The 72089-nt window shown below is 39.9% G+C and overlaps 2 protein-coding genes across 2 annotated transcripts in view; both read left to right on the top strand.

Moving 5' to 3' along the window:
• Positions 1 to 8743: 8743 nt before the first annotated feature.
• On the top strand, positions 8744 to 60546 carry anos1b (anosmin 1b). The gene is made up of 14 exons (XM_080473205.1): positions 8744 to 9102; positions 25233 to 25280; positions 36594 to 36656; positions 37160 to 37367; positions 38951 to 39135; positions 41158 to 41287; positions 45205 to 45298; positions 46962 to 47190; positions 51554 to 51692; positions 53493 to 53726; positions 54582 to 54676; positions 57118 to 57280; positions 57487 to 57719; positions 58994 to 60546. The coding sequence occupies exons 1-14, from the start codon at positions 8926 to 8928 to the stop codon at positions 59135 to 59137; spliced, it is 2142 nt and encodes a 713-aa protein (XP_080329331.1). The 5' UTR covers positions 8744 to 8925; the 3' UTR covers positions 59138 to 60546.
• A 1711-nt stretch (positions 60547 to 62257) lies between these two features.
• Positions 62258 to 72089, top strand: part of LOC308116154 (uncharacterized protein) — a 10868-nt gene continuing 1036 nt past the window's right edge. The window contains exons 1-10 of the mRNA XM_080474174.1: positions 62258 to 62338; positions 63854 to 65525; positions 66203 to 66308; positions 67318 to 67465; positions 67694 to 67741; positions 67882 to 67959; positions 68286 to 68423; positions 70836 to 70919; positions 71695 to 71745; positions 71832 to 72089. The exon at positions 71832 to 72089 is cut by the window's right edge and continues 1036 nt beyond it. Coding sequence (XP_080330300.1) covers positions 64118 to 65525; positions 66203 to 66308; positions 67318 to 67465; positions 67694 to 67741; positions 67882 to 67959; positions 68286 to 68423; positions 70836 to 70919; positions 71695 to 71745; positions 71832 to 71942 — 2172 coding nt within the window. The 5' untranslated portion in view covers positions 62258 to 62338; positions 63854 to 64117 and the 3' untranslated portion in view covers positions 71943 to 72089. The remainder of the gene's footprint in view (positions 62339 to 63853; positions 65526 to 66202; positions 66309 to 67317; positions 67466 to 67693; positions 67742 to 67881; positions 67960 to 68285; positions 68424 to 70835; positions 70920 to 71694; positions 71746 to 71831) is intronic.

Here is a 72089-nt window from a genome sequence, read left to right on the forward strand (position 1 = left end):
AGATCTCGTGCACTCATGGATATTACATACATATAAGGCTCCACTTGTTCCTTGAAAAACATTTGCAGTTTACATTCATATGCACTAAGGATTCGACAGTCTGATGGCATTTGGGTAAAAACTGTTTGTTTTTAGGCAGTAGTACCTGAAGGGACACTGAGAAAACTGTTTATGTTCAGTCAAGTCCCGATAACACCTTATTGGCTGTCATGTCATTTTCGATTGATTATATTAACCTCTTATCAAAATATAAAAGTCAAACCAATTAGACTTATTGTCTAGTATGTTTGTTTGGGGAAGCCAGAGCACCTGCAGAAAACCCCACACCAGCAGAGGCACAGCATAGATTACAGCAGCTGATCGCCTGGTGTTGGAGAGTTACAGGAGAACAGAAGACAACACAGCCAGTAAAAAGCCACTTGCAAGCATTGCAGTGCCAGTTAAAAGAATCCTGTGACCAACATGGTTCCCATGTGGTTTTGTGGACCTTTTCCTCAATCCGGTCAATGATTTCTTTTCGTCGCGTGGCTCTGCTCTGTTTTGTCTCAGTCCTCAGTGGCAATGGCAGCTTCACAAAGTTTTGAGAGTTACAGAACTTACAGCAATTAAATAAAGTTCTACAGTTACAACAACATAACTTAACATTGCTCCAATAATGATTAACGACAAGCGATGTTAAAGATTAAATAAACATATACATAACCATGATACTACTTTACTCTGAAGGAATTATTGTGCTGTTTAAATCTCCAGTTGTCTGAGGAGCCTGGGAAACTTATAATCAAAAAATAAAGCCAAAATCAACACATTTTGACAATTTATTATGAAGTTTGACAACTTAACACAAAATGTAAACGCATACATTATATTATTTCAATCTTTTCATTTTATTATTATTTTTTTTTTAAAGGCTGAACTGTAATTGCTGAAATGTGCCACAGAGCGACACTGTAGCTCAGGTCCCAAACATCCTGTGGTGCTTTGGCCTCACCACACGTGAACTCACCACAGTGTGAGGGTTGTGGGTTTGAGTCTGGGCTGGGCTTTTCTTTATGGGGTTTGCATGTTCTACTTTGTAGTTGAGGATTTTCTGTACTCTGGTTTCCTAGCACAATCTAAAAACATACAATTTTGGTTCATTGATAACAACAGAATTGCCCACATGTGTGACTGTGTGGGGTTGGCCGCTCCGCTGCATTTATCCTGTGATGGATACTCAAGATAGATAGATAGATAGATAGATAGATAGATAGATAGATAGATAGATAGATAGATAGATAGATAGATAGATAGATAGATAGATAGATAGATAGATAGATAGATAGATAGATAGATAGATAGATAGATAGATAGATAGATAGAAGAATGTATCCACTCCAAAATGTGTTTCTGTCATTGTTAACTCAGTTCTGCTGTGCAAGGTTCTAAATGCAATGTTTGGTACAGAACGGGTGCTATAATGTATAATGATGACGGGAGCATCACATAGCCAAAGGTTTAATATTGAATAGGATCAGATTCTTTTGTTTATCAATAGGTCTCAAGATGATTTTGGATTTTCGCTGTGAAGGTACATGAATACCATTTTGATGATTTCTGATCTGGCTCTGGTTCTTCCAATAATCCTTTATAGATATCTTTTTTTTTTTTTTTTTGTTAGAAAAAAAAAGATATTTCACTTAAACACAGCATTTCAACGTCTGGCAAACCTAGTATTACTTGCTCAGGAAAACATTTTGCACCTCTTCGATCACTGCGAAAAGCTTTTTCTTTTGGACCCCAGGATCATGGGTTGAGAAATACTATTGCTGAAGACTGAAAAGGTGACAGAAATGAGATAACCAACAGACAGGCTCTGAGTAGAACCAGCTGGAGGGAATAATGTCTTACCACTTCAGAAATCTTGGACAGAAACTACAACAACGTCCAGAGGCTCTCACTAAATAAAGAAGCAAAACTCGCAGCGATTCAGTCGATGACAAAGCTTGGATTTGGTCGGTGACATGTTAAACACTTAACCCAAGGCATTTACTGGTATTCATATTAAAGTGTTTCTCTTTTTGCATTGACATGCTTTATTTTGTGGCCCCTAAAGGGTCATCATAAATCAAAAACCACAGCATGCAAAGAAAAGTCTCAACACTCATGCAAAATGTGTGAAAAATCCAGTAATGAAGGCTACGGAATGTTGGCAGTATAAAATCCTGCAACAGACAAGAATGGGGCAATATTCCTCTCCCAGAACTCCAGTAACTCCTCTCACTTCCCACTTGTTTGCACCTGTTCCAACTTTTTTTTTTTTCTTCAGATGTGCTGTTGCCATCAAATTCAAAATCCACTAATGTTTTCCATGAAATGATAGAATGTCTCAGTTTCAACATCGGATATGGTGTTGCTGTTCTATGGGGATTAAGCAAGGTGTTATGAGGCCTGCAAGTCAATGAATTCCGTTTTTATTTACATACAACATAGATATCCTTTTTTTTAAATTTTAGGGTTGTGAAAAAAAACTATGAGACATACAATCTCCTCAACCTGAGAATATACATGGTTTAATTTCTGACTTGAGAATTTGAGTGCGAGTGTGAATGTGGGTGTGCAGTCGTCTGTCTCTGCATGTTAACCCTGTGATGGACTGGTGATCTGTTTCAGTTGCAGCCTGGATTTTGAAGAATGTCACCTGAGAGGACATTTTCCATTGCAGCCTTTTTTCCATGCTCCCCGAAAGCTTCTTTATTTTTTAGTGAGTTGAGCTGCTTGAGCTAAAGTATAATCAACTTTAAGTTAAGATAGAAGGCTCCTATATTGGGCTGCTTTCAAAAAGCAAAGCCATTTCAGGTCTGGTACAAACAGTACACGTGGTGACAAATTAACACAGATATCGCAGAGAAAGGCAGTTTAGCATACATTTTATGATTTATTGTTGTACCATTTCTCTGTGCTGTAGAAAGGCGACATGAGCTTGAAATGTTCAACAGATTATTGCTGTTGTAGCTGGAGTCAGTTTCTGGCTCTCTGCACCAAGTATATGCCTCCATTGGTCGGTCTTGCCTGTTCTTCAGTGTTGCTGTCTCTCTGCATTACTCTCTCCCTCCATCCCTCTTCGTCTCTCTCCTTCTCTCTCCTGGACTTTCTATGCCGTCCACAGACATTTGGCTTCAATCAGAGAACAGATTTTAACAGATGGCTATTGCTTCTGTATGTACGAGCATGTGAATGGGCACATGTGCTTGTGTGTGATGTTTGAGTATGTGTTGGGGAGGGTCTTTACTCCACTAATGGTTTATTCAGAAACCTGAGCCGGGTGTTTTATAAAAATATGAAAATATTATTTTGGTCATTTGGATAATTGCTTTGCTACTCCGTGTGTGTGTGTGTGTGTGTGTGTGTGTGTGTGTGTGTGTGTGTGTGTGTGTGTGTGTGTGTGTGTGTGTGTGTGTGTGTGTGTGTGTGTGTGTGTGTGTGTGTGTGTGCAAGCCCTGATGCAGATAAAGTGGCTTCACACCATATAACTTTTTGACTTTGGCACATCCATTTAAATGTGTGGCTAACTTTTTATAGATCTACTAATGCAGCTCTGATTAGGTGCTCCTATAGATGTCTAGACCAGTGGTCCCAAATCAGTAGGTTGAGACTCCCTTAAATCCAAATCTGGGGTGGTTAACATTTCTTTACTATGATTTGAAAAAAACTAGGAAAATCATGTCCTTTACAACCAACTATGTATTTTCTCAGATTTCTCTGTTGCTTTTTCTCATATAGTTAATGACTGTGATCCTTCCCTTGAAATCTCTAAATGAAAGACTGTAAGGGTTACATCTCTTTCTCTGTCTGTGTAAAGTCTGCATATCTTTTGAGTCTTGACGTCTTGAGTCTCGTGTACTTGCCCTTGTCTGTCCTCCCTCTGTGTTTCTAGTTACCCATGTGTCTCATCTGTGTCGTCTCCTTTTCCAGTTTAATACGTAGGGAGCACATCGAAGCCTCCCTCGCTGCAGGCATCACTCAGCCCTCCTTGTCTCCTGCAGTGGTGGGGTCCTTCTTCATTGAGAAGAACAAGATGCTCTGTCCCTGTATTGACTACCGGGGGCTGCATGAGATTACCATTATCATCTCCTCTGCTATTGAGCTCCTTTACGAAGCTGGACCTCTACAGTACCACCTCGTGTGGCTCGAGGAAGGAGATGAGAGGAAAACTGCTTTCAACACTCTCATCGGACACTGAGAGTTTTTATCTATGCCATTTGGTCCAAACCAATGCCCCCTGCAGTACTTCAAGCCCTTGTGAATGATGGTCTCCGAGACATGCTCAACATCTGTGTTTTTGTTTATTTAGATAACATCCGGATCTTCTCCACTAACCCTGCTGCACACATCCTGGATGTTCAGCAAGTCTTGAGCAGGCTCCTGGAACATCAGCTCTTGGTCAAGGCTGAGAAGTCCGTGTTCCACACGGCTCACGTCACCTTCCTCAGCTATGTGGTGGGCGTGGAGAAGGTGGAGATGGTTTCTAACAAGGTCAGGAATTGGCCTATCTCGGCCACAAGGAGGAATTTACATTTTGGTCACTTCTATAAGTGATTCATCTGTGATTTCAGCACCGTTGTTGTTCTGCTGCGTACTCTGACCTCTTCTCAGATTTGGTTTGCCTCACCCCCTGCTCAAGCTGACGCCATGTTTTATTGACTCAAGGCCCTCTTCATGTCAACTCCTGTGCTGGTGGTTCCCGACACAGATATACATTTTATTGTGGAGGTGGACGCCTCGAGTCTTGGAGTGGGGGCATTCCTGTCCCAGCAATGTGCCAAGGACAACCGTGTTTACCCTTGTGCTTTTCTGTCCAGCAACAACTGGCGGCTGTTGGCTGTGAAAGTGGCCCTGGAGGAGCGGCGCCACTGGCTGGAGGGATCCAAGCGCCCGTTTAATCGTATGGATGGACCAGAAGAAACTGACGTTTCTAGGTTGTGCTCGGAGGCTGAATTCCCTTCAGGACAAGTGGGCAGTCTTCTTTAACAGATTCAACTTCACCCTGTCTTACCATCCCAGGTCCAAAAATATCAAACCTGATGCCCTCTTGCATCTGTTTGATCCTTCTCCTGGCTTTGAGAACTCTGACACTATTTTGCACTCCAGGGGCAATATCTTGGGAGGTTGAAGAGAGGGGTGAGGCATGTGCTTGAGGACAGATAGGACCAGAGAAGTTCCCACCCAACCGTAGTGTTTGTCCCAGAGCCGTTTAGATCCTCAGTGGGCTCCTTTCTCACTGGTTTTCCTGTCACCCAGGAGCCAGAAGGACTCCCTTTGTGTCTCCGGTCTGATCTCCTTCCATGTCTCACCTGTTTTGTCTCTTCCAGATTTATTCTGATACTCACCTGTCTCGTCTTTGTCAATGTGCACTTGCCCTTCCTGTCTGCCCTCCCTCTGTGTGTCTAATTACTGTCTATGTGTCTCACCTGTGTCTTCCCCTTCTCCATTGTATATAAACCCCTTTCAATCATCTGCCCATTGCCAGGTCGTCTTTGCCTTGGAGTCAAGACATCACACAACTTTCCTCTTTCAGATTCTTTGTGTTTTGGACTTTTGGACTCTCTTTTTGATTACTCTTTTTGTATAACTCTGCTTTCAGACTTTTGCAATAAACTCTTTGAATTTTCAATTTTGTGTGAGTCTGCTTTTGGGTTCATCGTGAGCCTTGAAAATCAGAACATTTTTGTTGCTCAAAACATGTCTAACATATTTAGGGCCAAAGGTTGATGATTAACTTAGGATGGATGAAGTGACATAAGAACATGGATGGAGGTTTGGGGCGTACCCTGGTTTTAGCTTATTGTCAGCTGCTGTAGGGTCCGTCCTCCAATATTGCAGCTTGGACAAAGCATGTGTAGAAGATAAATGGCTGGAAAGAATAATAGGCCAGCGTATAGTAAGTGATTCATTTGAACAGAAGAATCTGAAACTTGCAAAAAAAAATTCTATTTCTTTTTTCTGTTTCAGATGGTGACTACATATGTTGGGGTCTTGGACAGCTGGTTCAATACATGAAGCCAAATCACCAAAATCTGTCTCCACATCTTTGACGTGGGAAACTATTATGTAATTAACCAATAAGAAAACGAACCTAATATTTAGTTGCAGCCCTGAATATCTTAGTTCCGGAGGTTAAAAAAAACAAGACCGTTGTAATACCCTATAACATGCATTGCCTTTCCATACAGGACAGAATGAAAAGTCTGGTTTCCACAACAGGGCCAGCAACAACTGTGCCAGTTCTTACTAAATATTTATATGACTCCATTTCCCCTCAATCAAAACCAAGGTGATTCTTTCTACCTCTCGTTGCCAGCAGAGATGACTCCTCTGCTGGGTTACAGTTTCATGTAAACAAATAGGGCTTTCAACCCTGTGTCCGAAACATCTCAACTTGGCTTCAGTCCTAGAAAACCCCACTTGGCTCTGAAGCTGCTGTCAAAAAGTGGTGAGTAACACACTGGCTGGCTTTGTGACAGACACCTACCTCAACACATTCTTCAAGTCTCATTCCCATTAATAAAGGCACTTTTATTAGTCCAATAATTACCCTCAAAACGAATTCCCAGACAATAAAGGAGATTTTTGTTTTTATAATAGTCACAGCAAAATGTTAATGGGTCCAGAATCATGAAGTGCCATGCAAGCTGTTGGCCCCAAAATGCTTTCTTTTGTGCACGGCAGTTTATCTCTTCATCTTTGATATAGTTCCTTTTTTTTTTTTCTCTGATCCCAAGCAGAATTTTTCCAGATAAGAAGGAGGTACTGGAAATCATCATGCTTGAGGTTAAGAAGAAGACAGAATAACAAACCGAAGAGAGAAGCCCAAGATGATACAAGAGAGAATATGTGTAATGAATGTGTAAAAGTGTGCCTTGCCGTCATTAGATATTTGTCCAATAATTATCTATGTTTGACTGTTCTTGCAGATGTGCCACTCCCACCTGTGTTATGACCTGATCTCCACCATCCATCTTCCTTCATGTAATCCCTGCAGTATTGCTTACCATTTTACCATATTGTCTCTCATGCACCATCCACCATTTCCTTCTTTCTAGTAAACCACATGCACTGCACCTGATGGTAGTACCAAGCCATTTTTGATGTTCCCTTTAATTTTTGGTTGCTTGGTTTGTGTTCTGCTTTTGTGCTCTTGTGCTCAATATTTTGAGCCGATGACCCCATCACAGTGGCATTGATTATGTTCCGCACGATGACTAGGGTAAACCTTTGTTCACACGAGCATGAAGGTGCTGGAATTAAACACCATATTGAAGATTGTGATCAATATTTTGATAGTGTGTACAAAGTCAGTGGTGAAAGTGATGAAGAATTGACCCTCCCAAAAAACAAGACAAAAGAAAACCAGGATTTCTTTGTAACCATGACCTTCATTTCTGGGTTATTGATGATGAAGATATATATAATGAAAGTGATAATGATCATAATATGATAGTTATGGTGCAAACTAAACAGCAAAGATGATCTTGAACGAAATGCTTAAAAGTGAATACAGAAATGAAACATTAAAAATGGCTATTACTAATTTTCTGAAATTCGTATTCAAATTAAAGTGCTGTAGTAGACTATCATTCACAGTATTCCGGGTATTTTTACCCTCACAAACAAAAACTGGATTTAGTGGGTGTAGTAGGTGAATTGATTGCTTTTACTAATGTACAAAACTTGTCACGTGTCACATACATTAAAATAGAAATTCAGCTATCTCTGAATGACAGGGGAGCATTTAACTTGAAAAGGGAACGTTATAGGAAGTTCATGCCAGAGATGCACTTCGTTATGCTAATGCAGTGTGCAGCATTTGATGTATTTCAGCTCTATTATCAACCTTACTTTTATAATGTGCATTTTTTTTCTTGTTCTATTGAAAAACATAATATGATGTGATCAGTGAGGTCTAATCGACCTTTCTGATCACTCCTAAAATACAACCACATCAGACAGAAAATGAAGTTAGAAAAAGGTTGCAGCAGAGTACACAACATTCATTCATTAAAAAAAAAGAAAAGAAAAAGGAAGTCAACAGTCAACACCATGGAGACTCTAGAATGGCACAGCAAGTAGTTGCAGTGCATTTTTAAGTTACTGAGAGGGAGGACATGTCCCACCTGCCAGTAAAACAACACAAATGGGAGCTTCCTACTTGGAAACTGGGAGGGTTTCAGGCAGCTGAAAGAAGCAAGTCTGACCTCATTCAAGATGTCATCAGCTTTGCTGAAGGTTAACAAATGTACTTCCACAGAAGACAAATACAGTTAGCCTTGATTTAGGACTGTGTTTACAAAGTTTGGAAGGATGAGCACTTTGAAAGCCACAGATGTGAAGAAACGAAAAATAAAATATACTTTTACATCCTGCCTGTGGATTTGTGGGTATACCACGTGGAGGGTGACCTGTAGCTGACCAGCAGACACTACACACATGATCGCTCTTGTAACGAGGACGATGGGGATTGTGATGATGCGACAACCTGAAAACCATGGATTTGAAGAGATAAATGATGGAACAGAACTACAGCAGGGTGATGATGATGATGGTGATGATGATGATGATGATGATGATGATGATGATGATGATGATGATGATGATGATGATGATTGCTGCATGCGTTTAGGTGATGATGGTTTGAGTGACGATGACGATGATCACTTGGAAAATGAGGATGAAGACCGCAGTAACCCCGCGCGGCCGCACTTGTGGGAGTGTCCGCGAGGAGGGAAGAGCCGCTCCACTCCCCTCGCGCAGCTCGCTCGCGGGTAAGCGGCAGATAAGGGGCAGATATCCTCAGTCAGCTCAGTCGCAGAGCTGCAGGAGGAGCCGGACAGGACGAGGAGAAGCGCGCAGTGTGATCCGTCTGTTGTCGTGCGTTCTGCCGGTGTGATGTCCGCTCGCCGGGCCGGTTTGGCGCTGCTGTGCGCGCTGCTGGCGCTGACTCGGGCTCGCAGGAGTTCCCCGGAGCAGGAGGATGTTCAGGAGAAGATGAACTCCGCCAGATGCACTTCCAGGTGCCTCACACTGCACATGACCCAGCTCACCGCCGCGTTCAGACACCTCCAGGTACCTTCAGTTTCTCTGCCCCACCGCCAGGTTTAACGTCTTCACTGCAGAATACAAGACAATATATGTCACCATTGCGCACATGTTAACTCTCATCACAAACATGGTTTGGAGAGTTTTATACTGATTTACCCTGAAGGATCAGGATCAACCTGTGGCTCATTAGCCTCTTTGTATTGGTTCACTTGAACCAGAGCCTTTTTATTTATTCTACCAAATCCAATTTAACTGGAGCCACAAAAGACGTTTAATCTTTAAAATGAGGCAGACACAACGCCTCAAGTTTCACATAGCTTTGATAAATGAGCATAAACTGTGTCTTATATTGCATTTAAGAAGTTTCAATTACAAATTAGGCACATTTTTCATTACATTTTCAGCTGTTTTTACTCGAATTTAATTTTCAACCTTCTTTTGCTGCATCCCCCCCCCCCCCCCCCCCCCCCCCCCGCAATTTGGACATTTTAAGTGTTTTAAACATTTTTGCTCCTTTTTAAACAGTTTCATGAGTTCATCCCCCATTTCTAAACTTTTCTTTCTTTTAGGAATTCTAATCATATTAGGGTTTTTTTTAAAGGCATTTTAGAAGTTTGTTTCCCCCATTTTAGCTAAAAGCCCCTTTTAGCCAAGAGTTCAAAGTCCTTTAGAAAATGATTTGGTGTTTATAAATAAAATGAAAACAACATAAAATGTTTCTTTAGGTCTAATTTTGTGAAAGGCTCAGGGAGCCACAACAGAAGGGCTCTGATGTGGCTCCAGAGCCGCAGGTTGCAGACCCTTGCCTTAAACAGTAAATAAATAAATAAATAAATAATAATATATATATATATATATATATATATATATATATATCCACAAATAACCCCTAAAAACGAAAAGATAAAACAGCTACATAAAAAATCAAAAGGAGAATAAAATAATATTGGCCAAACATGTAAAAGATTTAAAAATGATTCAAGTAACAAAAATAACTAAAAATGGCCACAGAAGGTAAAACTGCCAACATTTCATACATTGTCTACTGTTCTGATTTGTGAAACTTCATAAATACAACCTAAGATATGTTTTATCTGTCTAAACTGCATAGCAGCTCTATGAGTGGTGTGAACCTCATTTTGAAATATGTTCTGTGGCTCCAAACAAATTGAATTTAATGAAAAGGGCAAAAGCAGCTCTTCTGGCCATGAATGTCATAGACCCCTGCTCTCAATGCCTCTCAAATATGTATTTTGTATTTTTTTAATTTACTGCTGTGACAGCACTCTGGCTTCGGGTTATGATCACTCTACTGCAATGGTAGGTGTTTTTTTTAAACACCTCAAAACTGCTCAGTTATGTTAGGGTCAGAAATTGTGTTACTGTGTACCCTGGGAAACTTAAATGTTTAGAAGAAAGACCTAAATGATGTTGAAGTGCTTTGCACAACAAGGGAAACGATGAATTTGTTTAGCCTTCAGTTTGTCCATGATGAAAGCTCCAGCTGGAAGGATTAAAATTGTTTAGAAAGAATTCTTTAACATTCTAATATCATAGATGTCTTGTTTCAACTTTGATTTGTCGAAATTATACAATAGCTGAAAAGTATGTGATTAGGGATTAAATGTTTTGTATGTATGTATGTATGTATGTATGTATGTATGTATGTATGTATGTATGTATGTATGTATGTATGTATGTATGTATGTATGTATGTATGTATGTATGTATGTATGTATGTATGTATGTATGAAATGTTTTCAAGTCAAGAAGACAAATGTTGCTTGGAAGGAGAGACTCCATCCTTTTGTCATATCAAACAATGTTTTCGGATGTTTTTTTCATGAATGATTCCATGCTTTAAATGAGCAAGCTCATCACAACACTTGACGTCTAAATTATCAATCACAGGAGGGAAATGAGTTTGTTTTCAGGTTTTTATGAGATAGTAGGGATGGGTGTCCTAATTTAGCTCAAAATAAATTTGCTCTATGTCAGTGCGCAGAGGGACATTGCCAGATCAAAAAAAAACAAAAAAAACTCTGTTGTTTTGTAATAGCTCACAAAATTGCTCATTTCACTAGAATCGATGGCCCATGCACTGTGGCCTTTGTAGTTAGGAATGTGAGATTAACAGGGACATTAGGACGTTACCAAGTTTGAAAAGCCACTTATCGTTAACGGCTTCAACATGTGCATGCTGTGTAGTGGGTGGGAAAGTCATTAGCCACGGAGCTCAGCCCCACTGGCCCTGAGGTGTGTAGAAGTGAGTGTGTATGTCTGTGTGGATTTGCATTATGTTCATGCATAGAGCAAAGGTTTGGCCTGGTCCTTGTCCATCCAGAATAGACTCCCACCACCTGGGCATTGGGTAATTAGGGTGGCCCCTGGATGACTCTCCAAATCTGAGATGTGTGTGTGTGTGTGTGTGTGTGTGTGTGTGTGTGTGTGTGTGTGTGTGTGTGTGTGTGTGTGTGTGTGTGTGTGTGTGTGTGTGTGTGTGTGTGTGTATGTGTGTGTGTGTGTGTGTGTGTGTGCGGTGGGGTTTCTGGAACAGAGGTGTGAGAAAGGGAACATTTGGTTTAAACTTTATGAAGTGGGGTGCAGTAGTCAAATGTGCACCATCGAAAAGCAGCGATGGAAAGCAAACTTCGTTGACTGGGATGCCGCGAACAGACCAGGCATTAAGTTTCTCCTCAAGTTTCATCTAAAAACAAATGTTACATTCCTCTGTTATGTGACTCTAATGTCTTGTGTGTATTTTGTGCAAATAGTGAGCTGTCATAGTGTGTTTGCACATCCAAGACTTTATATCTTTGCAAACAGGTCATTTTAACGTTGAGAACATTCCTAAAGTCTCCGAAATGTTTGTTACACTCTACATAAAATGATCCACCTCACATTTCGAGTAAACTTTCCTTGAAACGTCCCGTAAGTACACCAGCCATGACCTGCCCATGTGGTGGTTAATTATTAAATATCCGAAAAGCAACAATTTCTTTGGAAAAACACCCATTTGTGAGCCACATCTGTATTTGAATGACTCAAAACTAAAAGAAAGTTAGAGTGCATGTCGATTCAGTTTTCAATATGTCACTTTATCACAAGAACAAAGCTGAAACTTTGGTAGAACTATATATTTATGCTGCTCGAGAATCGTAGTTCTGATTGCTATGTAAGAGGCAGTGGCTTAGTCACAACAGTTACTATGGCCGAATGAAACCAGGTAATCCTCTACATACCACAAAAAGCAACATGTGCAGACATTTTTCTCATTTCTCAAACCAGATAAATGTACAAAACCTCATTTTCTATGAATAAATATTGTATTTCTTTCAGCCCTTCTATATAACTGTTGGCCATCAGTTGGTTTATCTGATGGGCTGAAGAATCGGGATACTTTAGAGGTATATGACCTGCTTGGTAATGAAACACAAGAGTTTTATCCATACATTATTTTATCCATCCAACTTTATTCTGGCACGACAATACAACCAACATGGGTGATGGGCTCTGGCTTGCACCTGTTGACTATAGCGGCTTATTACTGACGGTCCAAGATATAAAATTCTTCTCCTGAAAGAAAAATGACATTACATTAATTACACATTATACAGTCCAGAGGCTGAGAATTTGACATATGGAATGAGAGACAACAGGAGCCAGCAGTAACAGCCTTCCAACCATAATGAAATATTTTAACGGACACCATAAATCAGAAACACAAAACTGCTTATAAAAGAAAACAAGTGAGTGATTGGTTTTATGATCTCTAAATCTGTAGCCTTTACAGCACCTCTGATGATGTTGGCTTTCGTCTTTAGAAATACATTCTAAAGTGAATTTATTTGGACTTTAAACCTTGGGTAGGATCCAATAAGACATTGGAAAATGTCACTTTGGGTGAATACAGTTGAGACATAGAAAACTGAATTAATCAGTTAAACTTTGAAAAATGAACTCAAACTGCCAGTACCAGCGCAAACATAAAGATATTCTCTCAATTTGCTTTCAGAGTTTGGACAACACATTGGAGAAATTGTTTTGTGGAATGTATTAGATTCCATCTTGATAATAATATACGAATAATATGAATGAGATGCAACAAAAGGAATAAAAAAACATCATAAAAACTGGATCAGCACTGACATAATTATTGAGCAGCAGGACAGTTTTGAACTTGAAAAGCTCATTTAAGAACATAAAGAGGTCTTTGAATATGCTGCGTATTGATGCCAAAGTAAGGAGAACCTCCACAGTTTGGGCAAACAGGGAAGCAAGTTTCCTCTTGGCCACATCCTGGAAACAGCATCACTCCCTGAACCTATTATGGGACAGTTTAGAGAGCACACAGAGTGATTGATGGGTGGGAGAGCCTGCGTGTAACAGCATTCATTCATTTAATGAACATCCCTTTTGATAAAGGCTTCAGCAAGCTACATTAGCGAGGCCAAAGAGAGTTTTCTTCATCCTCTTCTGTCACCACACTCAAACACACACACACAGTGTGTCCTCTGGCCTCATGTGGGTGAACCCTGTGTTTTTGTCTCTCTCTCTCTCTCTCTCTCTCTCTCTCTCTCTCTCTCTCTCTCTCTCTCTCTCTCTCTCTCTCTCTCTCTCTCTCTCTCTCTGTGTGTGTGTGTGTGTGCGGCTAGTCTGTGGCCACTAGAATGTGAGTCACCAGTTTTCTATTTACACCTCTCTTCTCTGCTATGTCTCCGGGTTTTCCACTACTCTCCCTGTATGGTGTAATAGTGTAATTATAGTGACTTTGTGAGTATGTGCATGCGTGAGTTTGTGCGTGCATGTGTTTGTGTGTGTGTGTGTGTGTGTGTGTGTGTGTGAGCGGTGAGAGATAGAGAGAGAGAGAGAGAGAGAGAGAGAGAGAGAGAGAGAGAGAGAGAGAGAGAGAGAGAGAGAGAGAGAGAGAGAGAGAGAGAGAGAGAGAGAGAGAGAGAGAGAGCACATGAGCGTATATATGTTGGTATGTTGTCATATTCCCAAACTCCTCCTTGATGTAAACTCCCAAAAATAGGGAAAAAGAAAAGTCCAGCCTGGCCTGCAGGCCTGGATCTTTTCGCACAAATGCAGCGCAGCAGATGAGATTAGAATGTGTGTCTGTAACTCACAGGTCTATAGCACTGATGAGCAGCGGGTTAGTGGGTCGAGCCAGGGCTGAGGGCCAGTCGGAGGCTGAATGAGCTGTGTGTGTGTGTGTGTGTGTGTGTGTGTGTGTGTGTGTGTGTGTGTGTGTGTGTGTGTGTGTGTGTGTGTGTGTGTGTGTGTGTGTGTGTGTGTGTGTGTGTGTGTGTGTGTGTGTGTGTGTGTGTGTGTGTGTGTGTGTGGGTGTCCTGAATGCTCTGCGGTAGGTAACTCTAATCAGCCCAGAGGTTGGTCAGCCAGCCAGTCACGCTCTGAAAAAGACCAGAGACAACGAGCAGGTCAGGTTGCACAGAGACAGACGAGATAAACGCAGGTAGACAAACTCGGTCAAGCACGAAGACAGACACAGGGATGGAGAGATGGCAGAGCAGACACACACACACACACACACACAGGTGTGATAGACATATATGAGGACAGACGATACACAGGCTGTCGATGTGGTCTGATTCTGCAGGTAAGCAGATAGAGAGACGAAGGGGTGAATGACGACTGAGGACAAAGCCTTGTTTGATTCACCTGGGAGATAACGGCCGCACAGCTTTGGGACTGCCCTGTCATTTGATCAGTGGAACCGGGGACAATGGTGATAAAGTTGTGGTGGGGTAGAAGTGACTCTCACCTGAAACCGGGAAAATAAATTCCAAGACAGTAAGTCACAGATGGAATGGGAAGACTTTGAGCTTTGTTCCCAGAGTTGAAGCGAGAGAGACAAAGAGACGATTATGACCACACCAAAACTGGGATGGTCTATTATATGTAATACTTAAATCCATTCTTCTTTTCATTGTTTGCTCCTTGTGGCTGTTTCTTACAGCACAATCATACCTAAATGTTGATGAAAAAGTTGAACATTTTGAAAAGAAAAAAAGATAATTACTTGCTGTATCTGATGAGATAATCAGTGTCTGAATGAAGATGAAAGCAGGAAACAAGAATCGGTCATGAACCAAAACATTTAGCTCACACAATATCCTTTTGGATTTTTTTTTTTTTCAAAACGCAACGGTAAAAACATCAAATTACAGTTGTGCTAGGGTTTATGTGTTAGATTACTTCTCTGTCCAAATTGACACCAAAACCAAAATATATTGACTGAAGTTGGCAGTACATGTCATAAATCTTTAGAAAGAATAGCCATCCCCAAAAACATGAAAGTACACTTACATCTTTGTTTGCAAAGCTGATATTTGTCACTTTAATTCTCTCTCTGGTTTTTATGGTTTTGATGGGGTTGACTCTAATCTACTCTGTTAATGTCCTTGTATTGTGACAAATGGCTCCACTTGCACAAGATTATGACCAAACATATACAACTTGCAGATTTCCTTTAAATTCTACAGCGATCAGTAGTCAGTAACATATCACTGGAAGCTGTGCTCCTTGGTCATATTCACTGGTACAAAACAAACCATGAAACCAAACTACATGACATACATCTCAACCTTGTGCAGTCTATTAACTAAACTAAACCATTTTTTTTTTCAACAAATACTTTTTTTCCAATTTAAGTATGTTGAAGTCACAATGTTCATTCTGTCGGTAACAAATGACACTGCCTGAATAGTGTATCTGTGTTAGTAATTCACGATTTGTATCTTCATTTTTATTCAAAAGCAGGCTTTGTTTCTCATTGAGTTACTTTTTGTGGATATCTTATGATAAAACAATGATAAACTTTCTTTACTTGGATTTACTTATTTGGATTTTCTAACGGGACCGATCACTTTTTAGAGTCTCATTTAGTTTTTCAGTGTTTACCAGTGTGGATTATGTGATGGGAGTTTTCTTATAAAACATTATTGTCTCACACTGTTGGACTTCTTTAATTTGTTGCTCTCTTTGTCAACTCACAGAGATTCCAACCAAAAAAAAACAGATGTGAAAGTCAGAGGAGGTTGAAGGTTCAAGGCCATATAAAAACCCACTTTGTTGTGATGGTTGTTTACAGGATGTGGAGCACCACAAACACTAACGTTGACACACAAGTACGGAAACACACATGGGCGCACAGACGAACACTAATTAGGGGCTTCTGTCGGGAATGTTGGGACCTGGACGTGGATCTTTTGGGAAGAGTTTTGATTTCTGTTGAGTAAAAGTTAGTCATACTTACATTCATCACACAAACACCGCACACTGTGGCTGTGTTTGCTTCTGGTCATCTGGGTGTGATTAGTGGAGTTAATGCCTCGTGTTAAATAGACTCTCTACCGCGCCTCACCGCAAACACTGACCACAACACACACACACATAATTTGCGCACACTCTCTCTCTCTCTCTCTCTCTCTCTCTCTCTCTCTCTCTCTTTAACCCTGCCTCTCCTGCACACACTTTTTTTTTATCGTATCTGTCAGAAGTCTGATTTATAGCTCACGCTCTTTCAAACATCAGCGGGTGTGTGCAGCTGTGCGTGTGCACGTCGGCGCTGCACATGTTTCTGTGTGTGTGTGTGTGTGTGTGTGTGTGTGTGTGTGTGTGTGTGTGTGTGTGTGTGTGTGTGTGTGTGTGTGTGTGTGTGTGTGTGCGCGCGTGTGTGTTGGTGTCCGTGGCTAATATCAGGTTGTTTTTCTTCAACAATGATTTCTGTGGACTCAACAGCCATCAGAGCCATGTGGAAGTCCTTTAGTGTGAGTGTTCCTTTCTCCGCGGGTCAGTTCTGTGTCTGATGGCTCTCTCGTGTCTGAGGCCCAGACAGATTTCTCCTGGTGAGCAAAGCCTTTAAAAAAAATATATATGTTTTTTTTAAGACTCAATATTTTTATTGTTAGTATGAAATCAAACCAAGTGGAAATCCATCATAAAAATGAAATGCTTTTTTTGTTTTTATGCATGTTTTTCTTACTATACCTGAATTGCAAATGTTCATATTGCAGAAGATTTGTTGGTACGTCAACCATAAAAGCTGTAGGAGATTACTTGAAGTCTTTAAGTGAGTTTTGTTGATACACTTTGAAATATTCCTCCACACCTGATGTCAGTATCTCCTTCAGTAATCGCTTTCAGTTAATAAAGTTACCGTGGAGACTGAAGGTCCGCCAGGTGAACAGCAGTCACCAGAATTTAACGTCTTATTTCACAACGATCGCCTTTCAATCCTTCAAATCCTCCCAGACCTCAGTTATTATATATTTATTTCTTTTCTTTTTTTCCCACTTTTTATTCTGCTTCTCCTGGTGTCCCCCATCCTTGTGCTTCCTTGTGCAACTTCTCCTCCTCCTTCAGTAACCTTCTGCCAATCCTCCTTTACTTTTTCCTGCACTCTTTCCTAGCATGTGCAGCTGTTTTACCACAGATAGACTCACAAACACTCGGAGACCCTACAAAACCTCACTTTGACCACAATTTAATAGCCACACAGACTCGTTTAAACTGCCTTAATTGAGTTTGACAGCAAATATGTCCCATGAAATTGAGTTGGGATGAGTATGTATATGTGTGCATCCATATGGGCAATAATGTGCTTAAGTGGCTTCAGTGGTGTTTACCGAGACAGAGAGGGAGTGGAGGAGGGATGTTATGGCGAGGATGTCAGAAAAAGAAAGACAGAAAGTGTGAAAAAGATTAAGTGAGAGGATGAAGATGTGAGGCCAGCAGGGGGGAACATAGCTTTATATCTCCTTTGTGAAAATCTGGAGACGTTTAACGGGCCCCCAGACTCTCCTCCGTTCTTTGAATGAGGCATCTACAGTTTATCATCGCCATCATTTTCAAGCGCTCTCCTGTCATCTTCGCCGGGGTTGGCAGAAATTTTGAGCTTTAGTCCAAATGAAAGACAGAAGGAGTGACAGAGTGACTAAAAGAGGCTGATGTGGATGAGTACCTGCGGAAAGTGAAACTATGAATTGCGTGCTTGTGTCTCTTTATTATACCGAGATCCTGTTTGTGCTCGTCTACTTTTCATCTGCTCATGTATAGATCGTGAATACACACTGGTACAAGTACAATTCAGGGGAAGGATACCTGGTGTGTTTTTAAAGGTGTCTGAACGCCTGTACGTTTGTATGTAGAGTGTAAGTGTTTTGAAAATGTAACTCTTGAAACAGTATATAATCCTTTAAAATGAAGATTATTGCTATTTCACAATATCATATAACCAGTTAAGTCTCTGAAAGATGTTTGATACAGAACAAAAATAGGAAATTCTTGATAGATTTATGGCCGATTCAACATTCTGTTCCAGTGTTCAACAATCACTTTGGGAGGAATACCGTTTTTATGGGCTCCATACAGCAACATTTACACACTGCACTCCAGAGCAGCTCTTATCATTAGTCTCTCTGAAACCCAACCTGATAACTCACAGTTTAGGTACATTCATCTTTTAGCTGAGGGATGTAATTCTTGGAAATGAGAGGAACAGAAACCGAAGTACTAAAAGGACAAAACTTTACACATCCCTTTCACCGAATAACACCAGTTCACGGAGCATTACAAATTGTTTTAATAAGATTCGCCTCACAGGAGCTAATGTAAAAAAAAAACTTTCACTCCGACAGTAGTGTGCAATAAAACAGAGCGATCTCATTAATTTGTATGGAACCAGTCCATTGATGCAGTGTGTGCCAATACACAGAGTTCCAGCACAACAACACGGAGTCATTCAATTAATGTGCCTACCGCAAAAAACCTCTGATATGCACATTGTTGGGCAGTGACATTCATGCAAACACACTTCAGTAGATTACGCTAAAGTGCATCTCGTATTTTTACTTGAATTAAGGAGTTTTTCTAAATGACTTGCTCTGTTGTTTTTCTGGCGTGCACTCACACACACACACACACACACACACACTCACGCGCGCGCGCAGAATCCTGCCAGCGGTTTCTCCTTATTCAGCTCAGCAACAGGTGGTGGTGGTTCGCCTGCTCGCAATAGTTGGTGAAGAAAATGAGCAAGTAAATATAAATGTAAACAATGTAGTTTTCAGGATGTACAAAAATGTTTTATGAGAAAGGGAAATGTGTTTGCTGGACCTCAAGAATGCACACAATGTTTTCTGGCCAGCAACACTGCCGGAAAGGCACTTAAAAAAAAAAAAAAGAAAAGAAAAACCCACAGAGGTTTTTGTTTGTTTTTAACAACGATTTCTTTTTTTTAACCCTTAAAATAATTGAAGTTGTCTTATAGCCACAGTCATGTCTGTTCAATGCTTAGCTGAAGTCTTGATGTGTGAGTTTGCATGTCCTTACAATCTGTAGGTTTGTTTTTATTTTTTATTTTTTATCATCAGTGTGAGTGATGATTCCACAATCTATCCAAGGTTTCTCCTTCCTCTTACATAACGTCAGTTTGGTCTGTTGTGACCCTAGTCTGGATTAGCTGATTATAGAATATAAACAACATGTCACCTTTTTATAACACAACAGTACCTTATGCATATATATTTCTTTGGTTTGGATAGCAAAGTGGTGTTGTGGCAGCATTAACTCACAGATAAATGTGGGTTCGATTCCAGGCTGGTGCTTTTTTGTGTGGTTTGCACATTCACCCTGTGCTGATGCGTGTTTCTTTTCAGTCACTTGGTCTTTCTCCCACAATCCAAACACATTATTTGGATAATAAGTGACTCTAATGTGTGTGCGTGCGTGCGTGCGTGCGTGCGTGCGTGCGTGCGTGCGTGTCGTCTGTGATGGGATGACGACTTGAACAGAGGTCTGTACTACGACGCTGGATTTTCTCTTATAGATAACTTCAAGGATTAACTCTGGTTTTCCATACTACGACACTCGCTCACTTCTTATTGGGATAAATCACCGTGGTAACTGACTCTGAATGTCTAAGATAAGATATCCCTTTATTTATCTCGCATGTGGAGAAATTTGCATTGGTACAGCAGGATAGTACAGAGAAAGAAGCACGCATAGCAGGAACTAAAAAAGCAGATAAAAATACAATATAGCAGAAGAATATGCAATATGTCTAACGTGCTCTGGAGCAGAATTCGTTCTGGATAAGATCACAGTGAATGTAAAGCTCCGCCTCCTGACCAATCAGATCTCTTGGAAAATGACCTGCCCATTCTTAAATGATGGTAATTGGTGATTGGTGATTGGTGATTGGTGCGCGGGTTCAGCACTGAGCTGCAGTGGTGAAAACAAGATAAATTAATCTTGAGCTATCGTTTTGACATAATAAAATAAATCCTGGTCACTGAGCTTGGAAGGATTTTTTTGTTCTTGTTCTTGACTTGTTCCAAGGTCCACAAGGTTTGATCTGGAAAAATGAGGTTAATGATCACACCTGACAGAACTGTAGAAACATGAATTTATAGAACACACATCTTCTCATGCCGTCGCGGTGATGAATTCATATTCCAACACAAAACACTCACAGGGGAAACTCAGCCTCAAAACAACTGGATGTAAAATGTCAACTAAAAGAAGAGCAGTGAGGAAGCTCTGCCTGAAACATTTCTGCTGTAATAAAGGGAAACTGAGTGATCACAGTGCTGCCCGTTTATATTGTCCCATCAATTAATCTGGTATAATCTCACCAAGTCACGCATTAACAAGTCAGGAATGTTCTGGCTTTGGCTGCAGCAGCAATGTTGCTTTTAGCTGCTGGATGTGTTTTAATTCTTCATTTTCTCAGAGAATAATTGATCCTTCATTAATCTGTAAACTGCTCTGCAGAGTTTCTCCGGGTGTGTGATTGGTCAGATGCCGCAAACTCCGCCCCATTTCATGTGAACGCTCACACCTAGGTCTGGGTTGATAACCTGCTTCGTATTAACAGTTATCAGGATCCAAAGTGTCTGGATAAGTCAACCCAGGAAACAGAGAGAGATCCTGGATATGTTGATCACGGTTCGTAGTACAGGCCTCAGGTCAGCAGCGCCCTCATGTCAGTTAGTATAATTCCAATAGCTCCTCTAAAACATACTTAAATGGAGCCTTTATAGGTGATTGAAAAGCTATATGATGATATATGGTGGCTGATATCTGAATAGTGAATCCAGTTTGAAGCTGGTGAAATTTCGATGTTTGTGTGTATGTTTGGGCACATATCGATTCAACAGATTGGAAGAGTGGAAGTCTAGTCGGCTGCTCAGAGGTTAGTTCGTTTTAAGGTTTTACAGAGTTGAGAAATCCTCTATTGTAAGGTCTGTATTCACGGCTGCTGGGATATTTGTGATGCAATTAGTAACACCTGGGCGGCGTCTGTTTCAGGAGCCTCTTGCAGACAGGAGGAAGCTTAAAATGTGAAAAGCAAGGACATGTTTCTGTTTTGGTCTCTGTAGTGAAACCATGACACTGGATCCTCTGTTCTTTTCCCCACAGACTCGTTACTAAATCTAGTCATTCGGGACTAAACCTTTGCTTTAATGCTCCGCTGCTTTCTTCTTTCTCTCGCCGGTCTCCAAAAGCAGCCTGCTTTAGCTTTAGCACCAGCGTTATCCCTTTTAACAACTAGCACAGATTACTGTTAAGCCAGGGGTGTCTGTCCCATCAGAACTAATTCAGTCTTAAAGGCATACTCACATGCCATAGAAATCACCCTCATATTTCTCTAATGATTAGACTCAGCTTTGTCTCAAACATTTTGCCAATATTGACACGAATAAACATTATGGGCTGTCCATCTATCTATGAATGTTTTTATTGAGTTAATCTCAGTCTTTGTGAGTTAGTCATATTTTTCTTTTCTGTAAAATTTCCGTCATTTTCCCATTTCACAATCATTTCTTAGTTTATTTTAGCAATATAAAGGAAATATTCCCAGTCTAGGTTTTAGTAGAATCTGAATGAAAGTAATAGGAAAGCAGTTGTTTCTTTAGTCAAGAGATGGCTACGTCCTCGAGGAGATTAACAGGAACGTGCACACAAAACAGCAGTATGAGCTATATTCTGTGATTTCACAAGAAAAACAACAAAAGCAATCAGACAGGGGTGTGACTGCGAGCTGCTGCTGAATGCCTTGCTTGTAGGAAATAATTCAACCTAAAATCACTTTTGTGATATTCTGAGTCTAAATGACACAAGCTCTAAACTGCTGTTCACATCGCGACTCAGTCGTCAGGAAAGGATTTGAAATAAAATGTGCCATAATTTAGCTGATTTTAGACGGGGTTGGAGTCTGTGACTGCGGTGGCTTTTCACAAATTTCACCTTGACAGCCGACCCAGGTCTAAATGACAAGAGACGACTTTGTTAACATTTCAATCTACAGTAACGCGAATACACTACAGATGTGTTGACTATGATGCTGCATTCTATTAAATATAAGACATTATTTAAATGGAGTTTGTATTTTTTTAAGTAACACTTATAGCCCAATCTGGAGAGGAAAGTATTATTTTTAAAAAGGCCTTTTTAAAAGTTTGCAGTGTGAAATATACTTTTACATTGCATCAGATTTGTTTGTGATATTTCTTTCAACAATATTCAATTGTAACATTTTTTTGATCATACTTAAAACTTCTATTTACTGATAGTTTCTCATCTCTGGCCTTTTATATAGCATAATGCTTTTTTGGTGCTCCTGCTTTGTTTTGACAGTGTTGTTTTCACATATTATATATTCAATTAGTTATCTTAGAATGGACCAAATCTTTAATACAGTCAGCAGCTGGACAGCGGGGGCAATAGTAAGCAGCTAGTGAGAGAATATGAGCGGAATGAGTCAAACAAAATTCGATGAGGACTTGGAGCACTAATCAGTTTCACGCAGCTTGAAGTCTGTTGGTTTAGGAAATGTCAAAAGAAAAGTCTGGTGAGGCAGATTTGTCTCTTTTATTGTCAGAAAGGAGCTCTAGATTCTTATAAATAATCTGTCTGAACACGTCTCTAAAAGTATGTCACAAGCTTAAGTCTTCCTGAACTAAATATAACACAGGCGATCTGGTGACAGGAGTTTCTCCTCTGGGAGACTTGTAGTGAACAACTGAGGGAACAAAGTCACCGTACATACGTCAAAGTGTGGTTCAGGTACAGCTATTTGATCAAATACCGACAATTTGGAACTGTGTTGAATGTTAAGGATGACTGAGCATCTTCTGTCCCGTTAAATCCCCTGACCCCTAATCTGTAACCTTTAACCTGAGCACCGCTACCCCAACTATAACCCTGTAACCCTCAGCAAACTAAAAACACCATTGTGTGTGTGTGTGTGTGTGTGTGTGTGTGTGTGTGTGTGTGTGTGTGTGTGTGTGTGTGTGTGTGTGTGTGTGTGTGTGTGTGTGTGTGTGTGTGTGTGTGTGTGTGTGTTGGATAAGCCCCGTTAACGACTGTTAAACCTTCTCTTGAGTGAACTGTATTTAGCTTGAACCAAGATCAGCTCTTTATACAAACGCACGTACGCACACATGCACGCATGCCAGACCAGAAGCTGCACACACCACACAAACCAACAGGCCGACACAAATGTGCACACGCAAGTATTCTAATAGTTGTTTTGAGGATGCACAATGGCATCATGATAGTGTGTTCATGATGACAGGGGAGTTCAGAGGGAAAGGTACTGCAGCACAACTGACTGACTTAACTTGCCAAAAACGGTTTAAAACAGCATACAGGCCTTTTGACTGCATTTTTAAGGATTGCATTTATTAAAAACGTCTTGTTTGATTCCCCAATTATATGGAGTCTGAGCGATGTGCTCAGAGGCAATGGAAGGTCTCCAAAAGTAAATGTGCACAAAACAGTCAAATCTACAATGTAAGACAGCAGACGGCATCATTGAGCAGTTCTGACAAAAGACAAAACAACAAAAAACACCACTATCTTAAAGTCTGTGTGCCTTTGATCACATTAGTTGGTTATTATAGTTTAAAATCAAATAAAAATCTTCTTGCTATTCATATTGTTATCAACAAAAATTGTACGTGATGACAATTTGGTACATGGTGTGTAATTGTGTATTTGTACCATGTGCATGCACATATAGGTGCTTAAAAGTACTATTTTCTTTCGTTATCTGTTATTTGCGTTTATCTTGTTTTTCACTTAGAAATGTTATATTTTAGGTGTTGTGAATCACTGCCTACATAACTCATGAGTCCATATTCGACCCTACTTCCAAGAAAGTTGCGATGATGGGTAAAATATGAATAGAAACCAGATATGATGATTTACAATTCCCATTAGCAGACATTCACACAGCTTTTTCACAGATTTGTGAATACCTTATTTCTGGCCTGTTGCCAATCAATCCGGCTAAATGCAAAATGTTCCTCAGGTTGAAGCACATACTTTTCCTGTCTTTTACTATTATTTCCTTGTATGAACTTCTGAAATGTGCTGCTGCAAGATAATTTAATATTGATTGATATTTTTCATGGCATGAAAAAAATGGCGAAAATCTTTGCCTCGACATCAGAAATGTTGTCAGTGAACAAATGTGAATAAAATGTAGGTATCAGATCATTACGTCCCGTTTGAAAACCTGAGTACCTTTGCATAGTTATGTGTATACTGTAGTAGGAATAACATGGCTGGACGTTTCCTGCGTTCACATGGAGTACAGAGGAGCTCATTATGGCTTCTTCTGTATTTCTGTTGCTGTAGTCATGAGGTGACATCTGCCTCTGTCACAGTGGTTGTAGCAGCCATGTTTACTGGTGGTCTTGACTCACTTTGAGCAGTTAACGGCGCACACATACACCCACACTCACATATATACACGTGAACATATATCTTACCAAGTGACACAGCCTCCGCCTGTCTGTGTGTCTGTCTGTCTGTGTGTGTCCGTCTGTCTGGTTTTCCAGCCACAAACACAGTGTGTTACGTCATTTTTCACCCAGAGGATAATTACATTCATAAGAGGTTGAGTGTGTGTCTGTCTGAATGACATGTTTGCTCTGGTGAACTAATTTTGTCAGTGACTTTTCATGAATAATATTTAGCTTTCGGACTTAGTGTATGTTTGACTGTAGTTTTAAATGAATCATCGAAATGTGAGGGAAACGATGTGAAACACTGGCTTTGTCCGTGAAAGATTCATTCAGTGTGTGTTTGTTTTAATCCTTCCTTTTCCTCTCTTCCAGAGCGACCAGGTTCTGGTTTGGTGTGAAAACCACAGACGCTGTGCTCAGGTAAACACACTGTTAATATACTTGGACTGTCATCGCCGTCGTAAAATTCTCAGTTTCAGGTTCACCCAAAACATACCTATAATTCAGTTCAGTATAAAGTTCATGTAGCAAGTTATTCGCCACGTGACCTGAGTGAGTCACCTGAGGGCATTTCACCCAGGAAGGAAGGGTAATACCTCACAACAGAATGTCCAACCAGCATCATTTGTGAGTAATCACATCCCTTTGCCTAAGGGATTTTTATCCAGTCATATCCCAACCCACAGCCCTGTAACTATGCCTCTGGCACGAGATTAAAGACTTAAAGACTGTTATTCAGCCGTACCTCGTACCTGTTTGTGCATTTACACTTTGGACCTGATTCACTGAGGCCCCAAATAACACGAATAAACTAAATTGCATGTTCAGCCAAGATGATTGACTGATAGGATGAGTGGCATAACAGGAGTATTTGAATGAGCTTTTTGCTTGTGTTACTGCTGCGTACGCTATAGAAAGATGTGGCCTGCGATTGCAAAATAAGATGTGGTCAGAGTTGATGGAGTGATGGAGGAAGTTAGCAAAAATATTGGAGGAAAAACAGTCAAAACCCCAAACTTAATAGGATTACAAAAGACAAAATGTGAAATCTGAGTTTGAGGCCAGCTGAGGAGAGGCCCTTCGCTTCTATATTTGAATCCATGACCGTCTCGCTGTGAGTAGCAAAGTAGCAAACTTAAGAGTGTTTTGAAACCAGAGGTTGTAATCGTTATTTTTTTACCTGATTTAAACAATGCAAACTGAATGACCTGCAAACATATCAACGTCACATCAAAAGTAAATGTGACCACGGTTTTTCTTTTCAAAACTTTGCTGCAGTTACTCACACTTGTCCAATCCTTGTGCGTATGAATGGAAAGTGTGTTTCTCATTAGTTGATACATTAAAAGCGTAAATAATGAGGATTAACAATAAGTGTGAAATGCCAATAAAGAGGTTTTGTGATTGACTCCCAGCCATCTGTGGCCCTCAGTATGAAAACTTAAATTTGCCAAATAAGTTTCCTACTGTCTTAAATGAAAGTGAATATAAAAATATACATCAAAGTATGGAAAGTGTATAAAATACCACACTTACTAAATACTAAACACGCAGGGCTAAGCATCATTGTTTGACTCAAAGAAACATATGTCTTTTCCTCTCTTCACCTTAGGTCAGACTCTAAAAAGCCTCCACATGGCTTCCATAACCTCGCAGGTTATGTTTTCAGTTAAAATAATATTCTCCTGAAGGAGTTGCATTGCAATGTATTTTTACCTTAAATTCAGAACATAACGGTGGGTGTTTTATACTACTGATGAAAGAGCAGAGACGTGCGTGTCAGTGGAACCAGACATCTCGATGTCTTTATGCAAATTAAGAGCTTAGTCATTTGAGTTCAGAAAAATATTCCACCTTTCAGAAAAAAAATCATAGTAAAGAGTGAACAAGATGAATTATTCTGGGTGAAGGGTGTATCCAACAGATGTCTGTTAAATATCTGTCCACCCTTACCGTTTCAGCTTTGACCTTAACTCACTCAGCTTCAGTCCAGCTGGAAGCACACCTGAGTCATATTTTAGTTTGTACAACATTTCCAAGCTTTGCCACAAATTCACCTGACAGTTGGATAAAGGGATTTTTCTATTTCTAGTGTGTATTTCAGTAGTGTGCGTGCATTTATAATAGGGTCAGCCGAGGTTAATGTCAACAGCAGCCAAGGGCTCGCCCCCTGTGAAAACTTCTACCACCGCTGTTGGTGATACCCCATCAGATGTCATCTTTCAACTATACTTACTCCCACCACCACCTCACACAAAATAATCAAACATGTACTCCTTTGACCCTTCCTAGCTGATCTGTATCTGTGTGTTTCTTTTTTTATATCCCGGCTATTTGAACAAAAATTCAAAATTAAAAGGAAGAAAATAGTAGACAGATGAATGCTATGCTCCACCATGTCACCCCTGCTCTTCGTCTTGCAGTTACATGTGTGAATACTAGTGGTGCACCATGTCGTTACGTCCAACAACAGTAGTATGACTCTGTACAAACCACAACTTTCCTTCCAGATGGCCTGACACTGACATGCCCAGTGTCCGCTTGTGCTCGTTTGAATTGCAAAGTTATTAATTTTTCACTTTTGTTTTCACAGTCTGCTGAAAACGAATACTATCCAGCTTGTGAAAGTAACCATGGCAGGCCAACCAAAATAAATTTGAGGGAGAAACCCATATTCGGGTCTTTAAGCATCATTACCAAGTATTAATCAAAATAATGATTTATATTGACGGAGACAGTCCACTACTGTTTGATGCTCTCAGGGTCTATGTATTTGTTAACAGCTTGTTTGGTAGGCATGGTTTAAACATAACACATCATTGAATCAATGTAAATAGAAGTTGTTTTTTTTTTTACAAGAATTAGATTAGACTCAGATCTTCATTTTTCTTGAGAGGAAAATGTTATTTAAAATAGGACAAATATTTGAGTTCAGTGTTGGAGTGGTTAACACTCTGGGTTTGGGTGCCTGAGGAATTGTGCTTCCAATTTTCTTTGGACACTCCAATTTCCTTCCATAGTTCAAAAAATATATATTTGACTTCAATTGGTGACTCAAAAATTTCCAATGGGCATGAATGCCATCATTTCTGCTTTCTTGTATGTTTTTTTTTTTCTCTGTGAAATTGCTGTGAAATGCCTATATTTTTGTTGGTACTACATAAATAAAATTCAATTGAATGCTGTTAAGGACAACAGTAACTTTAGGAATTAAGCTCTGGCTGATATGGATGCTTCTATAACTCCGTTCTGTACCTGCAACCTGAGGTCAGTGGAGTTTACACCTTATTGAGAACATGTGTGAAATCCTGCTTCATTGTAGTTGCAAGGTGTTTAATGGTCATTTAAGTTGGTGAGGAATCCTTTTGATTATACATGTGAGTTTGGTCTGGTTTTTATTAGACACCATGCTTTAGAAGCAAGGTGAACATCCATCCATCCATGTTGATCTGTTGAAGAAAACACATGGGTCTGCACAGTTTGATTCACAAACCTCTTTCTCCCGTTTCTGTTTCTGTTTCTGTTTCTGTTTTATAAACCCAATTTTAGGGCTATTAGTAAGGCTAATCTAAAAAAATGTGACTCAGTCTGAACCTGCGTTCCACTTCAGGATCTCATAAAGCCTTTTGGCAGTGAAACATGCTCAATAACTTTTGACAGAGATTTTTACCAAACAATTTAGGGACTAATATTAGTTTTCCTTAAGCTCCTTCTCAGGTCTTTGTGCAGACTTGGAGCTGGTCTGAACTCAGTTGTTCTCGCCGGGTTTTATCACGTGTAACACATAGTCACTCTCATCACATACAAGTCACACCCACACACACTAAAAGTTGGATTTTATTTCCCACGTCGTCTATTTCACTTCGGGAGTGAAAATGCATAATTGCTTTTTTCACATGGAAAACTATTTGAGCTTCACAAGTGTGTTAAATCTCATACTCTCGCTTGGTTATCCCACAACAATGCAAAAACAGTCATTGCATTATAACACTATTCAGAGCAACATGTTCTCATCGCTCAGGACTGAAACTTTCTCTAAAGGTGCTTCTTGAGACCGTGGAGTTCCCTAACCAGGGTAAGAAACAGGGTCAAGACAAACTCGACAGCAGGTAAACGTATGCACACCTGTGGAGCTTCATATAGATCTCCACATGCTCTTTTCGAACATCAAGACTGAACATTTCTGTGTTTAAGTTTCACAAACACTCCCCAGACAGATGTCGGCCTGACACATATGGTTTGTGTCACATCGTCAGTGCGCTCTCCTTTCTCTCTTTCTCCCCCTCTCTCATGGAAACACACATGGAAGTTCACAAAAAGCCTAAACTGCCGGCCTCACACAATTCCTCCATCTGTCCATCTCGTCCTTCTTTTATCTCTTCTTCCCCGTCTTGTTCTCCTACGAATGGCACGCACACATGCCTAGAAGACACAGTAATGTGTACCAGGTGTTTGAGACAGCAGGATGTCCAACAACAAACAGTGAAGAAGGGTGGAACAAGGGAGCAGAGGTATCAAGTCAATGCGATTCTTCCTGTTATCGTCATCTTTTCCTCATTCATTCATCAAAAAGAAACAAGTTTACATTTCCCTCAGTAACAAATGGATATTTAGTTTGAACTTCTTATGGTCAGAACTTAAAAACAAGCACTGCCTTTCCCAAATCGCTCCACTTCTGTTAAGTTATTCTGATCCACGTACCCTGGCCTCATCTATGTATAAGCAGATTCTAATAAAGTGAGAAGATTTCTCTTAGTTCTCTTTTCTTTAAAATAATTGTGCTGGTAGAAATCTAAGACATGCTCCCCCTGCGCCCTAGTTCGACACGACATCTTTCTCAACAGCTTCAATCCAAGGTAGGGTGAATTCATAGTGCCTCTGAAATCTTCTGGCTTCTGTTTTATTCTATTTATATCCATTTCCCTGAAGTGCAGTGCAGTGATCTTTTAGGGCAACTGTATGAGAATACAGCCAATTTGTCTGAGGCACTCAATCTCACTCTGAAGCTCCTTAAACAAATCAGTGGCTATTCCTTACTTTTCATAAAAGCCTGTATACCCCAAATCACTCCTCTGGTTCACGGCTGTCATGTAATGCAGTATCAGTGTCTGTTTGATATAACAAACTACGTTCAACATTTAGTCAAAACATCTGGAGAAAAATGCACCTAATGCCCTCACAGCATTTGAGGAGAATATTTATTTATACAAGTGTTGTTATGAATAAAACATTGTAAATCATCACTTTAATGTAACATTGCTACTGGGAGTAAGATTTTCTTAACTTATCACTTTTTCAAAACTTACCGTTCAGTTACCATTGCTAAGTTGTTGAGCTGCAGTCTCTCTGTGTCCTGCTCACGGAGCCGACTGTAGCCTCAGGCAAAAAAAAAAAAAGATCTGAACAATTACTTTTTCACTAAACTCCAGTTTACAGTAAAGGGAGTGCTTAATTATTCTTGAAATCATTAATCCTGACAGCAACATGAAAAAAGTGATGGGCCATGCAATAACAACATTAGCCTGGCGATGTGGCATTAAACTTAATGAGCGAATGAGTCATCACACTGTTGTTGTTTTTTTGTTTATCTTTGTGTGACTGTATGAGTGTGTGTGTGCATTTTCAGTGCCAAAGCAAGGATCCCCATAGTGCACCCTGTTAAGATATTAGTATTCTATAGTTATTTGGTTGTTAAATTTTATGTAATGCTTTTTTATTGCTTTATTACTGTCATTTTGACGATTGCTTCAGTCTGGCTTTTACAATGTAATTTTTTGGGGGGAAGAATATCTACTGCATTGCTTGAAACAAGTACGACAACAGAGGATGCTTTTTTCTCTTCCAAAACAAGCTTTTAATGTCTCGAAAAGTTTTCTTTAAAGTATTTTTTGTCTTTAAGAGCATGATAAAAACCCCATTAATTGTAATGAAGAAGCAGCTGATCTCATTAGAAAATTGCTTTTAACTGAAAAGTCTAGCTGATACGAACAGAGGCTTGAACATGTGTGTGCATTGCAAGCTTGCATTTCAAAACTCAAAAATTAAAGCAGAAAAATGGCTTTGCAGAATCCACCTTAAACCATTTAGTCCTGTTTATTTGCCAAGTCTCAAAGTACCGTAAATGGTGCACATATGGATTGTAGCCGATATATACCTAGAGCCTTTAACAATTGATGACAAGCTGAACACATAAATATACAGCCTATACTCTCACATTGCAACCACTGAACTGGTGACTGTGCGTAGAGATTCAGCACATCTGGTGGTTGTCTTCCTTTGTCTTTCCATGCCCCTTTGCTTATCCTCTGGACCTGTTTCACAGTTTGTCTTTCATCTCGTCTCTCCTTTTCAACTGACACTCAGTCCTTTCCACCCCTTCATCCACTCTGAAACCACATCTCTCCTCTCCTCCCTCTCCCATTTCCTCAACGCCCTCTCGCCGAGTGTAGCTGTCATCCCTCTATTGTGGCAGGTGATGCCATAAAACAGCAGGACAGAACGGCGGTGGGCCGAGAATCATTGTGTGAATAATTATTACCGAGATATCTGAGGAGCTCCTCTGAATACTCTGCACACATACAGTCATTAATCTCGGCTCTGTTGTTACATTGTGTTGGTGCGTTAAACAGTAACATCTTCCACCTCTGACCCAGACTGTGTCTGCAGCTCTCTCACACTCTCATAACTCATTGTGTTGTCTTTCGGTCCAGAGGTGTCCACTCAGCTCTCAGCTCCTCATCCACAAATATAGTACGTGTACTGCGGTGATTTATGCCATCGAAGCCATATTTTTGAGCACTTCGCCATCTTTTCAATCTTAATCGACATATCAATATTTCTTACATAAAACTACACTTGTGAAAATCTACAGTGTTAAAGGTTAAAACAGACATTGTTTGAGCATTTGACTATTACCTGTGAAGCATTCTAACGTTAAGACATGCCAACCCCTATAATTGTTTTGGGAATGACCAGCTTTACGCATTAATTAAGTCTGCTTTTGATAGAACAACCATAATTATTGCAAATTAAATGAAGTTTTTTATAATACAAAGTGCACAATAAAATGTTACATTAAGTTTACATACAGTCTTGTAAAATGTCAATTATAATGAGACATTAGCTACTTGCCAGTATTTAAAACTGTACAGGGAAAAGTTTTCTTCTGAATAAATTGGTTTATAAAACCTGTTTTTACATGTCCATCAATTTATTCGTCATCTCCAGTCATTTAATCTAAGCCGTGGGAGGCTGGAGCTGTTCACAGCTGACTGGATTGAAAAGCAGAATACACCTGGACAGGTCACGACTCCATCACAGTGAGAGACACACTCATGCACACAGTCACACCAGCAGACAATTTAAGAGTGACGGTCACCAATTAATTGAACCAGGAATGCTTTTGATTATGTTGAGAAACAAGATTACACATAGAAAACCCATGCATGCCCAATTAGAAAATTAATCCCACACAGAAAGACTCTGTGCTGCAATAGAACTGGGTGTTTATCACTGTGATGTAACAGTGCTAACCAGTTCTCCACCATGATGACACATGGGAACACTTTGTTAAACTTAAACCTCAAAAATACTACTAAATTATATCTCTGATAATCCCATCTATGGAATCCAGCCTTGCGTACTTAAAATAAAACAATTTGTTCAGATACATCATTTTCAGGCAACATTTCCTAGAATGAGCACATCCATAAACAAATCTTTTTTTTTTCACTAAAAACACATCATCATTAAAAACAGAGTTAAGGTTAGACTGCACATCTTATGGTGGTTTTACTGACTTCACACAAACAACACTGGTTTTATTCTGACAACTAATATGCACGTACAGTTATATCTACGTATTCATGGTTGTTTCTAACATCAAGACACCTCCGGACCACCCAACAATGAGCTTCAGTGGGTGTAGTAGACGTTGTGGTGTTTGATGAAAGGTAAATAAATCAGGGCGAGCAGAGGAAGAAGGGGAGGAAAGGTGCTGAAGTGAAACAAGAGAAAAGCAGCACTGACTCCAGAGTGAAAGGTCACTGAGGAAAGGAAAAGCACCAATGATGTGAGAATGAGGCGAAAACATCTAAAATAAAGAGGGGACAAACGAGAGCAGGAGAAGCAGGACATGAAATAAAAACATGGGATTGAGAAAATTAACATTTCTTAAATTGATCAGAGCCCGTAAAGAAGGAGTGGAGAGAGATGGAGTAGCTGTGTGTGTGTGCGTGTGCGTGTGTGCATGCGCATGTGCGTGCGCGCGTTTGCTTGGGAGGTGTTTTGCAGAGATTTTGACAACCTTAAGCTCAGAGCAGCACGTGGTCGGGTGAAGACACCCATGGGAGCTCTATGAAGAAATACATCAAATTTCAGGATTCAGTTTCGTGTGTGTGTGTGTGTGTGTGTGTGTGTGTGTGTTTGTGTGTGTGTGTGTGTGTTTGTGTGTGTGTGTGTGTGTGTGTGTGTGTGTGTGTGTGTGTGTGTGTGTGTGTGTTCTATTCAGGCTCCTTCTGGAATACATCATTGACTAAACAGAGGAGAAAATGGGAAAATAACTTAAAGTAGTAACTCTGGCCAAAGTTATTTTTTGTGGATAAAGGCTTCAAGGTGGCTGTGGTTTGCTCCCTTATGAAGAACGAAAGCTGTGGTTGCTTGGATTAGTTGTGGTTGTAATGCTTTCAAATATGACAAGTTTCCATGGTAAAGGGAAACATCAAAATCTTCAAACAATCTTGTAAAACTCTAACACACATTGCATCATTCCTGTATGCTCAGACAGAACAGTGAGGTCGCTCATAATGTAAAAGAATCTATTTTGTTCATGTTGATGGATAGAGAAGAATGGTGTGTGGCAGGTAGCAATATGTCAGTAATCCAGGTTAAAGTATTCAAACATGTTTCATCTCTTGTCTGAAAATAATTTTGATGAAGATGATGGTGATGATGATGTTTTCAACTTAAAACCCACCAATAGTATCGTTTTTCAATGAGAACAACCAAAAAGAACATTTCCTGATATGCCAAATGTTTTAAATGAATCCAGATTGGCACAGATTGTGTAGTGGTTTGATCAGGGTCTTTCTACTTGGAATGCTATGGCATTTACTATGGAAAAGGTTTTATTTGTATGATTGTCTGTGTCTCTGTGTTGACCTGCCCAAGGTGTACCCTACTTTTATCAAATATCAGGTGTCTACTTCGACTGAAACAATATCACAGATATATGAATGAGAACAATCCAGCTTATGAAGCTTGGGATATACATGTTTGAAATATCCATAATATCCAGCTCCAGGTATACAAGTAACTGGACCATCTCTGCTTTATTCTGCTTGAATCCTGTTCAGTGTCTAATCCCAGTGACTAATCCCATGTAAGCATGGGTGAGGGCAGGATACACCATGGACAGTCCATCACAGGTTTAATTTTCCTGTCATTTGCAGTAGGAGATACTTACAGACTATCCCAACAAACAAAACACCCCTAAGCTTTCAGATGATGAGCAATTCATGTTAGCCATCATTTGAATGACGGTTCCAGGGGAGCTGGAAAAGCTTTATGGTCCATCACAGGATGTCGACACAGAGAGAAAATCAGCAGCATAGAGCTCAAAAAATTCAGAGTCATCAATTTACCGAACATTCATGTGTTTGGACTGTAACATGCAGCCAGAGCAGCTGTGGGAAATGGATCCAGGCCAGAAATTAAACCACATTATATTCAGTTGTGACACCTGATATATTGTACTATTCTCAAACTCTATATGATAACAGCCTATTTCATTTAAAAGAAATGATTTACGCTGATCTACTTATCAACTATTTTTATGTGAAGTTTTAACACAGAATAACTTTAGCAGAAACCCTTTAAATTAAACCAAACTTCCCTCTGTGTGTAAAGTAACTAATGCTCCTGAACGGACTCAATCATGACAAAGGGAGCTTCATGCATACAGAAACTGAACAAACGACAGTAAGTCTGGAAGTTTGAACATATCAAAAGTGTAATATAAATAGGTAGTGCTGTGTATTGTAGAATTAGATATTGTTGAGAACAACCTTCTAACATTGTAATTGATAGCTTCTCCTAATGGCCTTGCAACCATGATGTACATACAAGTAGATTTTCTTTAGCATGTTTTTACATTGACGCCTGATAAATGATGTTGTATTTCATGATAATTCTGTAAGTCGTTCCCCAGAGAACCAAACTACAAACATACAGCTGTGTTATAATCCTTTATCCGCAGGTTTTCCGTTCCATAAATAGGCTTTTTGAAAACATTTCCGGTGAGTTGTCACTTTTTGAGAAAGATGTGTTCATGTGACAAGCCATTTATATGTGCTAAAAAGATCAAGTGCTCTGTTGATTGTGCTCTGTCCGTCTGGACTCGGTGTGATGGAGTAAAGTAGAGGAATGATTGAAGCCAGGCACACTGGTGAACCGACAGAGACGGGCAGACAGAGAGCGCGAGGAGGGGGATGAGGTGAAAGGGGGAAACCACAGTTTTTATATGTTGTCTGGTTTGAATTTTGTGAGAGCCATCATTCATCAGTTCACCGAGGTGGCAGACCAGATGAGTCGGGCTTAGGGAGCGTATATTTCTTTAGTGATTTCCAGCAGTTTCGATGTTCAGTTTCGCCTTTGAACATCTCAAAACCATCTGATACCTCATTATCAAATCTTTCCTTTTTTAAGTGTGTTGATGCTTGTTTTTCTGATTAAATATTGACATGAATGCCATCACTTACTTTGAATTAGATAAAGAGATTGATGTTTTTCTTTATTTTTTTCATAAAATACTGGTAGACTGGATTAGCGTGTCACAGAAATGGAAAATAGTTTGTCTGGTACAGTCTGAGTAAAGTGCCACTAGTTCTCCACTCGGTCTGCGCAGCAAGAAGATAACATAATAACCGATGCAATTATAGCAACTTGTAATTGTTCAATTACTTCAGTGCAGAAGTGTTAGAGTACATCTGAAAATATACATAGTTGATGAACTCAACAATTTCTTCATCCTTGTGCTTGCATATTTTCATGAGCTCATTTTATAATAGCAGTTTTAAGCTTAAGTGATTCTATACTCAATAACTTTCACTGCTACAATTTTCCGCTTGCTTCCATTCATGGCTCAGTTCTGTACCTTTATTATTTTTTATTATGTCCCAGGTTAACAAGTTAGTTACCTTCATTCAAAAAACCTGTTAGTTTATTTGTGATATTTGCATTGTAAAGTCATCCTGCAGGCTTGATTGGCCTCTAGTAAGGGAACCTTGGCCTGTGGGCCATATCAGATGTTCAAGACTACTGGTTTGACCTTAACAAAAACAAAAAAAAAGACATTTGGATGAAAACTTGCTGTTTAAAAGTTTAAGAGAAAAAGACTAACATATCTGTTGTGTGAATTCCACAAAAAAAAAGGGACTACATTTGGATTAAATCATCTGAACTGACGGAGTGTTGTCGTTTTCTCACTTTTCCACTATTTACGCTACCCTGAGCTGTAAGTGCAAAGCAATAGCTTTGTTTTAAGCAGACAGATGCTGATCACCTCTTTTCTGAAGCAACCTAATCCTACACAATGATGCTTCTCTAAGATGGCAGTGGTGCTTTTACCAATTCAGTTCAAAAATGTATAAAACTGTCAGCTAAGAGTAATCGATGATTTGCAAAAACCTTGACTTTATGTTCAGACCTTGTTTCATTCTGTTTGTTTATGTGCAGTGCCTTCAGCCGTGCAAAGAACTGTGGGAAACGAGAAAGGTGCTTTCTCCGAAATCCTGCGAGGTAAGGCAGAAAGAGCATGTTTTCAGTGTGTGTGTGTGTGTGTGTGTGTGTGTGTGTGTGTGTGTGTGTGTGTGTGTGTGTGTGTGTGTGCGTGTGTGTGTGTGTGCGTGTCTAATGATTAATTCCAGAACCGGTTGCTTTTTTTTTTTTTTTCGGGGTATGGGGGGGGGGGGGGGGGGGGGTTAATTAGTTTTGAAGCATGTTACTGGCTGGACGGCTGATTGGTTGGCTGGTTTTACTGCTATTAGCTCAAGCAATTTGTTCATATTTTACAGCTCTGTAGCCAAATACTCAGACAAGTAAATATGGACACATAAAATGCAATACAAAAACAACTATTACAGCTTTAGCCCGTTAACTGATTTCAAACAGCCAGTAAGAAACTGTTTCCTCTCTGCTGAGTTTTGTTATTCATTGTATACTGATGCTATCAGCTGTACTGTGTCACACCTGTATTATTCTTATTATGATGATGATGATGATGATGATGATGATGCTTACAGAAGCAGACAGAGTGCGTGACAAGCCGGGAGTTTTTGGCTTCCCTGAGCTCGTCTCGTCAGGGGGACTGCCCTCCCCCTCAGCGAGCCACTGGATTCGCTGCTGCCTGCGTGGAGAGCTGCTCGTCAGATCAGCATTGTCCATCCCCAAGGAAGTGCTGCGCCAATGGCTGTGGACACACTTGCCAGGCACCAGCCAATCTATATAAAGGTAAATGTAACTCCTGACAGCTATTTGTGCTCAGAGTGGTTCAGTTTTTGTTTTTGTTTTCAGTACAAGGAAGAAAACAAGTTCATAGAGAAAGCTGCTATAGACTGTCTATTAATTTATACTCATAATATTAAGAACTGAATCTGCCTTTATTGCTCAGAAAAAGACCGATGTGAGATGTTTGCCACATCACCTGGCTCTTAGGATCGTAATGTTTAAACACACTTATTGTCATGGTTGAAAAAGTAAACTCAGTTTATAAAAGCTGCTTTGAAATTGCCGAGCAGCATAATTAAATCTAATCTAATGTAATAAAGGTCTCTGAATCCTCCAAACTTGATTGCTTCTGATGCCTCAGTCTGTCCTACTGTGGGTAACATTTCTGCCTTCAGTCTATGTAGAGCTCCCCAGCAACATGAATGTGTGGTTAGGATTTGGCCACGGCAACAATTTTACACAATATATTTTCTTTTAACAGTGGTTGAGTTTTGTTTTTTTTATATATATATTTTGATTTGCATGGTGGAACATCACTGCAGTGGTAGCATACCTCAAATGTGTCCATGGGTTGCTGGTTAGTTCAAGCTGGAACCTCAGGGAGTTATGTGAAAATCTCAATTCCAAGTTGGAAGCATTCAGTCAACAAGAGATAGAAATAAGAAGAAAGTTTCCACATTTTCAGCAGGAAAATGTTGTCTCCATCCATGTAAATCAATGACATGAGATGATACTTGTAAGGTCAGACTTACTCAAACATGCACATATCTGGAATTATAACTATAAATTATTGTTAGCAAACTATGAAGAACATGCATAAAAAGTCTGGGAATTTTCCATTTCAATTTGAGAAGCAGGCATATCTTCCCTACTAGATAGTTGTGACTTTTCCTTTTCCCAGTTACTCATGAATGCAAAATGTGTCATTTTTGTTGAATAACAGCCAGCTATACCAACCAACTTGATCTTAGTTTTTAATATATTATTGATTGTACTCTGTGATTCACTCCTCCTTTAACCCACATTTAGCTCATATAGGCTCACTCACATCTGCAAGTCTCCTCTCAATCTAACAAGGGTCGAAGGTGAATAGATGAAAATGATCATAACCCTTTTAAAGTCAGTGTTTTTTCTTCCTTTATTCTGCCGTGCAATAATCCTTCAGCGTACATGAGCCACGTTCCAGATTTAAGTGACTTTTTTAGTGCTTAAATGTACATTCTTTCGCCATTACATCAATATGACGAGCTGATACTGGAAAGCTGCATATGCATTTCTATTGGATGCAGAATGAGTCGATTAATTCTGCACCAAAGGACAGAATGAACCATGAAACATTTGACTTTGTTTTACAGAAAGAGAAAAATGACCTGCTTGCTCCATTGAAAATACAAAATAATGACACAAATGAAGAGTTAACAAATGGTCATGTAGAATGTCGAAATTGTTTGTAAATGTTTTATTCCACGGGATCTTTGATTGATGTAAAACTTTTTAAAAACACTCATTTAGATAGAGCCTCTCCCTCTATCACTGTAAATCATCATGTTTTCCCTTCACACAGATATCCTGTCTTGTCCATTCAGGTGTTCCCTTGAAGCCTCGCAGAGAGATGAGCTTTGTCGAGGACTCGGAGGGTCAGGTGAGAGTGTTGTGGGTGTCGAAGTTCAACATCAGTGTGGAGCCGGTTGTTTACATGCTTCAGTCCCGCTGGAACATTGGCATCCACCCAAGCGAAGACCACGCTTCTCCCTGGACTACTATTGCCATGGTAAATAAAAAGCAGCCTCTCACAGCGTCTTCATCATGTAATTAGAAACTTTGGAGGAAGAACATCATAACTGTCGTAGGAAGAAATGATTGGCTAAGGAGTTGATGTGAGGCACACGGAGGAAGCTGTCGAAAATTGTTTTACTGATAAAATCAGGGTCATCAGAAGCGACATGATGACCTGAGGAATCTAATAGTCAGGAAAAACCTATTTACTGGGATAACTGGTGGTTGACTGTATCAAAAAACGTTGATAATGGAGAGCCATCGCAGTTCTGAAAACTTCCCTGTGTCTTTAAACATCAAAGCAATGCTACAAATTTTGCAACATATCTTTACCTCATAACTCTCAATTTGCCTCGAATGATGAAACTTCTCAGCTATGGAGATGGATGTTAGCCTCTGTTTCCACCTCATCAGTCTGCTGCCTTGCTGTCTAAACCTCTCCACCCCAGTCAGCCTCACGCTCTGCCAGGGTAAACCCTATGTGTGTGTGTTTGCGTGCCTGCGTGCGTGCGCTGTACATCCATGTGTGTATGTGCCCGTGTGAGTTTAGGTAAATAAGCAGAGCTTAAAAAGGAACCACAGTCAGCCACAGTCGTTCCACTGGCTGACTCTGAATGACTGAACGCTCATTATGGACTTAAAAGATGGCAGCTCGCGTCTGAGTGTGTGCATGTACCAGTCATGTGTGTCACTGCCGATGAGTAGATCTTAAGCAGTGGATATATTTGCAATGTCAGGGATGCGGAATGCAAACGGTTATCAACTTCAGCCGTGTTTTGTTCCAACCATTTCACTTCAAGATTATCTGATGGATTCACTGTCTGATGTGTTCGTCTCACTTCCTCCAATCATGCCTGCTGCCGGTTTGTTAGTGAAATAAATGTAAACCTCATACAGATCTACTACAAGAGCCATGTTGCAAAATGTAACATTGCAAACGGTGTATTATTTGGTTTATTTAAAACTGTGTTATAAAATCAATTTCATGTAGGCTGTAGTTTGTATTACTGTAACTGCATTATGCCAAGAATGTTAAAGTTAGTTTGCACAGCTTCATTTATTAAAATGGAATCAAAATCCTCCTGCTGGTCAATATATTTACAGATAAATCAGATTACCACATGAAACAACAAAAACAAGCTTTTTAACTTTTGTAACCATGAGCTACGATACAGATTATGAAGTAATTAGTAGTAAGTAGGTAACGTCAAATATGAGCTGAATAAAATGACATGCAGAGTTCCCCAAAGCTCTGTCATGGGCCCCCTAACTATTTAACATATCAATATTCTGAATGACAAGATAAATTCATTTTAACAGACATAGATGGATATTTAAGTTCCTCTTTCACCCGGAGACCAGTACGAGCACTGAGTACATGTAATCAACTTCTAAAAAAGTGTCAAACAGCTAATTAAGAATGTTGTCGCTTGGGTCTTCATAAAGATCAAGTATTGTCCACATACCTCCAGATCTCAGGTTGTTGTACTTTCCTTATGTCACTCAGAGAGTTAACTTCAAAACACGGAGTATAAAATTTAGGCCGAAAGTACATATACAATATGTTTGTTATCAATCGATAGGTTTTCTATCAACAATTTTTGCAAAGTTTTTAAATATTTAAATGAGACAGATTAAAAATAAGCAACACATACTTATAGTAACACATGGTACTTGGGCTATTTGATTCATGTCCAGTGTGTTGCAGCAATTTAAATAGTGACTGATAAACAATACATCACCACAGTTTTTATTCATTTCTGTTCTCAAGTGTATATTTTTGGGTCAGGTGGTATGTTCTCATGTGGTTTTATGTTCTATGATAATTTATGACATAGAGATTGAGGCTCTGTTAGCTGTTTTTAGCTGTAGTTTAAATCATGTCATTGTAATGCTTCAGAATAAATGTGGGCATTTGTCTATCTCTTATTAGAAATAAACACAATACATGTGGTAATAAACAAAAAGTCAGTGTCTCTCATGTCCGCTGATCTACATGCTATGTTTGTGTTTTTAGACTCTTTCTGAGGACGTGGTTTTGTCAGACCTGAGATCGCAGCGTTGGTACCAGTTCAGAGTCGCTGCCATCAATAGCCACGGCAGCAGAGGTTTCACCACACCCAGCAAACACTACATCTCCAGTAAAGGTAATCCAAACGCTTTTAAACACATACTTTGGTTTTCTTCAGAGAGTTGCTGGGAGTGTCCCACTGAGAGTGATGATTCCCCTGCCTGTTCGCATAACCGATCTGTGAATTCTGATATTCTGACTCTTAGCAAAACACTTGTACTTGTTTTGTGTCATTTTAGAGAGATATTACACCTCCCCAAAGTAATTCCAGAGTCTCTCTGACCCCTTCCTCCCTTTCCCTGTTCTTACTCTCCTTTTCACTCAGATTTGATGGATAAGGTACACACACTTGCTAAACCATCACGCAGTCCATAAAGTACAGCCAGGAAGCAGAAGATACACACAAGCACACATGCACATATTTATACAAACTGTGAAGACACACACAAGCAAGCACATGTAAGCACTGGCAAGCACACACACACACACACACACACCCACACACACACACACACACACACACACACACACACACACACACACACACACACACACACACACACACACACACACACACACACACACACACACACGCACCACCATGTTTTACATGTTTGTACATACCATTCTTTATGGAGATGTTGGAATAACTTTCATTTATTTATTACAAATATAACTAATCTCACTTGCGTCATTATTCTAATCTTGATATGTTTCCCTCTATAAATTTCAGGATTTTCCTTTTTGGGATATTATAAAAGAGGTTCCCGTACCTATTGCCTCCTGAGGACATTGCATTGACTTAGATCCATTGCCTGCGTAGTTTCTGTAAACTGCACCATAACCACCACTTGCATAACCCTAACATTTAAGATGAATCTAACCTTGGCCCGGAGCAGGGGTAGCTAAATTGGTGCTCAACGGCACCTGATAGTCCTTGTGAGGAGCCCACAGGGCATGTAATAAATACAGTGGTCAGTACAAACAACGCATATTGAAACCGTTATTATCCAGAAAGTGTATAAACTTTATTATGATTTGATTCTGGTCCTCACAATGATCACTCGCCCACATAATGTAAGTGTATAAACTAATGTAGGTCCCCACAACAGGAATATTTACATGCACACACACACACACACACACACACACACACACACACACACACACACACACACACACACACACACACACACACACACACACACACACACACACACACACACACACACACACACACACACACACACACACACACACACACATGCACAATCACACATCCGCCCATACATACACACATTGTAGGAGGTTGCAGCTCTAATGCTTAGCAGACTGAGGTCATACTGGTGTTACGCCAGGTCTGACTAGTAATATGAATCCCCTGCCAGGATTGGCTACAGTATGTTTAAATGTGAGTAATGACCTAAGGTTGGACAGAACTTTGGGGGAGAAAAAAGATTCTTTATCAGCTGAACAGTTACAAGAGATTATAGAAAGGTGTTTTAAGATTTAACTTTCCACATTTGCAATAAAACAACAAATGATGATGTATTCAAAAGCATAAACATTACGTCTGCTGAGGTTTCCTGAACTGTCTTTGGCAGCTTCAGATGACCCATCCAACTACACACTTACATTTTCTCGGACATAAATAAATGCATACAGGTGTAATTTGGTTGTCATGGGTTGACAGCAACATAGAGAAAGCAGAAAAAATCTGCAAACTTTCACTTTTCAATGTTAAAACGAAACTTTTTTTTCCAGAATAATAGAAAACTGAATATGAAATAAATCTCTGTAATCCCATTTTCTCAAGGTTATTTTCTGTTAATTAACTTAATGCTCTCTCTTTCTACTACAAACAGAATGAGAAAAAGTGAGCACACTGTGCTGTAACAAAATTATGAATAAACCATAAGGACTAAATAATTCCGTAAGGTTATATGGTGCATCCAGATTGCCGTTGCTCCAACCTTAGCGGACCCATTGTTGGTCACCACAGTCTTATACACAAAAGACAAAAAAAGGAGTGATATCGATCTCCTCGTATTACTCTGAAAGAAAGCAAATACGTATCATTTGAAGAGGTGTGTGTGTGAGTGTGTGTGTGTGTGTGTGTGTGTGTGTGTGTGTGTGTGTGTGTGTGTGTGTGTGTGTGTGTGTGTGTGTGTGTGTGTGTGTGTGTGTGTGTGTGTGTGTGTGTGTGTGTGTGTTTTGTATTTTGAGATCCAGGGTGAAAGGTTAAAAACACACTTAAACATTCCAAATACCATCTGATCACAGTCAGCGTCTTGTGTTTCCACTTCATTAGACTGATTAGTCAGGGCCTGGAGGTCAAGGGTCACAAATCAGGAAGCGAGCAGATGTCAAGATGGTCGCAGTGCCTCCGCTGTGACCTGATGCTTACCAGAGCAGGAATGTCCCATGTGAACTGTTCCCACTCCATTGTGACGTCAGTTGTTGCACAGAAGCTGCCAGCAGGAATTACAGGGGAATGTCTGAGTCAGGAAAACTCATCTTGATGTCTTCATTTCATTAAACAATGGATAAAAAGACACGCTTGACAGTAATCACTGCTGGTGACACCCAGCTTACAACCACACATGCCGGCACACACAAACAGGCCGGCTCCTGCAGCCGCAGCAGTACGTTGCCCCGACTTTGATCTGTACATGTGGGGCAGCCAAGCAAAGCCTGTAGGAGGCCTGCCATGGGAATGTAGTTCTAATCAGATACATTTGTAGTTTTAATCAAATACAGCGCCCGGGTTTGAGGCTCTAATGAGACACAGAGTCCGTGTTGAAAGACCAGCGACCTCAGGATTTCATTTTGGAGGCAAACAGTGAGTAGTGGTGGTCGACTTTGGTCTGTGTTGTGGTCGCTACTGAAAAGGGCTTCAGGGTTCTCCAGTATCACTCACCTTTGATGCTGTAAATTCAATTGGCTTTGGAGACTTCAATAAGGCTGAAAGGAAATTAGCCTTTCCCCCCCCCAGACTTTTTCTCCACTGCAGCACATTAAATATTGAGGTATTAGACAATTCAGTCAAGCTGGTGAAAGATGTCTGAAAAGAAATAAAGGTCTCATCATAAGTCAAGCCTCTTTAAGACCAACAGAATATTAAACAATTATGTATGAAACACAGATAGTCACTGAGCACAAATTGCTAGAGCTTTGATTATAGTTACACAGTCAATGAGCTATGGTAAGACAAAATTTATAATAGCGACTGTCAATTTAAAATAAAATTAGATTTATAAATGAAAACTCAGGCAACCACACTTACTCTCTAAAAGTCTTACTAAAGTTTTGTGTCTGCGTTTATATACTCTTTTGACATTGTCTAAGGTATTTATGTAAGCTTTCCTAAAAATCAATACACAATTTATGAAAAATCCTCATTTATATACAATATGAAGCAGGTTTTGATATTTTAAACGGGAACAACATAGGATCATTTTTCAAGAATTCAGTCAAAATATATATTTTGGATTTTTCAATGAGAAATAACCAAAGTTTTTGTTAAATGAGAACCCCTTTTTTATATCAAAAACACAGTTATTTGAAGTATAAACCATATTTACTACAACTATCATAATTAATTTGAGTGAAAATTGATGCCTGAGAAAACTATACATTTTAATTGAATGTAAAATGTAAAATAGTTTAAGAAATGTCTTTATTTTATAACAGTTTTCAATGTGTGAAAACATTGTCTACAAAGATACATGGTTTAATACTATACTAATGTAAAGTCAATGAATATAAAGTAAGTACATTTAAAATCATTGTCATGACATTATGCAGGGAGGTGTATCCTCCTAGATGTGCTCCCATTAGACTGTATCTCAGAATGATGGATATGTTTATTTTCTGATTATCGTGTGTGTCGTGGGGATTTTATTTTATTTAATTATATTTGTTTACTTAATATGGAATATTTTTCAACAGTCTTTCCATCTTGTCCTGACCATGGTGTTCTTCGGTTTGCAGATCCTTTACCTCCTGAACCTCCAGCTAATATTAGAGTGAGCAACCAGACTCTGGACTGGACGGGTTCACAGCCAGTGTCTCCGCTCACAGAAAGGTATTTATCTGTCTCTGTCTCTGTCTCTGTCTCTGTCTCTGTATCTGTAACTTTGATTTGCACTTTTGATATAAGTGCATTTCAGCACTGCAGGCTGGGGGATTAGTTATGAACTGTGTCGTGTACATAAGCAGGTCTTATCAGATCGGATGTCTACATAGTAATTACAGTTCATCCCTGTTCAATAGAGACTCTTCTCTATTAGTACGCTGCAACACAAGTTGATATAGTGTTCGCACCATAGGTTGTATCAATAGAAATATTTTAATAACATGTAATTGCAGAGATGATGCCTTGAATTTAGCTCAATTTAGTCATCATGATATAAAGTTTGAACTTGCACTATACATGCACAGAGGAGGTTTGTAAAGGCAACATAGAAAGTACCTGAGGAGCAAATTATTCATATACATTGGCAGAAATAAGTATGTGAAATCACATTTTGTTATCCGTTGTATCCTATTATCTACATTGTGATCAAATCTGCAGCAAACCCAAACCCAAACTACTTCTTTTAAATAATTGCTTATAAACATCACTGAACGTGGTTAAATGGCCCAAATATTTGGATCTAGTTTTATGACACAACCTGAGTAGTTCAGGATTGAGGGACTCATACCGGTAACGCATCAGCAGTTGGATTCAAAACTCAAACCTCCTCATACAAGCTTGCTCGTTGAACTTCTCGGCCACTATTAGTAGTCTGTTAACATTCATAGGATCAGTGGTGACCTTGAGGCTTGAGAAGGGGATTTGGGATCAGAAGTTCGCGGGTTTGCACCACCCAGCGTTCAGGTCACCACTGTAGTTCCCCGAGCAAGACCCTTGACTGCTACAGTGACAACCAATGGTGGGATCTCTTGATGAATGATGCAAATAACTTTCCTTGTGATCATTGCAACTGGTTCAAGGCAGCGAATCGTCATCCGCCCTTGAATGTGCTTGTCTGTAAAGAGGGTTTACTGATGTTTGCATGCACTGCCCACAGTATTATGTGTTCCAGCTCAATAATTTAGAATGTATTTCATTAGTCCATATAATATTTCCAAAGGTAAGTCATGCAGTAATTATTCTTGGGAAAGCAGCAGGGTGCTCACAGGGTGGTCTTGTGAATACCTGAATATTTTACAGTACATTAGCAACTCTTTCAGGTCATCAAATAAACAGTTCTTATTGTCATTAGAAATTCCTTTTTTTGTGAGGCGTGGTTCACTTTAGCAGATGTTTAGTTTTGTGTGAAAAGCATTAAGTGTTTTCATTAGTCATTGGCTCTGCACCAGGATCAAATAACAATTAATTCAATCAATTTAGGTTTTCAAAACTGCATTTTCCCACAGAACAATATTTAATGTCTGTCGGTATAAGAACTAAATATATATAAAATGACAATAAATGAAATACGATCACTTATATAGCATTAGGCATAACATATTGGGTTTGTTATGTAATAAATTGACGGATGAGAGCATATTTTAGGAAAACTAGAAAATTTGAGTAAATTGAAGAGCTTTTTATCTCAAAAAGTATTTTACTGCTATTCAGCAGAACCTCTTCAAATATATATCCATGTCTGTTCAGGAAGTTCTAAATATTTGTCTTTCTTCCCATATGTTTGTTTCGATTCATGCTCCATATTAATTGGCTTTTTACATTTTCTCCTCAGGTTGAGGGGAAATGGGGTCACAGTGGCGGCTTTATTACACTGGGAGCCTCCCAGGGAAGGAGACCTGCCTGTACACAACTACAGAATCACCTGGATATCTCAACATACGCACACCGCGCACAAACACACGTTACAAACGCAAACAGCTCACAACAATATGCACACAAGACCGACACACTCGCGCTCACAACAGGCAAAAATGGAGAGCAACACCAGGCTGACTCAGGGGGTAAGAAAACTTTCCGTACGGCAGAGAATATCACAACGTTTGGTCTTCACATGATTTCAACAACAAAAGATTAGAATTGGATATTTAATATATCGATAGGTGCTTGTTAAGGAATTAAATTTGCGAGTTGAAACCAGTTTCCTCAGTGTTGATATAGTAGCTGGTATGTCCTGTATTAGCAAAGGAAGTTTAGACTAGTCGTTGTAAAATTGCAAATTTCCACTTCCATTTCATGGGTTAATGAGGTAAATGAGTTCAAAGAAGCACACACACACACACACACACACACACACACACACACACACACACACACACACACACACACACACACACACACACACACACACACACACACACACACACACACACACACGCTGAAAGAATTGCATGCCTGTTACCTCTCCCTGTTGTATAAACCATAATCTAAACCTACTATCAAATATAATCCTCCAGCCGCTCTCTTCTTTCTTCACTGTTCTCACACAGTGGGTGAAACAACGTGCAGCACATAGAAGATGTTTAGCCGCACCTGAGAAGTTTTACCAGGCCAATAAACACATGGACTTCACTCACACTTGCAAACACTCCCACATGTACAATCCCTGTTTTTTTTTTTATTTGTTTTTTAGCTTTTGATCCCTATAGCAACTTAACAGGTCAGAGCCGGGCTCTGACAGCTTCAGCCACTTTGTGCAAGTTTTCTACAGAAAACTGAAAATATCTGAGATATAGTCAGCAAAAGGAGAAAGGTCAGTCGCATGCGCCACAGGAATGGAACGAGCCCTTATAAAACACATTCCTAATATTAGATTATTTTTATGCTTAAAGAAATATTGTCCTCCTATTTTCCTCCCACAATTTAATTGGTGCTAATTGGTGACCCTGAATTGCCTTTAGGTGTGAATGTGAGGGTGAGTCTAGACATTCTGTCTCGCTGTGTTTGCCCTGTGATGGATTGGCTACTTGTCTAGGTGTACTATGCCTTTGCTTTAGTCACATGGGATTGATTCCAGTCTGCTGAAAAGGATGAATCACTACAGGAGATGGCTGGAGGATGTCCACCTTAAGCCAACATTTGTCAATAACAATTCTGACAAATGTGAATCAACTGAAAAATGTGCTCTTGTTCTGGGATGTGAATTTGAACAATGAGCAAAAATGAGACTTCGGAAAACAAACATAGTTTAGCTGTTCTGTGGAGTTGTTAAACTTGCCAAACTTGCCGAAGTTACCAAAGTTTATTCAGCTGGGATTTATAGATATTTAGGTCTGGAGGTGTGGTTTCATTATTTTGCTTGCGGATATATTTAAAATAAATCACTTTATGTGTGTGCTATTTTGGATCTGTTTTGACATATTCACCCTGAAATTGCCGCCTGCCGTGCACTCCTGTTATTGATGTCTTCTGCAGACTTTGTGCACACGCTCTATGTGGATCTGTGAACGCAAGGTCATCCACAGAAAGGCACGCTTTTATCTCTGGGAGATGTAACGTTGTTAGAAGCTCTTTGACAAGCATGTATGTCTGGGCTTTATGCTGCTGAAATAGCATGACAACCGAGCTGTGGAGATCGACTGACAACAGAGAGAATTGGCTCTCCCTGCCTCCAGATAATGTGTTCAACTCCAGCATCTGGGACAACTGACAACATGCCACTCACTGCAGCGTAATGGCATTACTGACTGGGTGTATCGGTTGAAAAGCATACGTTCCTTGTGAGGAAAGTGTTATATGGCCAATATTTAGATGTTAATGCGGTGCTATGGCTGCCAGCACTCTACTGTGGTGGGAAGAATTGGCTGTGAGACTGAGGGGATGTGAGGTTATTATATACAGTAAAACAGTGCTGTCTCATTTTTGCTCTTTTGTGTGGTTACAGTTCAAAGGGTGGATTTTGTTATTCTGATTATAGGTGTGATGTAATACATTCGCAATGCAGCTGAGTCCAGTCAGCAGCACCAAAATACCCATAATCACAGCAAACAACACAAACAGATATTACAGCTTTGACGCAACAGGTATGATTGCCTCTGTACAGACTGAACTTTTTTTTTTTTTCTTTAAGGATATAATGAGCAAAACAGAGAATGCTAAAAGTATTTTTTGCCCTCTTCATCGTTTGACCCTCTTTCTGAAAGTATAATGGGAACGTTTACCACAAGAAAAGAGAAAAAAATGCTGAAAAGTAAACATATGAGTTTCCAGGTTGAATGCAGCCTCACTCATATGGACCTACCTATCCTTAAGTAGTGATGGCGATCCCAGACTGAGCCTGGTGGAGCCATTTATCTGTAGTCTGGTCCTCTGTTCTGCTTGGCTGGGAGGTCTGGAATTTAAATGAGCCCCCCCTAACTCGTGTTTCCTCCTTGCTCCCACATCTAGACACACAAACAGCAGCATCACAACAGGTAGGTATGACCCAGAACAACGTAGCCATGCTGTTGACAACAGCTTTCGTATCACTGAATTCATTGATGCTACATGACTGTCATTAAGTACAATTCCCTTGGTGTGGATATAGCACATATCACTGTCATCCTGTCAATCAGGAATTTATAGTGGGCTGCAAAACCTTAGCTCTGAACCTGATGGTAAAAAGGGAATTCAGAGGAAGCATTCAAATGTGGAAAAACCTCTGCTGAATCAGTGCTTTTAAATATACACTTTCTTACATATAATGTCCACTGACATTACGCACCAGACTAGAAATCCAGGCTTCCCTTGCTCTCCCTTTGTTTTACAATACACACACACACACACACACACACACACACACACACACACACACACACACACACACACACACACACACACACACACACACACACACACACACACACACACACACACACACACACACACACACACACACACACACACACACACACACACAGCTGTACAGGCCATATGTTTTGGCTATCTTCAGTGTAATGGAAATACTTTTAACCCATTTCGTCCGTCGGTCACCAAGAAACTGCTTTTAACTTGTTTTCGTCACAATCTGTCTTAAGTGTACACACATACAGCGCCTCACACACACAGACTCTTTATCATCGAAGCATCTCTTTGTTGTGACTAGCTCGAATCCACACAGGCAGGCAGAGCTGATAGACTAAGAGCCTGTTAATGAGCTGTCAGTCAAAAAGCAAGCTAATGCATAACAGGTCTGGACTGTCAGTCATGAGGCAGAGCACACACACACACACACACACACACACACCCACACAGCTTTGGCTGCGGCTGCGGCTGCGGCTGCTGCTGTTGATGCTGCTGTTGATGATGATGATGGTGATGATGATGGTTATGGCGATGGAGACATTGTGGCTTGGAATGATAATATGTAAGATGAAGGTGCTGGCTTTCAATGTGGTATCCCCAGTGTGATCCTGACTGGTTTGCATGTTTGTTTTTTCTTTGTTTCATGCAGAAGATTGACTTTAAACCAAAAGGAGGTCATGGTTGGGTTTTTGTTTTGTTTTTTAGTTGTTCTTTAGATATTCTTACAGCTTTGGGGTCTTTGACAATACCAGAAAAGGCACTCTCCAGCAGTGTCTGACCTGTTGTAAGTCTTTTTAATTCATTTGTTTCTTAATACTGTGCTTTTGTTGAGGAGGTGGCAGGACAGCCCTCATAGCAGTTAACTGTTGGCAGGGGAGACCAGATGCATCCTGGACAGGTACAAGTCTTTTAGTATCTCTGCACCACAGATGGGCAACAATGGAAAAATTTGAAATATCAATCAACTTATCATGCCCGTCTTTTGATTGTGGAAGAGATTGTGAAATAAAACGCATACAAGCCCCAGGTACAACGTGCAAACTCGGCAAAGTAAAGCCCAGCATGAAATTGGACACGAGTCTTTTTGCAATGGTTGCTAGTCACTAGTTTCATGGTCCAATACTGTTACCCTCCATGGGTATACTCAGTTCCAGCTGGAGTTAGAGTATATATTTAATTGTTTTGAAGTAGTGGTGTTAGAGGGAGGCCTGAAGCAAACAGACAATATGAAGCTCACTGCCTGACTTTTCAGGGGTTTCCCTATTTCTAGCTTTACGTACATATACAACTTCACCATCTTCATTTTCAAATTCAGTCTGTATTTGTCCTTAGTGTAGTTCCTGCAAGTGAAGTAATATATAAATACACAATTTTATTCAGCTTAAGCTAACAAACTGTAAGTATACAAACAAAACCATTCATTTTGTGACATACTTTCCCAGTCTGACACACTGACTTCACAATAATGAATCTCAGCTTCCCAGGAAAGTAAAACACTGGGTATAAATATGTCTGAAAAATTAAGTGAATACAATGCTTGGTATTGATGTTTTCATTTTTTAATGATGTGTTTATGCATTCTAGGCACAGTGCGAGTTGTGGCTGCGGGGCCTGCTACCTGCTACATCTTACCTCCTATCTGTCCAGACTGTGGCCTACTGGGGCCAGAAGAGACTGAAGAGCCCCAGATCCCAGCTGGTTTTCACCACTATTACTCATGCAGGTAATACACAAAAGTCGCCACCTCACAGAGCTAGGTAATAGCCACTTAAGTCACATATTGTCATTTAAGCAGCACTTCAATGTGCAATTGTAATGAGACTTTGAGAATTTCCAGAACATAAAGTGGGCAACAGACAAATATATTAAGAATTTTGGAATGTTATGTATATTTGAAAAAAGTTAAAAGAATTTTGGGAAAGTATAATTATACTAATAATTTTAAGTTAGTATTAATGAATTCAGGAGTAGATACATACCTCTCAATCAGATACATAATTGAAGTGTGACATTTGTCTCAGCAGTAATGAACTAAGTTGTTTGATGCTGAGAAACAAAGTTAGAAATATTTTTGAACTTTTGTTTTCATTTAATTTTAATCAAGCAATGGTCAAGTTGCCTGTGGTGTGGTGCAACTCATCGGTGACTAAAGTTTAATCACGTTTCTCACACTGCTCTTCATCTTACAGCTGCAGTTCATTATATGTATTTAATTTTATGTATAAAATGTGCAATTGAACATAACACAGACATACATGAACTTTTTCCATTATCAGAAATTGTATTAGATTAAAAGTAAAAATAATAATCTTACAGTCAGAGGCACTAAAGACATCCAATAGATTTATTTTATATTTTTGCCTGTTTTGTTTTTAACACCACATAGTTTAACTAGATTTAAGATGTTCTCAGTAAAGACAGTTTCAACAAGTGTACCTGCACGTGTTCAGTCTGTGATGCTGTTACTTAACCAGACACACATCTAAAGTTAGCGACTCCTTCAGCAACCAAGCACCCATATGACACAAACTGCTTATTACATTCCAATTTTACACTTTTCATTTACTTGTTAAGACAATAATGAATACTGTTTTTACAGCACCGTCCACAGCACCGTCCACAGCACCGTCCACAGCACCGTCCACAGCGCCTATTTATTAGCAGCATTTATTAGTCATACATTTTTTTTTAAGTTAATGATTTTCTTGTTAGAGCTGCAGCTACAGCGTTTGCTGACTGTCAGCATATTTTGTCGACCTACAGCTGCACTGTTTAAACACAGTGTGCACTGGAAAGTGGCGATGGTAATGGTCGTTGAAGCAACAGAGGTACTTATAGGTGACCTATCAGTCAGTCCAGCAGAGGATTATAGCCAGCTGCAGCTCCATTACTAATCCACATAACAACAATTTCATATGGAACACATTGTCACTTATAATTTAGAGGTATTAATATTTGACTCAGTCTCGGTATTAACTTGCAGCCCAATGCCAAGGAAGGGCATTTAAGCCATATTCAGCTTGTACTTTAATGAAACCACAGGGAAGTAGCTCCCTGCTGCAGTTCAAATTCAATATATTTTAGGCCTAATACAATTATAAACACCATGCGATTGGCAACAGGTTTTATGTATTCAACATGCAAAATGGTTATTGAATTTAGGCTTGCAGGGGCAATTTAGAGACACTAGTTAACTTGACATACAATGCATGTCCCTGGATTGTGAGGGGAAGCCAGAGTACCTGATTAGACTCTAGAATTAAACTGAGTGTAAATCACTACTCCATCATGTTCAGCCTTTTCAAAGAGAAAAAGACAAATTAACAAGGAGAACATGCAAACTACATACACAAAATAACCACATTTACTTTATGAAAATATGAAAAGAAAGAAAATAAAAAAGACTACTCGTCATGTGCGAGCTTTAAAACAGACATTTTCCAATTTTGACCCATGTCATTCCAATAAAAAGTATTTCAGTGACTCAATGTAATTAAATGTATCGTTTTCTCTTCTTTCAAAGGTGAAGACTTCTCCAATGAACTCCCCTCTTCCTCATCATCGGCTTCGTCATCTCTTCCTTCCTCTTTGCCTGGTTCATCCTCCCCATCATCTTCCTCTGACCTCCCTGTGTCCTCCTCTCTGCCTCACCCTGAGGCCCCCCTCAACCCTGGAAGCCTGAGGCTAGAAGTCGCTGCCTCTCATTACCATGACAACCAGCTGCAGGTGAAGGTGTTCTGGAAGTGGCCCCAACAGGGTGAGTTGCTCCTCAAAACACCATTGGTGTGTGAATCTGTGTGTGAATGGGTAAATTTGACTAACGATGTAAAGCACTTTGGGAATGCTCAAGCAGTTGAAAAGCGCTCTATAAGTGCAATCCATTTACCAGTTTTAAGATAAGATGAGGTAACATAGCATAGCATAGCATAGCATAACATAGCATAGCATAGCATAGCATAGCATAAGATTTGTAGCACATGGGGAAATTTAGTCGTGAGAATGAGAATATTAAGGAATGATAAATATAAAAATACTAATGAACTACATGTTCATTTGTGAGGGTGTATTTTGCAGTAGTGCCGAGGAAATTCTGAAGAGGAGCCGGAAGGAATTCACTGACCCCGAGGATGACGCAAACCATTTATTACAGATGAACTGATGATAAAGAGAATTAGAATTGTAAAGAAAATCTTAGAGGATTCAGAGAGAAGAAGACCAGAGGTCAGACCAAGCCGGAGGGGGTCTATATGGAAGAACGATGGTGGTCAGTTTTTCTTTATCATTGAGCAGCTATGCATCACACTGAAAGGTGATACTAGTTTCTCAACCACTGTAATAACATGAGAGGAATGAGAAATGATGAAAAAGCTGCAGCATTGAACCAGATTGCATTCCTCGAATGAATTTGCTCGTGGGTGAAATTTAACCAGGAAAACAAACATATATGCAGCTGGGAATGAGAGATGGACTGAAGAGCGGTGAATATTATGATTAAGTATTGAGACATATTTTCCTCAGGTTTCCAACCATATCATCCATCGCTACCCATCTTAAAACAAACACAGATCCTCGAGTGTATGTCTGATCCCTCTTTTGTTCTTCTCTATTTCAGCCAGACAGAGACACCCTGGCCCATACATTTTGCGGTGGCGTCCACACATCTGCAGTACTAATATTACAGGCACTGAGAGAACAACAATAGTGCAGGTATGAACACCGCAACTTGGATTTATGTGCATCTGTGTGTAGATGAAATTTTGCAACGGTGTTTTGTTTCTCTGGTGTTTGCGTGTGCATGTGCAGATCCCCGATCAGATTTCTTCACCATAATTCAGACCAATCTGGCATGTTCTCATCCTCTGCCTGCGTGTAACTTTGTCTCTGGGCTATCACCTTGGTTTTTGTCTAACATCACTCTTACTGTAATTCTGTCAACTGCCTGGGAAAGGTACAGTCACTTTTAGATAATCTAATACTGCTTAATCAGCAATTTATAACTCGCGTTCCACAAGGGTTCACGTTTGCAGTGAGGTTCCTTCTGGGTATGCTTAAGGTACTCTAAACTAAGATAAATAAAGCTCAAGAAAAACTTTAACCCGTGCCAATTTTCATTGCAAAGTTTGCACAGGTGTGCCTTACAAATGGGTAAATCAGTAAACGTCAACGTTTGACAGAAAGTGGAATCGGTGCTGAAGTGCTTTATGGACTCACTTCAGTAATAACTGCTCACCATTAAATGGGCTGCCAAAACTAACACAGGCAAATCTCATGTGAAGTAACTTTATGCACAATGCTCTGTGTAAATTATAACAGTTTTAAGTATGCATTACAAATTGTAGCTGCTGCAAAGCATTGGCGCCTTTCAGACAAATAAGCTGCCATAAACTGGTCGTACTGTTGCATTAAACCAAAGCTGGACTCACCGTACTCTCCTCTTGTCCCATTGCTAACCTCTCGCCCTAAATGACCACATACGCCGTCGGCTGATCAATGTTGAAGATCAGTGTACTTTTTGTTGAGGTCACCAAACGTGATTTTCTGCTCGTTGGACTTATGATATTTCTTGCCATTTGAAACGGCCAACCTTCAGATTTGCCAGAGGTCGTCAAAATGTGTTTTTATTTTTCACATGATGCTAACAAGGTGCTCATGAATCAGGTTCCAAGACCAAAAAAAGTGATAAAATGTGGATTTTAAGGCATTGGTTCTCAAACCTTTTACAGCATGTACCGCGTGAGGAAATGTTGAAGTGCCACCACTTTGACCAACCTGAACATAATGTATCGGAGGCTAACATGATTAGTGCTGAACAGCTCACAGGGAAACAATTATGCTGCTCATATGAAGATTACTCGCTGATACTTTTAGCCAAGCTCAACCACACTGTGCAAACATTCTAAGTGACACTTCGTCTTGTCATAACAAGGCGAAGCACCTTATTGTCTCGCATACATATCAAGCCAGAACACAAGAACAACAGTGATTTTTCATCATATCTAAAGGAAAGATCGTTCTAATTTTAAATAGGAACTTCATGTTAAGTTGTATAAGGTTATTTATTCTCAATTTAGGTGTTGTTCTTGGGCTATCAGGGAAATGGACAGCAAATATCTCAACATTATTACAATATCAAACTGATAAAAATGGTAGATTCTGTCATACAATCTATTGATAAAAGTGTTACCCTGAGCGGTCTTGTTTACATGAGTGTCTGAACTAAATATTTATCCAGACTTGGCCTGAACAATGCTTTAAATTTAAAGATAAAGATCTCACAGTAAAACTATCTTCCCCCGTTCATTCTCTACACCGACAGCCTCAGGGAGGATACAGTATATAGGTTAATGTGGCTTAAGACTTTTACTACTTTTGCTTGCTGTTTTCTGTACACTTGTTGTGTGTCGTCCAGCTCCTGGTCCACTTCACAGAACCCAGATATCTCCCACACAAGTCAGTTCGCTCTTTTAGAGTTACGACTGTCGTGGCTGGCCACCAAAAACACAAGTGCAGTTTTAATCTGGATGCCAGACTAGTGTGCGAGCCAGCTACTTCTGTGTCACAGTGTTGAGTCACTGCTGTCACTGTTGTGCTGATGGGAGAGGGGGACAGAGAGAGGCAAGTGCACAAAAGGAGGGAGACAAAGGAGGACGGAACAGAACATTTTGAAATTAGTAGTTATTTTCAGTTATTGCATTTTAGAATACATGACTTTGCTCCATGTATTACTAGATGGAGCCCAAGTACCACTGGTGCTACCATAATACCACAGTTTTGCTTCCAAATATCTTCCACTAGAAGGTCTACTAACTATGGTGTGTGTCACACACACCTTACACATTCATTAACAATACTATATTGAAATATTAATGACAGTGTTGGAGGTCAGACACTCAAACAGAATTTACTACCTGTTGTGAGACAAAGCATGTTGCATGTGTGAGTGGAAAGGTATTTGTGTTTCACTGTTTCCATTGTTGGCCCGAGTTTTATTCAGGTGTGCCTGAAAACTTTGTGCAGTCTGCTGGTGAAGTAGCTTTAATCACACTGAAGAGTGGATGAATTTAATAACCCCCATTCCCACAGGCAAATTGCTCCCTGCTCCTAACACACATTTATTCCAAACTTGACTTATTTCACTCTCCCTGCAGGGCACCCATCACACTATTACAGGCCTGCTGTTTGCCTGTAAGTACCGTGTCTCTGTGGCAATGAAGGCCAATCCGGGATCAGAGGCTGTTGCCTGGCTTACAACTCCCTCATGCTCCTCCGTCAGGGTCAGAGGAGGCAAAGCGTTGCCCTGTAACGTGGAGGGTAAGGGTAACTGAACACAGATGTCAAGCAGCGTTCATTAATCCTTTCACTCCTCGACTATTAAGAATAGCATGACAAGTTTGTTTTATTTGCCATTTCAATTAAAATCATGGTCATGAACTTTTGTACAGAGACTAAAACATTCTTTTTTGTTGATGTGCACAGTTGTGTAGTTTACCAGAGAGATTCTTTGTCTTTTGCTTTAGAGCGCCTCCTGGCAGGTAGGAAGGTGGTACTGCGTCCAGAGCGGCTGACCGCTGACTTCCAGCAAGTCAACGGCTCCCTAATCAGCAGGTTTCACTGGAGGATGTCCCAGCATGCACGGGACCCAAAAGCTATTGAGGGTTTCCAGTTCACCTGGACTTTGCAGTCTGAGATTGCAGCAACAGCAGAAGGCCAGGAGGACACACTCATCTCCCAGACTCAAACCATTGCCCAGGTGAGACTAAGGGTTATAGGGAAAAGGAATTAGGTTGTGTCCAAAATATGACAGATTATGTATATATTAATTTTGTGTAGCTTTATTTTGGAAATGTCCAGTTGGAGCCTGTGCTTTAGTTTTTTCTTTTTATATTAAATTTCCTAGGCCGGGCAAGACAACTTTATTTGTATAATAAATTTCAAAAGTCAATTCAAAGTGCACAAACCAGTACACCTGGCAAGAACAGTGCAATGAGAAAGGTGATTTAAAACAAGCAAAGATAATAAAACATAAAATAATTTAAGCTAAATAAAATTCATCAGAAAAAGACAAATATAAAAAGAACACAATTTTTTCAAAGCACGAGTAACACCAGGACTCAGATTTTCTCTTCAGACGTATATCATTGATGACTTAAACAAAAATCATCTCTGTGCTGTAAAGGAAAAACAAATAGGAAAGAAAAGAAAGTATCATTTTATCGATCCCCTAGGGGAGATTACTTCTCTGCATTTAACCTCTGTGGCAGCGTGCCACTCCTAGCGCCTAGTGGAGAGCTCAGCCAGTGGTTGGGGTCAAGGGTCATGCTGAGGGCCCTGCAGTGGTGACCTCTCAGTCATGGGATTCAAACCTGTGAATTTCCAATTCCGCTTCTCTAACCTCTAGACCACCACTGCCCGAAACCTGACCAAATGGAAGAGAAGACGTTTTTACAAACCATAAACTTGTGTAATTGTTGGAAGATATATTTTTCAAGAATGTTATGGAAGATTTGATATTAATCTGTAATTACGAATGAATCATAGGTTAATCTAGTTTTTGAGAAGCAGTTCTCAGGGCTTGTGGAAGTGGGGCATATGAGCTGGCCAAGCTGTGAGGACACACACTGCTCGCCTGATGTTTCAGTTTTTTACTGTAATATATGAATTAATTGCAGGCTGTCTATTGAACCTGTATACAGTGGATGGAACTGTTTTATATATACTTCTGTACTTCTAATATGGGTAAACAACTACTTGTATATATATAGATTCTGTTATGTCTAATACCCATGAACGAATATGAATACATAAGTATTGTAAATAATATTCATTGTAGAAATAAGCCTTTGTTAGAGCTGATGAAATTATCTCACAGATTATAAAAAAAAATAAAAAATTGAACATGTAGTATGAGAAAATTGTAAAATGTGCCCAATCTCATTTTAGAACAAGTCACTTTGTTATTCACTTCTTTTGAATATTGAATATTGATGGTGTGATTTTGTAAACGTACTCTGCTTCCCTCTCCAGTCTCAGCGGGAGGTGACAGTTGAAGGTCTTCAGGCTCTAAGTGTTTACAAGCTGCAGCTCCAGGTTCTGACAGCAGGGGGCGCCAGTGGCGCTGCCGTCTCCAAGACCATATATACTCCTGCTATCAACGCCTCACTTGGATAGGTAGCAGCACCTTCTCATCAAAGCATGGCATTTGTCTTTAGCGCCAATGAATACATACATATGTTATTAAGTGATAATTTGTATAAAATTTACTTCATATTTTGAGACTGGTTCAAACTTCTGTCCACTTAACTTTTGTCCATGTTAAATCTCTTTCGTGGCCCCAACCTAGAATCTACTAACCCACTCTCATGCTGTCTTCCACTGTGCAGGAGAGTCTCAGTAAAGGTTGAATGCAGATGATAAAACTGCAAAATAAATTGTTTTTCTTTGTGAAGTAAATTTTTCACACACAAAATGTATTTCCTATGTTGACTGTCTGTGCATATTCTCATTTGTCTCAAGAGTCTCAAAGCAGATTAATCAGCTCATGTGACCTCGGTCGTGCATCTTTGAAAGATATTTAGTCTCTTATCCAAGTCGTGTGATACTTGATTAAGGGGCAAAACATTTTCCAAAGATGCAGAACGAGTCCTGTTGACCTGACAGAGTTGCTTTGAGATACTTTGTGTTATTTTTTTTCCTTCATGAATCCAGCTTGATCAACATTGCTTTGTTAAAAGTGGTAAAATCCCAGTCCCAATTTTTGGATAAAGCACGACATGCCTTGCCACTAAAAAGCCAATTCCCATTTGTAAAACTGCAGCAAAATTGAAATGATGGATGGATTGTGATACATTCATGTGAAGATTTCAAACATTGTGACATCTGTTCATTTACGATTCCATTTCAGTTCAGTTTTATTTATATAGCGAGAAGGCCCAGATCACAAACATCCAGTTCCACAGTCCTGGAGTCCATCCAGAGCTCCTGCAGGAAAGGACACAGAGAAACAAAAAGAGGATTTTAGTCGAATAATAAAATGTAATCTCTTTACACCACTTGAGCCAAGGGACACTTGTGAAAAGACACAATATGCCTGTTGTTTTTGATCATGCTAGTAGAGAATATAGCACTGACCTTATGTACAAATAGTTCAGCAACAGAACTTTTATTTGAAACGTGTTGCTGCATTATCTTTGAGTGTCTTTCAGTGGGTGTGCAGAACTCCTGACGGAAGCTCAGACATGTTATTATTGTGCTCATATGTTTGTTTGTTGTTTTTTTACTGGGAAGAATTTGATTGTTGGTTCTGGAATTCAAGTGTATCGCTAGACGGTGATATGGGACACTTTCAGACAGCTATCATACCTTTGGTAGAGTTTCATACAAAGATATTGTACCATTGCTTCAGATAAGCTGAAAGATACCACGATCATACACCCGGTAACTACTATGTTAATATTCTCCTCATGTAACTTTTTACTGTTTATAATTTTGTAGTTGATTTCTTCACTAAAATGTTGGTTTTATTTATTGTTTTCCTGTATAAGATGTTTTGTAATTAAAGGTGACAAAGACACACCGTCTGCTGTGAAGACCAGAAAATAATTACAAGTTCAAAAAATACCAATGCCTCGGGCTTGTCTGGCCAGAACACGACTCGAAACACACCTACGTACTTTGGCCAGCAAAGTCGTTAGCTATACGGGTTCTATGGCATCCGTTTATTAAAAAAAAACACTTTGTTTTTGTGTTTTCATTACAGAGAAGTTTCACGTTTAGAAGGCAGCGTTTTGAAAACGACGTCCATATAAATGGACGCTGCAGAAACACTGAAGATCATGTAGTTTTCATGTGGAGCCACCAGTGGGTGCTGTTTGTATGTATGCATGTATTCTATGTATGCACAAAGAGTACGCTACCAGTATCCCCGATACCGATCCGCTAGTTATTATTTTTTAAGTTAAATACATCATCAAATTGCTAAATCTGGATGAATTTTGATGACCGTTAAGTGTTTTTATAATACCTTGTTTTCCTTTGGTTTATTAATTAGTTCAAATGTAGAACAGAATATGGCGAAAGTTTCCAAGTAAACAGAAAATACTTTATAAAAAGAAACAGAAAAAACACAATTTTCTCCCATACGTTATAATGTGTGGATTCTTTTCTCGAAAAAACAAAGTGTATTAAAAAAAAAAAACTATCACTCAAGAAAAAATTAGAACAAAATATATCAGGTGCAGTGATCGGGATGGCGCGGCATGCATGCATTCAGGTAAACAACTGAAACTAAGCATCGATCTCATTGGACTGGTATCGTTCGATATCAACATAGGTATCGATATAATCGACATTTGGGTCAACCAGCCCATCACTACCATACATGATTCCTGGGTCTGAACTACAACTACTCACCATGTCTGTGGGGAGTTTGAATGTTTACTGTAATGTGGATGGTTGTATTACGACACCACAGCGCCGACTAGTGGCACGCCATGCAACCCACACCCTTTTCATCGTTTCCGCCTTCTTTTTTAAAGTCCAAAACGCAAAAAAAAAGAAAAGAAAAAAAAAAAAATAGCGTTTTTACAGTCAATCACTGTCTCGTTCGAGACGAACAGCCGTTTTCACGAGTAAAAGCCAGCATCAACCGAAGGTTGTCTGATCCGTGCTTTATTAGAAAACATTCAGCACAGTATAAGAGTCAACTCGCAGCAAAGCTCGGATTCTGAATACCCTCGCAGTAACATTTTTTTTTTGCCAATTATTAACCATTCTGCAGCAGCTGACGGTGGAGCGAACGATTACCAGATAATGGTGAGCTGCTGAGCGCGAGCCGCTTACTGCAGCGAAACCGAGGTAGACCACGCTTCATCTCTTCTGAAATCGTGTTACTAATAACACAATTGTCTGAATAAGGCTATAAAACAATAGGTTACACGTTGTGTGTGAGCGTGTGTGCGTGTCGTCCAAATTAAACATGTGTTGTTGTCGTTATAACTTCATTCAGACATTTCTGAGAAAGCTCATCAATGCAAATCAAGGCTCAATCAATCTCTCAATCAAGAGAACTTACCCTTCTCCCGAAACATTTCTGTCGGAGTGGACGCTTTATGCATGCCCATGGATTCCGTTTTTATGTTAGCATTAATCAGGGTGGTGCGGCTTGGATTGTTTATTTGCTTGCTGCGTTATATCTAAATTAAGGTCTGAAGACAAACCGAAAAGCCGAAGGTGACTTCGGGAAGCTCTCCGGAGAAACCCGAAGCTGAGCGCTGCGCTGCGCTGTGCTGTGACGCAATAAGTCAGCGACCACAGCTTGAATTGTTTCTTGAAATCGTGGCTGGATGAAACACTTTGTCACATCACTCACAAGTAAGTGGATGTTATCCATTCTCTCTGCTTGATATCAAGTATTTGGCATATTTGAATCCAGACTCGTTTGTATACTTCCAATACGCCCCCTTTTTGGTTTTAGACGCCTCCAACTTCCCACTGAAAATGGAGGAAATGTGTGTTGTCGTTGCTTTGTGTAGTCGTCTGTTTTGGCCAAAGCTAGCGCGTAGGGCTACTTTGCAAATATTTACTTTCACGTGTTAATATTTATACCTTGCCACAATAGTCTGTTTTGAATTGCGATATGTACTGAGGCGTTTATTTGAACGTGCTTAGTCAATCTGACGTTGAAATGTTGCATTCTTTCCGCTAACATAACAAGACGGTTTACATTAACTCAGTAACTTCATTGAATATAATGTTTTTACCAGCTGGTATTTAAAAAAAAAATGACGGATTGGATCTTTCAAGTCCCGTAAAACATAGCTGCTGTATGTAGTGTTTATTTCACGACGAAATCAATATTTAAACATGACAATAGCTGCTTTTCGTGTGCCTCTTCCATCGAGAGAACGACATAGAATTCAAGTGCTTATAATCATGTCGTCATGGTTAATATGCACTGTCAGTTGCGTGCTAAAACAACAAATCTGAAACGTGACAAACGAGTCTTGCAATTTTCATTTTGATTTGCAACAGAAGAAAAAAATAGACTAATTGCAAACACTTTGACGTAAATTTTTTCTCTAGTTTGTTTTGTTTTCTCTGTCAAGCCACCCATTCATGCTTATACTAGTTACCTTGTGCACATTAACATTTACTTATTAGTTTTTTTTATTCTTCTGTTTAATTTGTCATATCAATTTTCTTTTCTATTTATTGTATTCTATTCTGTGTGGAGCAACTGTATCTCCCTCTGAGATTAAAAGCTATTTCTATTATAAAATGAAGATGGACATATTTGTTTAAAAAAAAAAAGATATTTTTCATTTTACAATAGGTAGTTTTGTAATATTATTATGGTTTTATTCATTCGGGTTTTGATTTCCCTCTAAAGATAACTCTGCATCCATTCATAAAACAAATTGTGCAGAGCAACTCCAACTTTAGAGTCTGATATGAGAGGTGATGTGATGCACCTGCACCATTTCCATGTGGGTCAAACTTATCTCAACCTATTGCTCAGGTACATTTAAGTTAAAGTGAAATAGGTTATTATTCCCTTCAAATAACATTGTGTTCAAAGCTAAAAAGCTGCTAAAAACATTTCTGGGGTCGACATGATATTTGGCACATTGTCATCGTGTGTGTGTGTGTGTGTGTGTGTGTGTGTGTGTGTGTGTGTGTGTGTGTGTGTGTGTGTGTGTGTGTGTGTGTGTGTGTGTGTGTGTGTGTGTGTGTGTGTGTGTGTCCCAATGAAACCTCCCTTAAAAAATACTTTGAAATATTGGACATATTAACTTTCAAACACAACAAAGCAACCATTGGAGTACAGTGACTTAATGTAGGTTTCATTCTCTAAATTGTTTCACATTGTCCTCTCATTCCATTTAGGAGACCAAGATGGTGATATCTTGACACTGAGGAATGTTTGTGACCAGCAATGTTTTAGTCAAGGAGCATTGGTCTGTGGTGAAGAAGACTGAAGAAAAACCACCTCCGTTCACACTAAAACTTCTTCACGGAAGAAAACAAGTTGGATGTGTGAGGATAAAGGAGGAAAATCCTATTTACAGTCCACCGAGCTGAAAGGAAGAAAAAGACAGACGTGCAGAGAGGGGCATTGGGGATGGGGTTGAAAAGCCAAAGAAGGGCGTGATGGTTCACAGCGACTCTGCCTCCCCAATGACAACGACACCATCAGCCTCACCTCATTTAACTGTTCCTGCTACTACACCTCCTCTTATGCTTCCCTCTGGAGGCACTGCAGTTCAGGACCTAACCCATATTCCAACCCAATTCCTCACCACAGACCTCAACTCCAACTCAGGGTTTACACAACCCTCTACTGTCGCTCCTGCTGATGCAAACCCCACTGTTGTGACTCGAGGGAAAGCATTAAGCACAACGCCAGTGTCCGGACCAACTCCTGCTACGGATCCAATCGGTGGCCGCACATCGGGCAGGAAAAGGACTCCTAAGGCTTGTAAGTGCTGTGGCCCAAACAGCACAGGACACAATGTTAAAACCTCAGCTGGCGGGAGGGGGAGTGGCAGGGGGAGAGGTGCTGGTCGAAACATTGGGCACACTCTAAAAAGAAACTTCCAGGTGACCCCCATCACGAGTCTTGATTTGGCCTATGAGAAATCGGAAGATGAAGATGACTCATGTGGGAAGGTTCATCAGTCCACAGCAGTGGGTAGTGCTCCATCACAAATGCCTGAAACCCCCGTCTCCTTACAGGATGAAAAGGTTCAGAACTGTGTTGATTCCGAAAACGAGGAAGTTAAGAAAAAGAAGATGTCAGTTGGGGGTTCAGGGGTTGGTGGTGCAGTGCAGAAAGAAGGTAGTCATAGTCCAAGCACAGAAAGGAGATTGTCAGGAACGTCAGACCAGGGAGGATGCATGGTTAGAAATCAAAAGAAAGAAGGAAGGGAGATTGAAATAAAAGGAGCAGTTAAAGGTAGTGCCATCACTTCTAAAGCAGATGCCTTAGGCCAGTCATTGCCAGGGGTAAACCAAAATACACAGAATTTACAGCATAAAGTCAGGGGTGGGTCAAACTCGGGTAATAGTTCGTTTAGAAACGGAGAAACTGTAAACCTTTGTGACCCGGAAGAGCGGGTGCAGGAGGACTACGTGATTGTAATTGAACCAGGGAATGGTCCGCTGTCCACCTCATGGCCGATCACACCAGGAACACTTCAGGACCTGGACTCTGAGACAGAAGTGTTCCACAGCTTTGAAAGAACAGATCTTTTTTCTTTAGCATCAACACTGTCCAATGGAAGCATTACCGCATCAAAAAACGACAACCACAGTTCCACGAGCATCGAGCTGACAAGTTCTCCTCCATCCGAGGTGTCCTCTCCAACCCTCGGCCCTATAACAGTTAGCAGAAAAGAGTACCCATGGGCCTTATGGGACCACATGCTTTACCCTCTGTCTGGCACTTGGGAAAATATTGAAGAGGAAACATTGGGTAAGAATTTGCGACAAAACGCAGAGATGGATGGAATGATGCGGAGAGAAGAAATCCTGGAACAGCGTATCCATATGGTCCATGGTAAGATGTCTTCATTGTTTTTATGTGGTTGGCCAAATGGTATTAAAATTAAGTTTTCTTTCCTAAATTCAGAAAAAAGGCCACTTTGGACATTGGCAGTCTATACTGTCATATGTCACCATTTTAAAAAAAAGTACGTCCAAGAACTATAATACACAAAGATTCGATCTGAACTTATGTTTATTCACTAGTAAAAACATATGACACATGTTCTTATTTCCAAAATCTGTTGAAATTCTCTCTTGTGTAAAATAAATTGAAATGGAACTTTCTTGTGTTTTTTTTAACCCTTTTTCAACAACACAAACAAGCCATAGTTGATGTAGGTAAAATGAGAAAAGTATATGTATAGAATATTATTCTGTAGATTAGTGGAAATCCTTTTAGCTCCATCCTGATTCACAGCAACTTTGATATTAGTTTTGTTTAAACCCAAGCAATTGATTTCTTTTAAAACCTGGTTCTGCCAGGCACCAGGCACACTTTGTTTTTTTCAAGTCTGTAGATACACGCCACTGACATCACAAGTAGGCTGAAAGGTGTTTTAACTTGTGCTCGTACATGCCCACGAAGATGGCATGGCGCCCAAAGCCTCCGTTTGAGGCATAAATACAGTGATGATTGAGTCTGTTGCCATCATTTTCATAGGTATTATAATTAAGTGTCTTCTGTTTTAGAGTTTCTGGAGCAATTCTACATAAAATATGGAAGTTTCATTCCTCTCACCGAGACTGATGTTCTTGAGCATCTGAAGACTGAAGGCAAACCTGACCTCATTGACAGGTTAGTGCACACAGTCTAATTTTAGTATAAAATGGAATTTGCCAGTTTTTGAACCGTGTTATTGAAGTGCCGTGTTAAAACTAGAAGAGTAACAGTTTTGTGTTCAGATGTATTGAGTGGTGATAACTAGGGGTGTGCGATAGAAACAAAATAAAAATAAATCTCTATTTTAAAAACATTTCCAACTGATGATAATCTGACGATTTCTTTTAAATTGTAATTTTATTTTTTTTTACAAAAAAAAAATGGAAAATTGTCTTTGCTTACAGAACAGCAGCTCTTGATTATTTAAACACGTATATTGGAGAAACTCCCAGTTAAACTCCAATGTAGAGACATTAAATGGGTAAACATTCAGGTTCTCTCTCTTCTGAGGTCTTTTGTACAGCATGCAAGTGTGCAGCAAGCAGTTCTTATCATTTCTTAACGGTAACAAAGTGCTCCATGCACGTTTTGCAAACAAATTGCACACAGAACTGCTCTTCACTGCAACAGTTTTCCAGTATATTTTGCAAATAACTTTATTTTGAGCGACATTAGTCCCTTCAGCCTGTGGGAGAGGGCGCGTGATCGCCACAAATTGCACATCGTCATAACATTTACAAAACAATCGTAGGCGATGTATATCGCGCACCTCAGATTCTGCTACAAAAACGCTAACATTTTCCAACCGATCGTGTTCCTGAGGGGCATTGTTGAGGAAACTTCCGCTGAAAAAAAAAAGACTGATCAATTATGAGTAGTACACCGAGTTAAAAAGCGGAAGGAAGATAAAAACATTCAGGCACGACTGTAATAGGCTCCATGCACGTTCAGTCACTCGGTTCAATCCAGTTTACGTTTTTCCTCAACACTTTGGCAGGTTTTATAAGGATCGCACAAGAAGCAAAAAAAAAAAAGTCTGAATCGTTGTGACTTTGCAGCTGTTTCCTAAAATGTCATTGAAGTTCTAGTGGGCAGATGAGACATTGTTTGAATCCTTGTTTTTGTTTTAATCAATCCATTTTAGTGGACTGGACATCAGAGGAGCGATAAGTCGGTACAGGGCAGGGCTGGCCTCTGCTCCTGTCGCAGGCTTCATGGTCACTTATAACAAACACACACTGAGCTTGGAGGACCTTGGCACACTGGAGGAACAGAACTGGCTGAATGACCAGGTAAAGAGAAGGCTACCATGTAGTAAATGTTGTAACTACTTCAGCAACACTCTGTTCAACACCCCAGCAAGTAAATCTCTTGAATGTGCGCTTTAAATGCAATGGGGTGTTTTAATATACCGGTAAGTGACTTTGTGCCAAGTCAAAGGTTTCTCCAGTGAAAAACAACCTCGTATTTGTTAATCTTATTAAAGTTTATAAATTTTATTTTCTATATTTTATGTTCAGATAATAAACATGTATGGAGAGCTCATTATGGAGGCCACAGAGCACAAGGTAAGTCGGATGTGGTTTTAGTATGCAAATATAATGAAAATATGTAAACGTGCACAAGGAGCCAGTTTTTCATCTCTCCAAAACACATTTAAATATTTAAAACTACTTTGTTGTGTCTTGACTGACATTTTCTTCTGTAGGTTCATTTTTTCAACAGCTTCTTTCACAAGCAGCTGGTAGCCAAAGGTTATGATGGCGTGAAGAGGTGGACTAAAAAAGTAAGGACAGAGATTTTTGACATTGTCACTGATAAATGTCACAGTAGAGAAGCAAAAGACAGGAAAATGATATGAGCAGGGTTGTTTTTTTTCCAAGGTTATGCAGTAAAGCGGTTTAATTGACAAACCTATGTGATTCACTTAACTATATAAACAGCAAATGCAATAAAAGGTAGTGGTTTTACTAGTGCTGCAGAGCAAGTTGGTGTGCTAGTGCATGGATATGTATTTGTTTGTGAATGAATATATTGTGGTGGACTCCCCAAGTAAAGGTTCCTTTTAACTCTTGGCACAACTTTTTGCTTTAATTTGTGTGAATGTTTCAGGTTGACCTGTTCTCCAAGTGGCTCTTGCTAATTCCCATCCATTTAGAGATACACTGGTCACTTGTCACTGTCACCATGGCAACCAAAACCATCAGCTACTATGACAGCCAAGGCATCGTCTTCAGACACACCACAGATGTAAGTGACGCCCTCCACATGCTGACGAGGTCGCAGGTCATGTTTTCAGATTTCGACTTCCTGCACAGGAAACTCATGAACAATCTCAGTATTTCATTGTTTCTGCTGTTATCTCAACGGTTCCATTGGGGGATCCTGGTTAAATAGAGTTTCATTTTCACATTCACTATTTTAAGATTGAATCTGAAGGCTGGAGTGATGTGTTTGTTCAATTGTATTATTCAAGCATTAAGTCCAAGACATTCCGCATTGTGCTCTGTAAAGTAAATTAAGATTGGGTAATGCATGCAGAACTGACATGCATAAAACCAAAGCATTCTGGACTATACAGTACAGACCAAAAGTTTGGACACACCTTCTCATTCAAAGAGTTTTCTTTATTTTCATGACTATGAAAATTGTAGATTCACACTGAAGGCATCAAAACTATGAACTAACACATGTGGAATTATATAATTAACAAAAAAGTGTGAAACAACTGAAAACACGCCTTGTATTCTAGGTTCTTCAAAGTAGCCACCTTTTGCTCTGATTACTACTTCGCACACTCTTGGCATTCCCTTGATGAGCTTCAAGAGGTAGTCACCTGAAATGGTCTTCCACAGTCTTGAAGGAGTTCCCAGAGATGCTTAGCACTTGTTGGCCCTTTTGCCTTCACTCTGCGGTCCAGCTCACCCCAAACCATCTCGATTGGGTTCAGATCCGGTGACTGTGGAGGCCAGGTCATCTGGCGCAGCACCCCATCACTCTCCTTCTTGGTCAAATAGCCCTTACACAGCCTGGAGGTGTGTTTGGGGTCATTGTCCTGTTGAAAAATAAATGATGGTCCAACTAAACGCAAACCGGATGGAATAGCATGCCGCTGCAAGATGCTGTGGTAGCCATGCTGGTTCAGTATGCCTTCAATTTTGAATAAATCCCCAACAGTGTCACCAGCAAAGCACCCCCACACCATCACACCTCCTCCTCCATGCTTCACGGTGGGAACCAGGCATGTAGAGTCCATCCGTTCACCTGTTCTGCGTCGCACAAAGACACGGTGGTTGGAACCAAAGATCTCAAATTTAGACTCATCAGACCAAAGCACAGATTTCCACTGGTCTAATGTCCATTCCTTGTGTTCTTTAGCCCAAACAAGTCTCTTCTGCTTGTTGCCTTTCCTTAGCAGTGGTTTCCTAGCAGCTATTCTACCACGAAGGCCTGATTCACACAGTCTCCTCTTAACAGTTGTTCTAGAGATGTGTCTGCTGCTAGAACTCTGTGTGGCATTGACCTGGTCTCTAATCTGAGCTGCTGTTAACCTGCGATTTCTGAGGCTGGTGACTCGGATGAACTTATCCTCCGCAGCAGAGGTGACTCTTGGTCTTCCTTTCCTGGGGCGGTCCTCATGTGAGCCAGTTTCTTTGTAGCGCTTGATGGTTTTTGTGACTGCACTTGGGGACACTTTCAAAGTTTTCCCAATTTTTCGGACTGACTGACCTTCATTTCTTAAAGTAATGATGGCCACTCGTTTTTCTTTACTTAGCTGCTTTTTTCTTGCCATAATACCAATTCTAACAGTCTATTCAGTAGGACTATCAGCTGTGTATCCACCTGACTTCTGCACAACACAACTGATGGTCCCAACCTCATTTATAAGGCAAGAAATCCCACTTATTAAACCTGACAGGGCACACCTGTGAAGTGAAAACCCTTTCAGGTGACTACCTCTTGAAGCTCATCAAGAGAATGCAGAGTGTGTCCATAGCAGTAATCAGAGCAAAAGGTGGCTACTTTGAAGAACCTAGAATATAAGGCGTGTTTTCAGTTGTTTTACACTTTTTTGTTAAGTATATAATTCCACATGTGTTAATTCATAGTTTTGATGCCTTCAGTGTGAATCTACAATGTCAATAGTCATGAAAATAAAGAAAACTCTTTGAATGAGAAGGTGTGTCCAAACTTTTGCTCTGTACTGTATATAAAAGTATGTTTGTACCTTGCAAAAAAGAAAACATGAGTAATTGATTAAAATTTACCCATCACAATATGAACAAATTTGGAGCAGTATTGGGGTTCTACATTGTTGTTTTTTTGAAAATAATCCTGTGACAATTCACCTCATCTCAATCAAGAGATTTGCATGAGGTGAATTGTGAACAAATCTAGAAACCATCCAGTTGGAATTTCTTGATTAGTCTCTTTAGGATGAATATATCTGGTTGGGTCCATGCGCTCATCCTATCCTTCAAGACAACTTCTGAATAAATAGCTAAATATGAGCACACTTTACAGAATGACATATTCCATTCATGACCCTGGGGGGAAAAAAAAATGCTTGGATGAAAGTTAAAGTTAAAATAGAGGAAATGTGCTGAAAGACTGTTTCCGTGGTTTAACTCTGATCCATGTGTATGTATGTCCTCCGACCAGAACATCATGAAGTACCTTCAGTCTGAAGCCTCTGAGAAGAAACTGACCGCTTTTCAGAAGGGCTGGACAACGACTATAATCAAGGTGCCTCTAAGCATTCCTGGTACTAGAGGGCGGCGGTCCTGCATTTTGTTCAATGTTCCCCTGCTTCAACACACTTGAATTTACTTGATGTATCATGATGAAGCGCTGCACAAAGCCTCACAACAGCCAATCATTACTCAGGTGTGTTGAAGTGAGGGCACGTTGGAACCATGCAGGGATGCGGGCCCTCAAAGTGGAGTCAGAAAATAAAGAAAGTGGTTCGTGAAGCTTCATTGAAGCTTCATTTGGCCATCACTACTCTAGTGGTTGATGAGAGGACATGTTAACTTATCACGTTTTACAAATAAAATACAACCTACAAGTATCTCAGTATGATATCAAAATGTACTTAGAGTCAAAATATAATAGAATTTTGAGTATTTAAAGTAATGAAAAGCAACTTTGCTGCAAGATGTTTTTCATCTTTTGAGACGTCACATTACTTGCACACTGCAGATACATTTGCATCTCAAACAATTAAAAGATCACTAAAAGTCGCTCCGTCTGTTATTTTTAACACTCGATGTCTGTAAAACCTGAAGTTAATTTTGTCTCGACTTGCTACAGTTAAAAAGAATGAAACCAAAAAGGTCTGAAATATTTCATTTCTTGTGATAAAACTCAAATATTCACAGTTTGGATTTAATTATCGGAGAAATTAACTTTTCCATTATGTTAAAATGTATTTTGGAGCTGCGTATGTATCTAGGTATGTATGCTCACTTCTGAAACTATCCTTTTGTCTGACTTTATCTGTGATGTGTTGACTCCTCAGGGTATCCCTCAGCAGAAGAATGACAGCGACTGTGGGGTTTTCATACTTGAGGTGAGACGTTGTTTTTGTTCCTTCCTCTCGCCACGAAAGACGAGGTGGTGGATTTTACACCCTGATGTGTCTTTTCTGTCTGCCAGTACTGCCGTCGTCTGTCAGTGAAGAAGCCTCTGCTCTTCAGTCAGGAAGACATGCCTTGCATCCGCAAGAGGATCTACAAAGAGCTGTGTGACTGTCATCTTAACCACTGAACGGCCACGGTTACTCACTGGAGTCTTGCTCGGGTTCCATGAGGCTGCCTGCTCACGTCTGTCGATTGGCCACTTCAATCACAGCCGGCCACAGAAACCAACAACACCTGGCCGTTTGTGTCCAGAGAGCCTATACTGCCCATCTGC

The sequence above is a fragment of the Lipophrys pholis genome (assembly GCF_963383615.2).
Source record: "Lipophrys pholis genome assembly, chromosome: 10".
Classification (NCBI taxonomy): Eukaryota; Metazoa; Chordata; class Actinopteri; order Blenniiformes; family Blenniidae; genus Lipophrys; species Lipophrys pholis.

What these genes read in the sequence shown, in the direction of transcription:
- anos1b (XM_080473205.1), top strand. Translation starts at nt 8,926, where the DNA reads ATGTCCGCTCGCCGGGCCGGTTTGGCGCTGCTGTGCGCGCTGCTGGCG. An exon ending in CCGCGTTCAGACACCTCCAG is followed by an intron (nt 9,103 to 25,232) that starts GTACCTTCAGTT and finishes CCTCTCTTCCAG; the next exon opens with AGCGACCAGGTTCTGGTTTG. An exon ending in AGACTCAAACCATTGCCCAG is followed by an intron (nt 57,720 to 58,993) that starts GTGAGACTAAGG and finishes TTCCCTCTCCAG; the next exon opens with TCTCAGCGGGAGGTGACAGT.